The following is a 70,832-nucleotide window of genomic DNA, read 5'->3' as shown; positions in this document are numbered from 1 at the left end:
AAATAAGAATTAAATAAATAAGAATGAGAATGAGAATGAGAATGAGAATGAGAATGAGAATGAGAATAAGAAGAATAAGAATAAGAATAAGAATAAGAATAAGAATAAGAATAAGAATAGAAACAAGACAAAGTAAAAAGAATAAATCTAAGACTAAGTTGATGTAGAAGAAGAAAGAGGAGTAAAAGTAAATACTAAGAAGAAGGAGAAGAAGCATGGGGATCAGAAGAAGAAGAAGAAGAGGCTAAAGAAGAAGATTAAATAGTAGGAGTAACAAATTATTATTATTATTAGAACAGTTATATCAAGTTAAAATACACATCCACACATCCTCTAGCATCACAGAAAGGTTTAATTTGGGAAGGACCTCAAACCTTTCTATCTCTCTCCTTCACAATTCTTGTTAAATAAAATCCACGTTCAATAAAATCTGTATGTTGTCATCATATGGTCTCATTTGAACCTTAATTTGGGCAGAGGCATCTCTCCCTAATCCAATCCTAACAGTTATTAAATGAGTATCACTCGGCTTCATCTCATTGTTTCACTTCAGTATCACAATTCACTTCAGTTTCACAAATGTATCTCTTCCAGGGAGGGGGCATCCACAAAGCCTCTGGGAGACCTATGCCAATGCCTCACCAGCCTCACAGAAGAGAATGTCTTCCTGCTATTTAATCCATATCTGTTTCAGTTAAAGGCCACTGCCCTTTCTTCTATCATCACTACATATGCCTGTGAAAAGTCTCTCTCCATCATTCTTGTAGGGGGCCCTCTTAGGTACTGGCAAGGGTTCTAAGGTTTCCCTGGGGTCTTCTCTTCCCTAGGCTGAACAACGCTAACACTCCCAACCTGTCTTCAAAGCAGAGGTTCTCCAACGCTCTTAGGAACCCTCAGTCGCTCTCCTCTGAACTCATTCTAACAGGCCCGCATCCCTTATCCTGGGGCCCCCAGACACAGAGGTAGTGGTGCGGGTGAGATTTCAAACAATGGACTAGAGGGCCACAATTACCTCCCTTGACCTGCAGCTCTTTGCTCCTTTCCATGCAGCTCAGCCCACGGGTGGCTTTTTGGGCTGGCAGCACAGATTGTTGGCTCACGCTGAGCTTCTCCTCCATCAGCACCCCCAAGTCCTTCTCCTCAGCCCCTGCCCCACTCAGCTTCCTGTGCCCTGCAAACCCTGTGCTGAGAGGGAGCTCCATGCACTCTCTGTGTCACTGGCAAAGCCATTCAAGAGCCCCAGGGCCAAGGCCAGAGCCCTGATGGACGCTCCTCGTCCCCAGCCTCCACCTGGGCATGGAGCCACTGACCACAGCTCCCCAGCTGCCTCCATCTGGCCAAGTCTTCATGCCCTGCATAGCCCACCCTCCAAAGGCAGGGCTGTGCAGTGTGGGGCTTGAGGTGTCGTGTGGCACTGTGTCCAAAGCCTCACAGGGGCTCTGGGCACATCAGGATTGTCAGAGACTGAAATGTTATGGGTAAGGACTTAAACATTGTTACAAAGGAGTTTTGCCCATTATGGCAAAACTGTATAAAGAGGCTGAGACTCCCCAAGCCCACCTCTCCTTCACCTGACTGCAGCTTTGGGCTGGGACTTAAGCTGCCTAACAGAACTTGAGATAGCATGACGGCGACATTAGTGCTCAGTTACCTCTGGTCTAGGAACAAGGAAACAAGACTAAGGGAGGAGAAGGTAGCCACAAGAAAGCCAAACGCAGAAGCTGTCCTGAAAATCAGCTTGGGCTGGATTCAGCCTGGGGAGGCCATAGCCCACAGGCTCATCTGCTGAGGCCAGGTTTGCACACACTCCCTGTCTTGGTTTGAAAGACAGGTGTCTGCTAAGGAAGGCAGGAGCCTCCCTTGGAATGGCAGATGCAACCCCCCCTTCCCTCCGAGTTATTATAATTTTGAAATCAAGGGGCTTTTAGGCAAAGATGTGGGAAAATAGGAAGAACAGTTCTTTACTATGATAGATCTCTATGTGTATAACCAGTCAAGCAAACAGCAACAATTCTGGCAGTAGCAGCAAACAATCCCAAGCCCAGTGCCAGCCCTCTGGGCTGTCGGGCCCTTTCCCCTGGGGTGCAGTTCCGCTCGCAGCCGGCAGGGGCGCTGGCGGCTCCCGGTGAGCAGGGCAGGTGCGATGGTTCCCCCGCGGCTGCAGGGGGCGCTCCGGAGCGAGCTCGGGGAGCACGCGGCCCTGGTGGCCTGGGATGCCGGGAAGGGATGGGACAAAGGCTTCGCAAAGCCCTGGGCAGCCGATCCCGGTGTCCGGCCGGACCCTGGGCAACAGCAGGCTGGAGCGGCAGGCTGGAGCGGCAGGGACGAGCACAAATCCTGGGTGGCAGGCGAGATGTATCCAAAGCGCGGAGCTGCGGTGGGAGCCCCCCGGAGGTCTGGGCAGGCAGGATGAGCAGGGCTACAAGGTAGCGAAGGCTCAAAGCAATGGTGGGGGCAGGGAAGGCGGGCTTTGGATCCCGGGGTTTCTCTGGCAGAAGGAAAAGCAGCCGAAGAAAGCAGCCTCCCTCTCTGTCCAAACGCCGGGCACCGACTGCCCACACACCCAGGCAAAACAAAAGAGTAGCCAGATGCACCCCACCCCCATCGCCAGCTCTTTTGTTTGATGAAATATGCAGCCATTTGTCCCCCCAGCAACACATATGGGGAAAATTCCTGTAACAGAAAAAAACCCAGCAGAGCTCCTAAAACCCCAACACTCCCCCACAACCAAGAAGGGAGGAGGAGAGTTTTGGGGCTGTGGCGTGACCTCTGGTCAGAGGCACTGAACACCCATCCTCCCTCACACAAACTGGCTCAGCTGTAAAACCCCCCACCCTGGGAAGGCCACATCCATGAGAAATTCACATGACGGGCAGCTGAGCAGGTGTCATAATCCATCAAAGACCCCCAAAGTGCTCCCCAGACTCATTGCTGAGGCCTTGCAGCAGAGCATCACACATGATGCAAAGGGATACAACAGATCCAGAGTCTGTTGCAAGAGACTGTGTCAAACTTGCCCCCCACCAGGGCAGGTACCTGGGCGTTCCCACCTGGCCCAAACGTATGTCAATCCCCCAAACTCCATGTTTCCAGGGAACCCTTACCGCCAAGAAGCCCTGATGGAGAGCATCAACAGAATGCCATTGGCATCCTCAGAGTGGTGATGTTTTTAAATCTGTCTCTGTCACTCTCTTTGTCTGCCCCCACCTCTTTTCTATTTCTTTCTCTTTCTCTCTCTTTCTCTCTCTCTCTCTCTCTCTCACTTACTGTTCAATAAAACCCATACTACTGACTTTGGCATATGGCCTCATTTGCACCTTAATTCAGGCCGAAGCATTTCTGACAAGTTTAATGACGGGATCATAACAAGGGTCTAGAAGCCCGCAAGCCTGGGGGCTGCTCCATGCCACTTCCAGTGGCTTCAGCTGTCAAAGGGGTGCCAGGTGTGGCCCTTTGTGACACAGGCGCCTTGTGTCAGGGCCCTGGATGATGTGGGACATTGTGGTGCCCAGAGGCCCTTGTGACACGGTAGAGCCCCGCCCTGCCCTGCCAGGGGGTATCCAAGGGGCGCAGAGCCCTGGGGAGCCCAGTCCCGCCAGAGCCGCTCTCGCAGGAGGAAGCAGCTCCCGGGATTCCTGTGCGTCAGACAACGTCAGACGTGAAGGAGGACCACGTGAACCCCAACTCACAGCCCCCCAGCCCCTTGCCCGGCTGGCTGCCAGACCAGGCCCTCAGTGGGCAGTGGCTGGGGGCAGGCAGCAGCTCAGGCCTGCCCCTGTCGGACACTGAGGAGGAGGGGGCCTTTGTCAACATGGACGAAGAGTGGGAATACGACTCGGATCAAGAGCTTTCCCAGTGGGGAGGCCTTAGTGGCCAAGAACTTTGCCTCTGGGAAGAAGTGACAATCCAAGAGTTTTACCAAGGGCAAGAAGTGACGATCCAGGAAGTTTCCCCATGGGGAGTTGTGACACACCAAGAGTTGCATCAGAGGGAGGTAGGTATGAAAGTCCAGTGGGGGGATGGCACACAGCAAGAGCTGTACTACGGGAAAGAAAGCGTGACAGGCCAGGAGCTGTACCCATGGGAGGAAGAGGATGAGCTATGCCAAGAATGGTCCCAGTGGGAAGAAGACCTGACGTGCCAAGAGCTGTCCCAGTGGGAAGGGGAGGGAGAGCAGGAGCTGTCTCCTTTGGAAGAAGATGTGCAAGGCCACCTGCACATGTACCAATGGGAAGGAGACAAGAGACAGCCAGAGTTGCCCCAGGTGGGAGACAACAGGGACAAGGAGCTATCACAAGGAAAAGACTACAATGTCCAGGAGCTAGCCTGGCGGGAAAAAGACAGGAGTGACCAAAAGCTGCCCCAATGGGAAGGAAGTGTCAGCAGCCAGGGGCTGCCCCAATGGGCAGAAGGTGTCAGTGACAAGATGTGGGACAAACCCTTGTACCCAGAGAAGGATGAGGATGCCCAGGAGGGGCCCTCCTCTCCCAGCAGCGTGGGCACCCAGGTGGCAGGAGAGGCAGCCCATGAGCTGCCCAGCGCCTCTCCTGCCCCAGGGAGTCCCACAGAGGACGAGCTGGCAGCCGCTGCTGCTCCAGCTGGAGCTGCTGAGGAGGAGGAGGAGCCTCCCGAGCCTCTGCCTGCCGAGGTGGAAAAGGCACCAGCTTCTCCTGGCCTCACGGAGGAGGTGCCATCGGCAGCGCCAGAGAGCCCAGTCCCTGCTCCACGCAGCCCCCCAGGCTACAGCCAGGCTCTGCTGGACTTGGCGTGGCACATCAGCCATGAGGTGGTGCGAGAGGCTGTGCTTGAGGCCCAGGCATCTGGCCAGCAGCCAGAGGAACAGAGGGACCTGGAGCAAAGCACAGCTGCAGAACTAGAAGCAGCAGCTCCAGAAGAAAAGCAAGAGAGCCCCATCTCTGGCCTGCACAGCCCCTGCTGCACCCCCAGCGCCTCGCCCAGCCCACTGGGAGCCCAAGCCCTCAGTGAGCAGCAGGAGGAGGCAGACAGGGGCTCAGTCCTGGCAGAGAAAGAGACTGAGGAGAGGGACTCGGCTGGGGAGCTCGAGCTTTCTCAGTGCAAAGATGAGGAAAACACAGAGCTGTCCCAAGGAGAAACCAACAAACACCAGGAAGGGTCCCAAGGGGAAGCCTGCATTGAGCAGGAGCTATCCCTAGAAAAAGACAGCAATGACCAGGATGTATTCCAAGGGGAAGCCTGCATTGAGCAGGAGCTGCCCCTGGAAGAAGCCAGGGACGACCAGGAAGGGTCCCAAGGGGAAGCCTGCATTGAGCAGGAGCTGTCCCTAGAAAAAGACAGCATCGACCAGCATGTGTTCCAAGGGGAAGCCTGCATTGAGCAGGAGCCGTCCCTAGAAGCAGCCAGGATCGACCAGGATGCATTCCAAGGCGAAGCCTGCATTGAGCAGGAGCTGCCCCTGGAAGAAGCCAGGGATGACCAGGAAGGGTCCCAAGGGGAAGCCTGCATTGAGCAGGAGCTGCCCCTGCAAGAAGCCAGGATCGACCAGGATGTATTGCAAGGGGAAGCCTGCATTGAGCAGGAGCTGTCCCATGGAGATGTCGGTAGCTACCAAGAAGTGTCTGACTGGGAAGAGTCCATTGGCCAGGAGGTTTCTGAAGAGGAAGACTCCATTGGTCAGGAGGTTTCCAAAGGGAATGGCAAGAGACCTTCAGTTCAGTCCAGCTGGGAAAATGACAGTGACCAAGACCCGATGCAGGACAGCTGGGAACAGACCACTGGGGACAAGCCCTTGCTGCAGGAGGAGGACGAGTGGGATGGAGTGAGCCTCCTCGAGCTCCGTGAAGAAGACAGAGAGCTGGGAGGTTTGGCAGGAGGCAGGCTCCCAGTGCCTGCCCCTCGCGAGGCCTGGGTTGAGCATGGGCCATCTGAGCCGTGCCCCCAAGCGCCGCTCTGTGCCTCGCCTCCCCAGCTGGGAGCCCAGGCCCTCAGGCAGCAGCTGAGTCCCCGCAAGAAACGTCCCTCCCGCCTCGGGCGGGCGCTGCGGATGCTGCGCAGCCTATTCCGCTGCTCCTGCCTGGCGCCACGGCCCGAGGATTAGGGCTGCGGCCGGCGCCAGCCCGGGCCCCCTGGACGGCAGCTGGCTGGCAGCCTGCCCCACATCCTGGGGGAGCCACACGGGCTGCCTTTGCCTGGACATGTCCCTGCAGCCTCAGCAATCCCTGGCTGCTTTGGAGCATCCCAAGCCACTCTCCCCAAGAGCAAATATTACCCATGTGGCCAGCCTCAGACCAGTATCCACACGGGACACTTGGTGCCAGGTGGCTCAGCGGTGAAGGCCAGACACTCATCAGGGTGGGAAGAGACCTTGAAAGTCATCCAGTCCCACCGTCACCCTGGCATCACCATCATCACCCTGAAACCATGTCCCCAAGTGCCACATCCAGACAAGACTTGAACACTTCCAGAGACAGTGACTCTACCACCTCCCTGAGCAACTTCTTGCAATCAATTCCTGACCACTCTGTCAGGGAAAAGTTGTTTGGAATATTTAACCTGGTGGAATCCAAGGCCATTTCCTCTCATCCTGAAAGGACTACGTGCTGATCCTTTGGGATTTTATCCATGAGGAATGGGCGCAGACAGGACGTATTGCTCCCAAGACTCCACTGCATGGCTTCACCAAACAATTCTTCCAAAACAGAGGGAAGTTGGCTTTAAGAAATAGTGGCAGTAGTGAAAAGCAAAACAAAACCAAACCAAACCAAACCAAACCAAACCAAACCAAACCAAACAAAAAACCCCTAAAACCAACACAAAACACAAAAAAAATCCACAAAAAGAAAAATAATAGGAATAGGACTAATAATAATACAAAGAAGATGAAGAAAATGAAGAAATAGTGGTAGTAAATAAGAAAAAGAAGTAAACTTAAGAATAAGAACAAGAAAAAAAAGAATAATAAGAAGAATGAGAATAAGAGTGAGAATAAGAGCAAGAATAAGAATAGGATTAAGAATAAGAATAAGAATAGGAAAAAGGAAAAGAAAAAATAATAAGAAAAAGAATAGGAAAAAGCATAAGAATAAGAATAAAAATAAGAATTAAATAAATAAGAATGAGAATGAGAATGAGAATGAGAATGAGAATGAGAATGAGAATAAGAAGAATAAGAATAAGAATAAGAATAAGAATAAGAATAAGAATAAGAATAAGAATAGAAACAAGACAAAGTAAAAAGAATAAATCTAAGACTAAGTTGATGTAGAAGAAGAAAGAGGAGTAAAAGTAAATACTAAGAAGAAGGAGAAGAAGCATGGGGATCAGAAGAAGAAGAAGAAGAGGCTAAAGAAGAAGATTAAATAGTAGGAGTAACAAATTATTATTATTATTAGAACAGTTATATCAAGTTAAAATACACATCCACACATCCTCTAGCATCACAGAAAGGTTTAATTTGGGAAGGACCTCAAACCTTTCTATCTCTCTCCTTCACAATTCTTGTTAAATAAAATCCACGTTCAATAAAATCTGTATGTTGTCATCATATGGTCTCATTTGAACCTTAATTTGGGCAGAGGCATCTCTCCCTAATCCAATCCTAACAGTTATTAAATGAGTATCACTCGGCTTCATCTCATTGTTTCACTTCAGTATCACAATTCACTTCAGTATCACAAATGTATCTCTTCCAGGGAGGGGGCATCCACAAAGCCTCTGGGAGACCTATGCCAATGCCTCACCAGCCTCACAGAAGAGAATGTCTTCCTGCTATTTAATCGATATCTGTTTCAGTTAAAGGCCACTGCCCTTTCTTCTATCATCACTACATATGCCTGTGAAAAGTCTCTCTCCATCATTCTTGTAGGGGGCCCTCTTAGGTACTGGCAAGGGTTCTAAGGTTTCCCTGGGGTCTTCTCTTCCCTAGGCTGAACAACGCTAACACTCCCAACCTGTCTTCAAAGCAGAGGTTCTCCAACGCTCTTAGGAACCCTCAGTCGCTCTCCTCTGAACTCATTCTAACAGGCCCGCATCCCTTATCCTGGGGCCCCCAGACACAGAGGTAGTGGTGCGGGTGAGATTTCAAACAATGGACTAGAGGGCCACAATTACCTCCCTTGACCTGCAGCTCTTTGCTCCTTTCCATGCAGCTCAGCCCACGGGTGGCTTTTTGGGCTGGCAGCACAGATTGTTGGCTCACGCTGAGCTTCTCCTCCATCAGCACCCCCAAGTCCTTCTCCTCAGCCCCTGCCCCACTCAGCTTCCTGTGCCCTGCAAACCCTGTGCTGAGAGGGAGCTCCATGCACTCTCTGTGTCACTGGCAAAGCCATTCAAGAGCCCCAGGGCCAAGGCCAGAGCCCTGATGGACGCTCCTCGTCCCCAGCCTCCACCTGGGCATGGAGCCACTGACCACAGCTCCCCAGCTGCCTCCATCTGGCCAAGTCTTCATGCCCTGCATAGCCCACCCTCCAAAGGCAGGGCTGTGCAGTGTGGGGCTTGAGGTGTCGTGTGGCACTGTGTCCAAAGCCTCACAGGGGCTCTGGGCACATCAGGATTGTCAGAGACTGAAATGTTATGGGTAAGGACTTAAACATTGTTACAAAGGAGTTTTGCCCATTATGGCAAAACTGTATAAAGAGGCTGAGACTCCCCAAGCCCACCTCTCCTTCACCTGACTGCAGCTTTGGGCTGGGACTTAAGCTGCCTAACAGAACTTGAGATAGCATGACGGCGACATTAGTGCTCAGTTACCTCTGGTCTAGGAACAAGGAAACAAGACTAAGGGAGGAGAAGGTAGCCACAAGAAAGCCAAACGCAGAAGCTGTCCTGAAAATCAGCTTGGGCTGGATTCAGCCTGGGGAGGCCATAGCCCACAGGCTCATCTGCTGAGGCCAGGTTTGCACACACTCCCTGTCTTGGTTTGAAAGACAGGTGTCTGCTAAGGAAGGCAGGAGCCTCCCTTGGAATGGCAGATGCAACCCCCCCTTCCCTCCGAGTTATTATAATTTTGAAATCAAGGGGCTTTTAGGCAAAGATGTGGGAAAATAGGAAGAACAGTTCTTTACTATGATAGATCTCTATGTGTATAACCAGTCAAGCAAACAGCAACAATTCTGGCAGTAGCAGCAAACAATCCCAAGCCCAGTGCCAGCCCTCTGGGCTGTCGGGCCCTTTCCCCTGGGGTGCAGTTCCGCTCGCAGCCGGCAGGGGCGCTGGCGGCTCCCGGTGAGCAGGGCAGGTGCGATGGTTCCCCCGCGGCTGCAGGGGGCGCTCCGGAGCGAGCTCGGGGAGCACGCGGCCCTGGTGGCCTGGGATGCCGGGAAGGGATGGGACAAAGGCTTCGCAAAGCCCTGGGCAGCCGATCCCGGTGTCCGGCCGGACCCTGGGCAACAGCAGGCTGGAGCGGCAGGCTGGAGCGGCAGGGACGAGCACAAATCCTGGGTGGCAGGCGAGATGTATCCAAAGCGCGGAGCTGCGGTGGGAGCCCCCCGGAGGTCTGGGCAGGCAGGATGAGCAGGGCTACAAGGTAGCGAAGGCTCAAAGCAATGGTGGGGGCAGGGAAGGCGGGCTTTGGATCCCGGGGTTTCTCTGGCAGAAGGAAAAGCAGCCGAAGAAAGCAGCCTCCCTCTCTGTCCAAACGCCGGGGACCGACTGCCCACACACCCAGGCAAAACAAAAGAGTAGCCAGATGCACCCCACCCCCATCGCCAGCTCTTTTGTTTGATGAAATATGCAGCCATTTGTCCCCCCAGCAACACATATGGGGAAAATTCCTGTAACAGAAAAAAACCCAGCAGAGCTCCTAAAACCCCAACACTCCCCCACAACCAAGAAGGGAGGAGGAGAGTTTTGGGGCTGTGGCGTGACCTCTGGTCAGAGGCACTGAACACCCATCCTCCCTCACACAAACTGGCTCAGCTGTAAAACCCCCCACCCTGGGAAGGCCACATCCATGAGAAATTCACATGACGGGCAGCTGAGCAGGTGTCATAATCCATCAAAGACCCCCAAAGCGCTCCCCAGACTCATTGCTGAGGCCTTGCAGCAGAGCATCACACGCCATGCAAAGGGATACAACAGATCCAGAGTCTGTTGCAAGAGACTGTGTCAAACTTGCCCCCCACCAGGGCAGGTACCTGGGCGTTCCCACCTGGCCCAAACGTACGTCAATCCCCCAAACTCCATGTTTCCAGGGAACCCTTACCGCCAAGAAGCCCTGATGGAGAGCATCAACAGAATGCCATTGGCATCCTCAGAGTGGTGATGTTTTTAAATCTGTCTCTGTCACTCTCTTTGTCTGCCCCCACCTCTTTTCTATTTCTTTCTCTTTCTCTCTCTTTCTCTCTCTCTCTCTCTCACTTACTGTTCAATAAAACCCATACTACTGACTTTGGCATATGGCCTCATTTGCACCTTAATTCAGGCCAAAGCATTTCTGACAAGTTTAATGACGGGATCATAACAAGGGTCTAGAAGCCCGCAAGCCTGGGGGCTGCTCCATGCCACTTCCAGTGGCTTCAGCTGTCAAAGGGGTGCCAGGTGTGGCCCTTTGTGACACAGGCGCCTTGTGTCAGGGCCCTGGATGATGTGGGACATTGTGGTGCCCAGAGGCCCTTGTGACACGGTAGAGCCCCGCCCTGCCCTGCCAGGGGGTATCCAAGGGGCGCAGAGCCCTGGGGAGCCCAGTCCCGCCAGAGCCGCTCTCGCAGGAGGAAGCAGCTCCCGGGATTCCTGTGCGTCAGACAACGTCAGACGTGAAGGAGGACCACGTGAACCCCAACTCACAGCCCCCCAGCCCCTTGCCCGGCTGGCTGCCAGACCAGGCCCTCAGTGGGCAGTGGCTGGGGGCAGGCAGCAGCTCAGGCCTGCCCCTGTCGGACACTGAGGAGGAGGGGGCCTTTGTCAACATGGACGAAGAGTGGGAATACGACTCGGATCAAGAGCTTTCCCAGTGGGGAGGCCTTAGTGGCCAAGAACTTTGCCTCTGGGAAGAAGTGACAATCCAAGAGTTTTACCAAGGGCAAGAAGTGACGATCCAGGAAGTTTCCCCATGGGGAGTTGTGACACACCAAGAGTTGCATCAGAGGGAGGTAGGTATGAAAGTCCAGTGGGGGGATGGCACACAGCAAGAGCTGTACTACGGGAAAGAAAGCGTGACAGGCCAGGAGCTGTACCCATGGGAGGAAGAGGATGAGCTATGCCAAGAATGGTCCCAGTGGGAAGAAGACCTGACGTGCCAAGAGCTGTCCCAGTGGGAAGGGGAGGGAGAGCAGGAGCTGTCTCCTTTGGAAGAAGATGTGCAAGGCCACCTGCACATGTACCAATGGGAAGGAGACAAGAGACAGCCAGAGTTGCCCCAGGTGGGAGACAACAGGGACAAGGAGCTATCACAAGGAAAAGACTACAATGTCCAGGAGCTAGCCCGGTGGGAAAAAGACAGGAGTGACCAAAAGCTGCCCCAATGGGAAGGAAGTGTCAGCAGCCAGGGGCTGCCCCAATGGGCAGAAGGTGTCAGTGACAAGATGTGGGACAAACCCTTGTACCCAGAGAAGGATGAGGATGCCCAGGAGGGGCCCGCCTCTCCCAGCAGCGTGGGCACCCAGGTGGCAGGAGAGGCAGCCCATGAGCTGCCCAGCGCCTCTCCTGCCCCAGGGAGTCCCACAGAGGACGAGCTGGCAGCCGCTGCTGCTCCAGCTGGAGCTGCTGAGGAGGAGGAGGAGCCTCCCGAGCCTCTGCCTGCCGAGGTGGAAAAGGCACCAGCTTCTCCTGGCCTCACGGAGGAGGTGCCATCGGCAGCGCCAGAGAGCCCAGTCCCTGCTCCACGCAGCCCCCCAGGCTACAGCCAGGCTCTGCTGGACTTGGCGTGGCACATCAGCCATGAGGTGGTGCGAGAGGCTGTGCTTGAGGCCCAGGCATCTGGCCAGCAGCCAGAGGAACAGAGGGACCTGGAGCAAAGCACAGCTGCAGAACTAGAAGCAGCAGCTCCAGAAGAAAAGCAAGAGAGCCCCATCTCTGGCCTGCACAGCCCCTGCTGCACCCCCAGCACCTCGCCCAGCCCACTGGGAGCCCAAGCCCTCAGTGAGCAGCAGGAGGAGGCAGACAGGGGCTCAGTCCTGGCAGAGAAAGAGACTGAGGAGAGGGACTCGGCTGGGGAGCTCGAGCTTTCTCAGTGCAAAGATGAGGAAAACACAGAGCTGTCCCAAGGAGAAACCAACAGACACCAGGAAGGGTCCCAAGGGGAAGCCTGCATTGAGCAGGAGCTATCCCTAGAAAAAGACAGCAATGACCAGGATGTATTCCAAGGGGAAGCCTGCATTGAGCAGGAGCTGTCCCTAGAAGCAGCCAGGATCGACCAGGAAGGGTCCCAAGGGGAAGCCTGCATTGAGCAGGAGCTGCCCCTGCAAGAAGCCAGGATCGACCAGGATGTATTGCAAGGGGAAGCCTGCATTGAGCAGGAGCTGTCCCATGGAGATGTCGGTAGCTACCAAGAAGTGTCTGACTGGGAAGAGTCCATTGGCCAGGAGGTTTCTGAAGAGGAAGACTCCATTGGTCAGGAGGTTTCCAAAGGGAATGGCAAGAGACCTTCAGTTCAGTCCAGCTGGGAAAATGACAGTGACCAAGACCCGATGCAGGACAGCTGGGAACAGAACACTGGGGACAAGCCCTTGCTGCAGGAGGAGGACGAGTGGGATGGAGTGAGCCTCCTCGAGCTCCGTGAAGAAGACAGAGAGCTGGGAGGTTTGGCAGGAGGCAGGCTCCCAGTGCCTGCCCCTCGCGAGGCCTGGGTTGAGCATGGGCCATCTGAGCCGTGCCCCCAAGCGCCGCTCTGTGCCTCGCCTCCCCAGCTGGGAGCCCAGGCCCTCAGGCAGCAGCTGAGTCCCCGCAAGAAACGTCCCTCCCGCCTCGGGCGGGCGCTGCGGATGCTGCGCAGCCTATTCCGCTGCTCCTGCCTGGCGCCACGGCCCGAGGATTAGGGCTGCGGCCGGCGCCAGCCCGGGCCCCCTGGACGGCAGCTGGCTGGCAGCCTGCCCCACATCCTGGGGGAGCCACACGGGCTGCCTTTGCCTGGACATGTCCCTGCAGCCTCAGCAATCCCTGGCTGCTTTGGAGCATCCCAAGCCACTCTCCCCAAGAGCAAATATTACCCATGTGGCCAGCCTCAGACCAGTATCCACACGGGACACTTGGTGCCAGGTGGCTCAGCGGTGAAGGCCAGACACTCATCAGGGTGGGAAGAGACCTTGAAAGTCATCCAGTCCCACCGTCACCCTGGCATCACCATCATCACCCTGAAACCATGTCCCCAAGTGCCACATCCAGACAAGACTTGAACACTTCCAGAGACAGTGACTCTACCACCTCCCTGAGCAACTTCTTGCAATCGATTCCTGACCACTCTGTCAGGGAAAAGTTGTTTGGAATATTTAATCTGTACCTCCCCTGGTGGAATCCAAGGCCATTTCCTCTCATCCTGAAAGGACTACGTGCTGATCCTTTGGGATTTTATCCATGAGGAATGGGCGCAGACAGGAGGTATTGCTCCCAGGACTCCACTGCATGGCTTCACCAAACAATTCTTCCAAAACAGAGGGAAGTTGGCTTTAAGAAATAGTGGCAGTAGTGAAAAGCAAAACAAAACAAACAAACAAAACAAAACAAAACAAAAAAACACAAAAACCAACCAAACAAAAAACCCCTAAAAACAACACAAAACACAAAAAAATCCACAAAAAGAAAAATAATAGGAATAGGACTAATAATAATACAAAGAAGATGAAGAAAATGAAGAAATAGTGGTAGTAAATAAGAAAAAGAAGTAAACTTAAGAATAAGAACAAGAAAAAAAAGAATAAGAAGAATGAGAATAAGAGTGAGAATAAGAGCAAGCATAAGAATAGGATTAAGAATAAGAATAAGAATAGGAAAAAGGAAAAGAAAAAATAATAAGAAAAAGAATAGGAAAAAGCATAAGAATAAGAATAAAAATAAGAATTAAAAAAATAAGAATGAGAATGAGAATGAGAATGAGAATGAGAATAAGAAGAATAAGAATAAGAATAAGAATAAGAATAAGAATAAGAATAAGAATAAGAATAGAAACAAGACAAAGTAAAAAGAATAAATCTAAGACTAAGTTGATGTAGAAGAAGAAAGAGGAGTAAAAGTAAATACTAAGAAGAAGGAGAAGAAGCATGGGGATCAGAAGAAGAAGAAGAAGAGGCTAAAGAAGAAGATTAAATAGTAGGAGTAACAAATTATTATTATTATTAGAACAATTATATCAAGTTAAAATACACATCCACACATCCTCTAGCATCACAGAAAGGTTTAATTTGGGAAGGACCTCAAACCTTTCTATCTCTCTCCTTCACAATTCTTGTTAAATAAAATCCACGTTCAATAAAATCTGTATGTTGTCATCATATGGTCTCATTTGAACCTTAATTTGGGCAGAGGCATCTCTCCCTAATCCAATCCTAACAGTTATTAAATGAGTATCACTCGGCTTCATCTCATTGTTTCACTTCAGGCAAACCTGACAAATGTATCTCTTCCAGGGAGGGGGCATCCACAAAGCCTCTGGGAGACCTATGCCAATGCCTCACCAGCCTCACAGAAGAGAATGTCTTCCTGCTATTTAATCCATATCTGTTTCAGTTAAAGGCCACTGCCCTTTCTTCTATCATCACTACATATGCCTGTGAAAAGTCTCTCTCCATCATTCTTGTAGGGGGCCCTCTTAGGTACTGGCAAGGGTTCTAAGGTTTCCCTGGGGTCTTCTCTTCCCTAGGCTGAACAACGCTAACACTCCCAACCTGTCTTCAAAGCAGAGGTTCTCCAACGCTCTTAGGAACCCTCAGTCGCTCTCCTCTGAACTCATTCTAACAGGCCCGCATCCCTTATCCTGGGGCCCCCAGACACAGAGGTAGTGGTGCGGGTGAGATTTCAAACAATGGACTAGAGGGCCACAATTACCTCCCTTGACCTGCAGCTCTTTGCTCCTTTCCATGCAGCTCAGCCCACGGGTGGCTTTTTGGGCTGGCAGCACAGATTGTTGGCTCACGCTGAGCTTCTCCTCCATCAGCACCCCCAAGTCCTTCTCCTCAGCCCCTGCCCCACTCAGCTTCCTGTGCCCTGCAAACCCTGTGCTGAGAGGGAGCTCCATGCACTCTCTGTGTCACTGGCAAAGCCATTCAAGAGCCCCAGGGCCAAGGCCAGAGCCCTGATGGACGCTCCTCGTCCCCAGCCTCCACCTGGGCATGGAGCCACTGACCACAGCTCCCCAGCTGCCTCCATCTGGCCAATTCTTCATGCCCTGCATAGCCCACCCTCCAAAGGCAGGGCTGTGCAGTGTGGGGCTTGAGGTGTCGTGTGGCACTGTGTCCAAAGCCTCACAGGGGCTCTGGGCACATCAGGATTGTCAGAGACTGAAATGTTATGGGTAAGGACTTAAACATTGTTACAAAGGAGTTTTGCCCATTATGGCAAAACTGTATAAAGAGGCTGAGACTCCCCAAGCCCACCTCTCCTTCACCTGACTGCAGCTTTGGGCTGGGACTTAAGCTGCCTAACAGAACTTGAGATAGCATGACGGCGACATTAGTGCTCAGTTACCTCTGGTCTAGGAACAAGGAAACAAGACTAAGGGAGGAGAAGGTAGCCACAAGAAAGCCAAACGCAGAAGCTGTCCTGAAAATCAGCTTGGGCTGGATTCAGCCTGGGGAGGCCATAGCCCACAGGCTCATCTGCTGAGGCCAGGTTTGCACACACTCCCTGTCTTGGTTTGAAAGACAGGTGTCTGCTAAGGAAGGCAGGAGCCTCCCTTGGAATGGCAGATGCAACCCCCCCTTCCCTCCGAGTTATTATAATTTTGAAATCAAGGGGCTTTTAGGCAAAGATGTGGGAAAATAGGAAGAACAGTTCTTTACTATGATAGATCTCTATGTGTATAACCAGTCAAGCAAACAGCAACAATTCTGGCAGTAGCAGCAAACAATCCCAAGCCCAGTGCCAGCCCTCTGGGCTGTCGGGCCCTTTCCCCTGGGGTGCAGTTCCGCTCGCAGCCGGCAGGGGCGCTGGCGGCTCCCGGTGAGCAGGGCAGGTGCGATGGTTCCCCCGCGGCTGCAGGGGGCGCTCCGGAGCGAGCTCGGGGAGCACGCGGCCCTGGTGGCCTGGGATGCCGGGAAGGGATGGGACAAAGGCTTCGCAAAGCCCTGGGCAGCCGATCCCGGTGTCCGGCCGGACCCTGGGCAACAGCAGGCTGGAGCGGCAGGCTGGAGCGGCAGGGACGAGCACAAATCCTGGGTGGCAGGCGAGATGTATCCAAAGCGCGGAGCTGCGGTGGGAGCCCCCCCGAGGTCTGGGCAGGCAGGATGAGCAGGGCTACAAGGTAGCGAAGGCTCAAAGCAATGGTGGGGGCAGGGAAGGCGGGCTTTGGATCCCGGGGTTTCTCTGGCAGAAGGAAAAGCAGCCAAAGAAAGCAGCCTCCCTCTCTGTCCAAACGCCGGGCACCGACTGCCCACACACCCAGGCAAAACAAAAGAGTAGCCAGATGCACCCCACCCCCATCGCCAGCTCTTTTGTTTGATGAAATATGCAGCCATTTGTCCCCCCAGCAACACATATGGGGAAAATTCCTGTAACAGAAAAAAAACCAGCAGAGCTCCTAAAACCCCAACAGTCCCCCACAACCAAGAAGGGAGGAGGAGAGTTTTGGGGCTGTGGCGTGACCTCTGGTCAGAGGCACTGAACACCCATCCTCCCTCACACAAACTGGCTCAGCTGTAAAACCCCCCACCCTGGGAAGGCCACATCCATGAGAAATTCACATGACGGGCAGCTGAGCAGGTGTCATAATCCATCAAAGACCCCCAAAGCGCTCCCCAGACTCATTGCTGAGGCCTTGCAGCAGAGCATCACACGCCATGCAAAGGGATACAACAGATCCAGAGTCTGTTGCAAGAGACTGTGTCAAACTTGCCCCCCACCAGGGCAGGTACCTGGGCGTTCCCACCTGGCCCAAACGTACGTCAATCCCCCAAACTCCATGTTTCCAGGGAACCCTTACCGCCAAGAAGCCCTGATGGAGAGCATCAACAGAATGCCATTGGCATCCTCAGAGTGGTGATGTTTTTAAATCTGTCTCTGTCACTCTCTTTGTCTGCCCCCACCTCTTTTCTATTTCTTTCTCTTTCTCTCTCTTTCTCTCTCTCTCTCTCTCACTTACTGTTCAATAAAACCCATACTACTGACTTTGGCATATGGCCTCATTTGCACCTTAATTCAGGCCAAAGCATTTCTGACAAGTTTAATGACGGGATCATAACAAGGGTCTAGAAGCCCGCAAGCCTGGGGGCTGCTCCATGCCACTTCCAGTGGCTTCAGCTGTCAAAGGGGTGCCAGGTGTGGCCCTTTGTGACACAGGCGCCTTGTGTCAGGGCCCTGGATGATGTGGGACATTGTGGTGCCCAGAGGCCCTTGTGACACGGTAGAGCCCCGCCCTGCCCTGCCAGGGGGTATCCAAGGGGCGCAGAGCCCTGGGGAGCCCAGTCCCGCCAGAGCCGCTCTCGCAGGAGGAAGCAGCTCCCGGGATTCCTGTGCGTCAGACAGCGTCAGACGTGAAGGAGGACCACGTGAACCCCAACTCACAGCCCCCCAGCCCCTTGCCCGGCTGGCTGCCAGACCAGGCCCTCAGTGGGCAGTGGCTGGGGGCAGGCAGCAGCTCAGGCCTGCCCCTGTCGGACACTGAGGAGGAGGGGGCCTTTGTCAACATGGACGAAGAGTGGGAATACGACTCGGATCAAGAGCTTTCCCAGTGGGGAGGCCTTAGTGGCCAAGAACTTTGCCTCTGGGAAGAAGTGACAATCCAAGAGTTTTACCGAGGGCAAGAAGTGACGATCCAGGAAGTTTCCCCATGGGGAGTTGTGACACACCAAGAGTTGCATCAGAGGGAGGTAGGTATGAAAGTCCAGTGGGGGGATGGCACACAGCAAGAGCTGTACTACGGGAAAGAAAGCGTGACAGGCCAGGAGCTGTACCCATGGGAGGAAGAGGATGAGATATGCCAAGAATGGTCCCAGTGGGAAGAAGACCTGACGTGCCAAGAGCTGTCCCAGTGGGAAGGGGAGGGAGAGCAGGAGCTGTCTCCTTTGGAAGAAGATGTGCAAGGCCACCTGCACATGTACCAATGGGAAGGAGACAAGAGACAGCCAGAGTTGCCCCAGGTGGGAGACAACAGGGACAAGGAGCTATCACAAGGAAAAGACTACAATGTCCAGGAGCTAGCCCGGTGGGAAAAAGACAGGAGTGACCAAAAGCTGCCCCAATGGGAAGGAAGTGTCAGCAGCCAGGGGCTGCCCCAATGGGCAGAAGGTGTCAGTGACAAGATGTGGGACAAACCCTTGTACCCAGAGAAGGATGAGGATGCCCAGGAGGGGCCCGCCTCTCCCAGCAGCGTGGGCACCCAGGTGGCAGGAGAGGCAGCCCATGAGCTGCCCAGCGCCTCTCCTGCCCCAGGGAGTCCCACAGAGGACGAGCTGGCAGCCGCTGCTGCTCCAGCTGGAGCTGCTGAGGAGGAGGAGGAGCCTCCCGAGCCTCTGCCTGCCGAGGTGGAAAAGGCACCAGCTTCTCCTGGCCTCACGGAGGAGGTGCCATCGGCAGCGCCAGAGAGCCCAGTCCCTGCTCCACGCAGCCCCCCAGGCTACAGCCAGGCTCTGCTGGACTTGGCGTGGCACATCAGCCATGAGGTGGTGCGAGAGGCTGTGCTTGAGGCCCAGGCATCTGGCCAGCAGCCAGAGGAACAGAGGGACCTGGAGCAAAGCACAGCTGCAGAACTAGAAGCAGCAGCTCCAGAAGAAAAGCAAGAGAGCCCCATCTCTGGCCTGCACAGCCCCTGCTGCACCCCCAGCGCCTCGCCCAGCCCACTGGGAGCCCAAGCCCTCAGTGAGCAGCAGGAGGAGGCAGACAGGGGCTCAGTCCTGGCAGAGAAAGAGACTGAGGAGAGGGACTCGGCTGGGGAGCTCGAGCTTTCTCAGTGCAAAGATGAGGAAAACACAGAGCTGTCCCAAGGAGAAACCAACAGACACCAGGAAGGGTCCCAAGGAAAAGCCTGCATTGAGCAGGAGCTGTCCCTGGAAGAAGCCAGGGATGACCAGGAAGGGTCCCAAGGGGAAGCCTGCATTGAGCAGGAGCTGCCCCTGGAAGAAGCCAGCAATGACCAGGATGTATTGCAAGGGGAAGCCTGCATTGAGCAGGAGCTGTCCCATGGAGATGTCGGTAGCTACCAAGAAGTGTCTGACTGGGAAGAGTCCATTGGCCAGGAGGTTTCTGAAGAGGAAGACTCCATTGGTCAGGAGGTTTCCAAAGGGAATGGCAAGAGACCTTCAGTTCAGTCCAGCTGGGAAAATGACAGTGACCAAGACCCGATGCAGGACAGCTGGGAACAGACCACTGGGGACAAGCCCTTGCTGCAGGAGGAGGACGAGTGGGATGGAGTGAGCCTCCTCAAGCTCCGTGAAGAAGACAGAGAGCTGGGAGGTTTGGCAGGAGGCAGGCTCCCAGTGCCTGCCCCTCGCGAGGCCTGGGTTGAGCATGGGCCATCTGAGCCGTGCCCCCAAGCGCCGCTCTGTGCCTCGCCTCCCCAGCTGGGAGCCCAGGCCCTCAGGCAGCAGCTGAGTCCCCGCAAGAAACGTCCCTCCCGCCTCGGGCGGGCGCTGCGGATGCTGCGCAGCCTATTCCGCTGCTCCTGCCTGGCGCCACGGCCCGAGGATTAGGGCTGCGGCCGGCGCCAGCCCGGGCCCCCTGGACGGCAGCTGGCTGGCAGCCTGCCCCACATCCTGGGGGAGCCACACGGGCTGCCTTTGCCTGGACATGTCCCTGCAGCCTCAGCAATCCCTGGCTGCTTTGGAGCATCCCAAGCCACTCTCCCCAAGAGCAAATATTACCCATGTGGCCAGCCTCAGACCAGTATCCACACGGGACACTTGGTGCCAGGTGGCTCAGCGGTGAAGGCCAGACACTCATCAGGGTGGGAAGAGACCTTGAAAGTCATCCAGTCCCACCGTCACCCTGGCATCACCATCATCACCCTGAAACCATGTCCCCAAGTGCCACATCCAGACAAGACTTGAACACTTCCAGAGACAGTGACTCTACCACCTCCCTGAGCAACTTCTTGCAATCGATTCCTGACCACTCTGTCAGGGAAAAGTTGTTTGGAATATTTAATCTGTACCTCCCCTGGTGGAATCCAAGGCCATTTCCTCTCATCCTGAAAGGACTACGTGCTGATCCTTTGGGATTTTATCCGTGAGGAATGGGCGCAGACAGGAGGTATTGCTCCCAGGACTCCACTGCATGGCTTCACCAAACAATTCTTCCAAAACAGAGGGAAGTTGGCTTTAAGAAATAGTGGCAGTAGTGAAAAGCAAAACCAAACCAAACCAAACCAAACCAAACCAAACCAAACCAAACCAAACCAAACCAAAAAACCCTAAAACCAACACAAAACACAAAAAAAATCCACAAAAAGAAAAATAATAGGAATAGGACTAATAATAATACAAAGAAGATGAAGAAAATGAAGAAATAGTGGTAGTAAATAAGAAAAAGAAGTAAACTTAAGAATAAGAACAGGAAAAAAAAGAATAATAAGAAGAATGAGAATAAGAGTGAGAATAAGAGCAAGAATAAGAATAGGATTAAGAATAAGAATAAGAATAGGAAAAAGGAAAAGAAAAAATAATAAGAAAAAGAATAGGAAAAAGCATAAGAATAAGAATAAAAATAAGAATTAAAAAAATAAGAATGAGAATGAGAATGAGAATGAGAATAAGAAGAATAAGAATAAGAATAAGAATAAGAATAAGAATAAGAATAAGAATAAGAATAAGAATAGAAACAAGACAAAGTAAAAAGAATAAATCTAAGACTAAGTTGATGTAGAAGAAGAAAGAGGAGTAAAAGTAAATACTAAGAAGAAGGAGAAGAAGCATGGGGATCAGAAGAAGAAGAAGAAGAGGCTAAAGAAGAAGATTAAATAGTAGGAGTAACAAATTATTATTATTATTAGAACAATAATATCAAGTTAAAATACACATCCACACATCCTCTAGCATCACAGAAAGGTTTAATTTGGGAAGGACCTCAAACCTTTCTATCTCTCTCCTTCACAATTCTTGTTAAATAAAATCCACGTTCAATAAAATCTGTATGTTGTCATCATATGGTCTCATTTGAACCTTAATTTGGGCAGAGGCATCTCTCCCTAATCCAATCCTAACAGTTATTAAATGAGTATCACTCGGCTTCATCTCATTGTTTCACTTCAGGCAAACCTGACAAATGTATCTCTTCCAGGGAGGGGGCATCCACAAAGCCTCTGGGAGACCTATGCCAATGCCTCACCAGCCTCACAGAAGAGAATGTCTTCCTGCTATTTAATCGATATCTGTTTCAGTTAAAGGCCACTGCCCTTTCTTCTATCATCACTACATATGCCTGTGAAAAGTCTCTCTCCATCATTCTTGTAGGGGGCCCTCTTAGGTACTGGCAAGGGTTCTAAGGTTTCCCTGGGGTCTTCTCTTCCCTAGGCTGAACAACGCTAACACTCCCAACCTGTCTTCAAAGCAGAGGTTCTCCAACGCTCTTAGGAACCCTCAGTCGCTCTCCTCTGAACTCATTCTAACAGGCCCGCATCCCTTATCCTGGGGCCCCCAGACACAGAGGTAGTGGTGCGGGTGAGATTTCAAACAATGGACTAGAGGGCCACAATTACCTCCCTTGACCTGCAGCTCTTTGCTCCTTTCCATGCAGCTCAGCCCACGGGTGGCTTTTTGGGCTGGCAGCACAGATTGTTGGCTCACGCTGAGCTTCTCCTCCATCAGCACCCCCAAGTCCTTCTCCTCAGCCCCTGCCCCACTCAGCTTCCTGTGCCCTGCAAACCCTGTGCTGAGAGGGAGCTCCATGCGCTCTCTGTGTCACTGGCAAAGCCATTCAAGAGCCCCAGGGCCAAGGCCAGAGCCCTGATGGACGCTCCTCGTCCCCAGCCTCCACCTGGGCATGGAGCCACTGACCACAGCTCCCCAGCTGCCTCCATCTGGCCAATTCTTCATGCCCTGCATAGCCCACCCTCCAAAGGCAGGGCTGTGCAGTGTGGGGCTTGAGGTGTCGTGTGGCACTGTGTCCAAAGCCTCACAGGGGCTCTGGGCACATCAGGATTGTCAGAGACTGAAATGTTATGGGTAAGGACTTAAACATTGTTACAAAGGAGTTTTGCCCATTATGGCAAAACTGTATAAAGAGGCTGAGACTCCCCAAGCCCACCTCTCCTTCACCTGACTGCAGCTTTGGGCTGGGACTTAAGCTGCCTAACAGAACTTGAGATAGCATGACGGCGACATTAGTGCTCAGTTACCTCTGGTCTAGGAACAAGGAAACAAGACTAAGGGAGGAGAAGGTAGCCACAAGAAAGCCAAACGCAGAAGCTGTCCTGAAAATCAGCTTGGGCTGGATTCAGCCTGGGGAGGCCATAGCCCACAGGCTCATCTGCTGAGGCCAGGTTTGCACACACTCCCTGTCTTGGTTTGAAAGACAGGTGTCTGCTAAGGAAGGCAGGAGCCTCCCTTGGAATGGCAGATGCAACCCCCCCTTCCCTCCGAGTTATTATAATTTTGAAATCAAGGGGCTTTTAGGCAAAGATGTGGGAAAATAGGAATAACAGTTCTTTACTGTGATAGATCTCTATGTGTATAACCAGTCAAGCAAACAGCAACAATTCTGGCAGTAGCAGCAAACAATCCCAAGCCCAGTGCCAGCCCTCTGGGCTGTCGGGCCCTTTCCCCTGGGGTGCAGTTCCGCTCGCAGCCGGCAGGGGCGCTGGCGGCTCCCGGTGAGCAGGGCAGGTGCGATGGTTCCCCCGCGGCTGCAGGGGGCGCTCCGGAGCGAGCTCGGGGAGCACGCGGCCCTGGTGGCCTGGGATGCCGGGAAGGGATGGGACAAAGGCTTCGCAAAGCCCTGGGCAGCCGATCCCGGTGTCCGGCCGGACCCTGGGCAACAGCAGGCTGGAGCGGCAGGCTGGAGCGGCAGGGACGAGCACAAATCCTGGGTGGCAGGCGAGATGTATCCAAAGCGCGGAGCTGCGGTGGGAGCCCCCCGGAGGTCTGGGCAGGCAGGATGAGCAGGGCTACAAGGTAGCGAAGGCTCAAAGCAATGGTGGGGGCAGGGAAGGCGGGCTTTGGATCCCGGGGTTTCTCTGGCAGAAGGAAAAGCAGCCGAAGAAAGCAGCCTCCCTCTCTGTCCAAACGCCGGGGACCGACTGTCCACACACCCAGGCAAAACAAAAGAGTAGCCAGATGCACCCCACCCCCATCGCCAGCTCTTTTGTTTGATGAAATATGCAGCCATTTGTCCCCCCAGCAACACATATGGGGAAAATTCCTGTAACAGAAAAAAACCCAGCAGAGCTCCTAAAACCCCAACACTCCCCCACAACCAAGAAGGGAGGAGGAGTGTTTTGGGGCTGTGGCGTGACCTCTGGTCAGAGGCACTGAACACCCATCCTCCCTCACACAAACTGGCTCAGCTGTAAAACCCCCCACCCTGGGAAGGCCACATCCATGAGAAATTCACATGACGGGCAGCTGAGCAGGTGTCATAATCCATCAAAGACCCCCAAAGCGCTCCCCAGACTCATTGCTGAGGCCTTGCAGCAGAGCATCACACGCCATGCAAAGGGATACAACAGATCCAGAGTCTGTTGCAAGAGACTGTGTCAAACTTGCCCCCCACCAGGGCAGGTACCTGGGCGTTCCCACCTGGCCCAAACGTACGTCAATCCCCCAAACTCCATGTTTCCAGGGAACCCTTACCGCCAAGAAGCCCTGATGGAGAGCATCAGCAGAATGCCATTGGCATCCTCAGAGTGGTGATGTTTTTAAATCTGTCTCTGTCACTCTCTTTGTCTGCCCCCACCTCTTTTCTATTTCTTTCTCTTTCTCTCTCTTTCTCTCTCTCTCTCTCTCACTTACTGTTCAATAAAACCCATACTACTGACTTTGGCATATGGCCTCATTTGCACCTTAATTCAGGCCAAAGCATTTCTGACAAGTTTAATGACGGGATCATAACAAGGGTCTAGAAGCCCGCAAGCCTGGGGGCTGCTCCATGCCACTTCCAGTGGCTTCAGCTGTCAAAGGGGTGCCAGGTGTGGCCCTTTGTGACACAGGCGCCTTGTGTCAGGGCCCTGGATGATGTGGGACATTGTGGTGCCCAGAGGCCCTTGTGACACGGTAGAGCCCCGCCCTGCCCTGCCAGGGGGTATCCAAGGGGCGCAGAGCCCTGGGGAGCCCAGTCCCGCCAGAGCCGCTCTCGCAGGAGGAAGCAGCTCCCGGGATTCCTGCGCGTCAGACAACGTCAGACGTGAAGGAGGACCACGTGAACCCCAACTCACAGCCCCCCAGCCCCTTGCCCGGCTGGCTGCCAGACCAGGCCCTCAGTGGGCAGTGGCTGGGGGCAGGCAGCAGCTCAGGCCTGCCCCTGTCGGACACTGAGGAGGAGGGGGCCTTTGTCAACATGGACGAAGAGTGGGAATACGACTCGGATCAAGAGCTTTCCCAGTGGGGAGGCCTTAGTGGCCAAGAACTTTGCCTCTGGGAAGAAGTGACAATCCAAGAGTTTTACCAAGGGCAAGAAGTGACGATCCAGGAAGTTTCCCCATGGGGAGTTGTGACACACCAAGAGTTGCATCAGAGGGAGGTAGGTATGAAAGTCCAGTGGGGGGATGGCACACAGCAAGAGCTGTACTACGGGAAAGAAAGCGTGACAGGCCAGGAGCTGTACCCATGGGAGGAAGAGGATGAGCTATGCCAAGAATGGTCCCAGTGGGAAGAAGACCTGACGTGCCAAGAGCTGTCCCAGTGGGAAGGGGAGGGAGAGCAGGAGCTGTCTCCTTTGGAAGAAGATGTGCAAGGCCACCTGCACATGTCCCAATGGGAAGGAGACAAGAGACAGCCAGAGTTGCCCCAGGTGGGAGACAACAGGGACAAGGAGCTATCACAAGGAAAAGACTACAATGTCCAGGAGCTAGCCCGGTGGGAAAAAGACAGGAGTGACCAAAAGCTGCCCCAATGGGAAGGAAGTGTCAGCAGCCAGGGGCTGCCCCAATGGGCAGAAGGTGTCAGTGACAAGATGTGGGACAAACCCTTGTACCCAGAGAAGGATGAGGATGCCCAGGAGGGGCCCGCCTCTCCCAGCAGCGTGGGCACCCAGGTGGCAGGAGAGGCAGCCCATGAGCTGCCCAGCGCCTCTCCTGCCCCAGGGAGTCCCACAGAGGACGAGCTGGCAGCCGCTGCTGCTCCAGCTGGAGCTGCTGAGGAGGAGGAGGAGCCTCCCGAGCCTCTGCCTGCCGAGGTGGAAAAGGCACCAGCTTCTCCTGGCCTCACGGAGGAGGTGCCATCGGCAGCGCCAGAGAGCCCAGTCCCTGCTCCACGCAGCCCCCCAGGCTACAGCCAGGCTCTGCTGGACTTGGCGTGGCACATCAGCCATGAGGTGGTGCGAGAGGCTGTGCTTGAGGCCCAGGCATCTGGCCAGCAGCCAGAGGAACAGAGGGACCTGGAGCAAAGCACAGCTGCAGAACTAGAAGCAGCAGCTCCAGAAGAAAAGCAAGAGAGCCCCATCTCTGGCCTGCACAGCCCCTGCTGCACCCCCAGCGCCTCGCCCAGCCCACTGGGAGCCCAAGCCCTCAGTGAGCAGCAGGAGGAGGCAGACAGGGGCTCAGTCCTGGCAGAGAAAGAGACTGAGGAGAGGGACTCGGCTGGGGAGCTCGAGCTTTCTCAGTGCAAAGATGAGGAAAACACAGAGCTGTCCCAAGGAGAAACCAACAAACACCAGGAAGGGTCCCAAGGGGAAGCCTGCATTGAGCAGGAGCTCCCCTGGAAGAAGCCAGGGACGACCAGGAAGGGTCCCAAGGGGAAGCCTGCATTGAGCAGGAGCTGTCCCTAGAAGCAGCCAGGATCGACCAGGATGCATTCCAAGGCGAAGCCTGCATTGAGCAGGAGCTGCCCCTGGAAGAATCCAGGGATGACCAGGAAGGGTCCCAAGGGGAAGCCTGCATTGAGCAGGAGCTGCCCCTGCAAGAAGCCAGGATCGACCAGGATGTATTGCAAGGGGAAGCCTGCATTGAGCAGGAGCTGTCCCATGGAGATGTCGGTAGCTACCAAGAAGTGTCTGACTGGGAAGAGTCCATTGGCCAGGAGGTTTCTGAAGAGGAAGACTCCATTGGTCAGGAGGTTTCCAAAGGGAATGGCAAGAGACCTTCAGTTCAGTCCAGCTGGGAAAATGACAGTGACCAAGACCCGATGCAGGACAGCTGGGAACAGAACACTGGGGACAAGCCCTTGCTGCAGGAGGAGGACGAGTGGGATGGAGTGAGCCTCCTCGAGCTCCGTGAAGAAGACAGAGAGCTGGGAGGTTTGGCAGGAGGCAGGCTGCCAGTGCCTGCCCCTCGCGAGGCCTGGGTTGAGCATGGGCCATCTGAGCCGTGCCCCCAAGCGCCGCTCTGTGCCTCGCCTCCCCAGCTGGGAGCCCAGGCCCTCAGGCAGCAGCTGAGTCCCCGCAAGAAACGTCCCTCCCGCCTCGGGCGGGCGCTGCGGATGCTGCGCAGCCTATTCCGCTGCTCCTGCCTGGCGCCACGGCCCGAGGATTAGGGCTGCGGCCGGCGCCAGCCCGGGCCCCCTGGACGGCAGCTGGCTGGCAGCCTGCCCCACATCCTGGGGGAGCCACACGGGCTGCCTTTGCCTGGACATGTCCCTGCAGCCTCAGCAATCCCTGGCTGCTTTGGAGCATCCCAAGCCACTCTCCTCAAGAGCAAATATTACCCATGTGGCCAGCCTCAGACCAGTATCCACACGGGACACTTGGTGCCAGGTGGCTCAGCGGTGAAGGCCAGACACTCATCAGGGTGGGAAGAGACCTTGAAAGTCATCCAGTCCCACCGTCACCCTGGCATCACCATCATCACCCTGAAACCATGTCCCCAAGTGCCACATCCAGACAAGACTTGAACACTTCCAGAGACAGTGACTCTACCACCTCCCTGAGCAACTTCTTGCAATCGATTCCTGACCACTCTGTCAGGGAAAAGTTGTTTGGAATATTTAATCTGTACCTCCCCTGGTGGAATCCAAGGCCATTTCCTCTCATCCTGAAAGGACTACGTGCTGATCCTTTGGGATTTTATCCATGAGGAATGGGCGCAGACAGGAGGTATTGCTCCCAGGACTCCACTGCATGGCTTCACCAAACAATTCTTCCAAAACAGAGGGAAGTTGGCTTTAAGAAATAGTGGCAGTAGTGAAAAGCAAAACAAAACCAAACCAAACCAAACCAAACCAAACCAAACCAAAAAACCCTAAAACCAACACAAAACACAAAAAAAATCCACAAAAAGAAAAATAATAGGAATAGGACTAACAATAATACAAAGAAGATGAAGAAAATGAAGAAATAGTGGTAGTAAATAAGAAAAAGAAGTAAACTTAAGAATAAGAACAAGAAAAAAAGAATAATAAGAAGAATGAGAATAAGAGTGAGAATAAGAGCAAGAATAAGAATAGGATTAAGAATAAGAATAAGAATAGGAAAAAGGAAAAGAAAAAATAATAAGAAAAAGAATAGGAAAAAGCATAAGAATAAGAATAAAAATAAGAATTAAAAAAATAAGAATGAGAATGAGAATGAGAATGAGAATAAGAAGAATAAGAATAAGAATAAGAATAAGAATAAGAATAAGAATAGAAACAAGACAAAGTAAAAAGAATAAATCTAAGACTAAGTTGATGTAGAAGAAGAAAGAGGAGTAAAAGTAAATACTAAGAAGAAGGAGAAGAAGCATGGGGATCAGAAGAAGAAGAAGAAGAGGCTAAAGAAGAAGATTAAATAGTAGGAGTAACAAATTATTATTATTATTATTATTAGAACAGTTATATCAAGTTAAAATACACATCCACACATCCTCTAGCATCACAGAAAGGTTTAATTTGGGAAGGACCTCAAACCTTTCTATCTCTCTCCTTCACAATTCTTGTTAAATAAAATCCACGTTCAATAAAATCTGTATGTTGTCATCATATGGTCTCATTTGAACCTTAATTTGGGCAGAGGCATCTCTCCCTAATCCAATCCTAACAGTTATTAAATGAGTATCACTCGGCTTCATCTCATTGTTTCACTTCAGGCAAACCTGACAAATGTATCTCTTCCAGGGAGGGGGCATCCACAAAGCCTCTGGGAGACCTATGCCAATGCCTCACCAGCCTCACAGAAGAGAATGTCTTCCTGCTATTTAATCCATATCTGTTTCAGTTAAAGGCCACTGCCCTTTCTTCTATCATCACTACATATGCCTGTGAAAAGTCTCTCTCCATCATTCTTGTAGGGGGCCCTCTTAGGTACTGGCAAGGGTTCTAAGGTTTCCCTGGGGTCTTCTCTTCCCTAGGCTGAACAACGCTAACACTCCCAACCTGTCTTCAAAGCAGAGGTTCTCCAACGCTCTTAGGAACCCTCAGTCGCTCTCCTCTGAACTCATTCTAACAGGCCCGCATCCCTTATCCTGGGGCCCCCAGACACAGAGGTAGTGGTGCGGGTGAGATTTCAAGCAATGGACTAGAGGGCCACAATTACCTCCCTTGACCTGCAGCTCTTTGCTCCTTTCCATGCAGCTCAGCCCACGGGTGGCTTTTTGGGCTGGCAGCACAGATTGTTGGCTCACGCTGAGCTTCTCCTCCATCAGCACCCCCAAGTCCTTCTCCTCAGCCCCTGCCCCACTCAGCTTCCTGTGCCCTGCAAACCCTGTGCTGAGAGGGAGCTCCATGCACTCTCTGTGTCACTGGCAAAGCCATTCAAGAGCCCCAGGGCCAAGGCCAGAGCCCTGATGGACGCTCCTCGTCCCCAGCCTCCACCTGGGCATGGAGCCACTGACCACAGCTCCCCAGCTGCCTCCATCTGGCCAATTCTTCATGCCCTGCATAGCCCACCCTCCAAAGGCAGGGCTGTGCAGTGTGGGGCTTGAGGTGTCGTGTGGCACTGTGTCCAAAGCCTCACAGGGGCTCTGGGCACATCAGGATTGTCAGAGACTGAAATGTTATGGGTAAGGACTTAAACATTGTTACAAAGGAGTTTTGCCCATTATGGCAAAACTGTATAAAGAGGCTGAGACTCCCCAAGCCCACCTCTCCTTCACCTGACTGCAGCTTTGGGCTGGGACTTAAGCTGCCTAACAGAACTTGAGATAGCATGACGGCGACATTAGTGCTCAGTTACCTCTGGTCTAGGAACAAGGAAACAAGACTAAGGGAGGAGAAGGTAGCCACGAGAAAGCCAAACGCAGAAGCTGTCCTGAAAATCAGCTTGGGCTGGATTCAGCCTGGGGAGGCCATAGGCCACAGGCTCATCTGCTGAGGCCAGGTTTGCACACACTCCCTGTCTTGGTCTGAAAGACAGGTGTCTGCTAAGGAAGGCAGGAGCCTCCCTTGGAATGGCAGATGCAACCCCCCCTTCCCTCCGAGTTATTATAATTTTGAAATCAAGGGGCTTTTAGGCAAAGATGTGGGAAAATAGGAAGAACAGTTCTTTACTATGATAGATCTCTATGTGTATAACCAGTCAAGCAAACAGCAACAATTCTGGCAGTAGCAGCAAACAATCCCAAGCCCAGTGCCAGCCCTCTGGGCTGTCGGGCCCTTTCCCCTGGGGTGCAGTTCCGCTCGCAGCCGGCAGGGGCGCTGGCGGCTCCCGGTGAGCAGGGCAGGTGCGATGGTTCCCCCGCGGCTGCAGGGGGCGCTCCGGAGCGAGCTCGGGGAGCACGCGGCCCTGGTGGCCTGGGATGCCGGGAAGGGATGGGACAAAGGCTTCGCAAAGCCCTGGGCAGCCGATCCCGGTGTCCGGCCGGACCCTGGGCAACAGCAGGCTGGAGCGGCAGGCTGGAGCGGCAGGGACGAGCACAAATCCTGGGTGGCAGGCGAGATGTATCCAAAGCGCGGAGCTGCGGTGGGAGCCCCCCGGAGGTCTGGGCAGGCAGGATGAGCAGGGCTACAAGGTAGCGAAGGCTCAAAGCAATGGTGGGGGCAGGGAAGGCGGGCTTTGGATCCCGGGGTTTCTCTGGCAGAAGGAAAAGCAGCCAAAGAAAGCAGCCTCCCTCTCTGTCCAAACGCCGGGGACCGACTGCCCACACACCCAGGCAAAACAAAAGAGTAGCCAGATGCACCCCACCCCCATCGCCAGCTCTTTTGTTTGATGAAATATGCAGCCATTTGTCCCCCCAGCAACACATATGGGGAAAATTCCTGTAACAGAAAAAAACCCAGCAGAGCTCCTAAAACCCCAACACTCCCCCACAACCAAGAAGGGAGGAGGAGAGTTTTGGGGCTGTGGCGTGACCTCTGGTCAGAGGCACTGAACACCCATCCTCCCTCCCACAAACTGGCTCAGCTGTAAAACCCCCCACCCTGGGAAGGCCACATCCATGAGAAATTCACATGACGGGCAGCTGAGCAGGTGTCATAATCCATCAAAGACCCCCAAAGCGCTCCCCAGACTCATTGCTGAGGCCTTGCAGCAGAGCATCACACGCCATGCAAAGGGATACAACAGATCCAGAGTCTGTTGCAAGAGACTGTGTCAAACTTGCCCCCCACCAGGGCAGGTACCTGGGCGTTCCCACCTGGCCCAAACGTACGTCAATCCCCCAAACTCCATGTTTCCAGGGAACCCTTACCGCCAAGAAGCCCTGATGGAGAGCATCAACAGAATGCCATTGGCATCCTCAGAGTGGTGATGTTTTTAAATCTGTCTCTGTCACTCTCTTTGTCTGCCCCCACCTCTTTTCTATTTCTTTCTCTTTCTCTCTCTTTCTCTCTCTCTCTCTCTCTCACTTACTGTTCAATAAAACCCATACTACTGACTTTGGCATATGGCCTCATTTGCACCTTAATTCAGGCCGAAGCATTTCTGACAAGTTTAATGACGGGATCATAACAAGGGTCTAGAAGCCCGCAAGCCTGGGGGCTGCTCCATGCCACTTCCAGTGGCTTCAGCTGTCAAAGGGGTGCCAGGTGTGGCCCTTTGTGACACAGGCGCCTTGTGTCAGGGCCCTGGATGATGTGGGACATTGTGGTGCCCAGAGGCCCTTGTGACACGGTAGAGCCCCGCCCTGCCCTGCCAGGGGGTATCCAAGGGGCGCAGAGCCCTGGGGAGCCCAGTCCCGCCAGAGCCGCTCTCGCAGGAGGAAGCAGCTCCCGGGATTCCTGTGCGTCAGACAACGTCAGACGTGAAGGAGGACCACGTGAACCCCAACTCACAGCCCCCCAGCCCCTTGCCCGGCTGGCTGCCAGACCAGGCCCTCAGTGGGCAGTGGCTGGGGGCAGGCAGCAGCTCAGGCCTGCCCCTGTCGGACACTGAGGAGGAGGGGGCCTTTGTCAACATGGACGAAGAGTGGGAATACGACTCGGATCAAGAGCTTTCCCAGTGGGGAGGCCTTAGTGGCCAAGAACTTTGCCTCTGGGAAGAAGTGACAATCCAAGAGTTTTACCAAGGGCAAGAAGTGACGATCCAGGAAGTTTCCCCATGGGGAGTTGTGACACACCAAGAGTTGCATCAGAGGGAGGTAGGTATGAAAGTCCAGTGGGGGGATGGCACACAGCAAGAGCTGTACTACGGGAAAGAAAGCGTGACAGGCCAGGAGCTGTACCCATGGGAGGAAGAGGATGAGCTATGCCAAGAATGGTCCCAGTGGGAAGAAGACCTGACGTGCCAAGAGCTGTCCCAGTGGGAAGGGGAGGGAGAGCAGGAGCTGTCTCCTTTGGAAGAAGATGTGCAAGGCCACCTGCACATGTACCAATGGGAAGGAGACAAGAGACAGCCAGAGTTGCCCCAGGTGGGAGACAACAGGGACAAGGAGCTATCACAAGGAAAAGACTACAATGTCCAGGAGCTAGCCTGGCGGGAAAAAGACAGGAGTGACCAAAAGCTGCCCCAATGGGAAGGAAGTGTCAGCAGCCAGGGGCTGCCCCAATGGGCAGAAGGTGTCAGTGACAAGATGTGGGACAAACCCTTGTACCCAGAGAAGGATGAGGATGCCCAGGAGGGGCCCTCCTCTCCCAGCAGCGTGGGCACCCAGGTGGCAGGAGAGGCAGCCCATGAGCTGCCCAGCGCCTCTCCTGCCCCAGGGAGTCCCACAGAGGACGAGCTGGCAGCCGCTGCTGCTCCAGCTGGAGCTGCTGAGGAGGAGGAGGAGCCTCCCGAGCCTCTGCCTGCCGAGGTGGAAAAGGCACCAGCTTCTCCTGGCCTCACGGAGGAGGTGCCATCGGCAGCGCCAGAGAGCCCAGTCCCTGCTCCACGCAGCCCCCCAGGCTACAGCCAGGCTCTGCTGGACTTGGCGTGGCACATCAGCCATGAGGTGGTGCGAGAGGCTGTGCTTGAGGCCCAGGCATCTGGCCAGCAGCCAGAGGAACAGAGGGACCTGGAGCAAAGCACAGCTGCAGAACTAGAAGCAGCAGCTCCAGAAGAAAAGCAAGAGAGCCCCATCTCTGGCCTGCACAGCCCCTGCTGCACCCCCAGCGCCTCGCCCAGCCCACTGGGAGCCCAAGCCCTCAGTGAGCAGCAGGAGGAGGCAGACAGGGGCTCAGTCCTGGCAGAGAAAGAGACTGAGGAGAGGGACTCGGCTGGGGAGCTCGAGCTTTCTCAGTGCAAAGATGAGGAAAACACAGAGCTGTCCCAAGGAGAAACCAACAAACACCAGGAAGGGTCCCAAGGGGAAGCCTGCATTGAGCAGGAGCTATCCCTAGAAAAAGACAGCAATGACCAGGATGTATTCCAAGGGGAAGCCTGCATTGAGCAGGAGCTGCCCCTGGAAGAAGCCAGGGACGACCAGGAAGGGTCCCAAGGGGAAGCCTGCATTGAGCAGGAGCTGTCCCTAGAAAAAGACAGCATCGACCAGCATGTGTTCCAAGGGGAAGCCTGCATTGAGCAGGAGCCGTCCCTAGAAGCAGCCAGGATCGACCAGGATGCATTCCAAGGCGAAGCCTGCATTGAGCAGGAGCTGCCCCTGGAAGAAGCCAGGGATGACCAGGAAGGGTCCCAAGGGGAAGCCTGCATTGAGCAGGAGCTGCCCCTGCAAGAAGCCAGGATCGACCAGGATGTATTGCAAGGGGAAGCCTGCATTGAGCAGGAGCTGTCCCATGGAGATGTCGGTAGCTACCAAGAAGTGTCTGACTGGGAAGAGTCCATTGGCCAGGAGGTTTCTGAAGAGGAAGACTCCATTGGTCAGGAGGTTTCCAAAGGGAATGGCAAGAGACCTTCAGTTCAGTCCAGCTGGGAAAATGACAGTGACCAAGACCCGATGCAGGACAGCTGGGAACAGACCACTGGGGACAAGCCCTTGCTGCAGGAGGAGGACGAGTGGGATGGAGTGAGCCTCCTCGAGCTCCGTGAAGAAGACAGAGAGCTGGGAGGTTTGGCAGGAGGCAGGCTCCCAGTGCCTGCCCCTCGCGAGGCCTGGGTTGAGCATGGGCCATCTGAGCCGTGCCCCCAAGCGCCGCTCTGTGCCTCGCCTCCCCAGCTGGGAGCCCAGGCCCTCAGGCAGCAGCTGAGTCCCCGCAAGAAACGTCCCTCCCGCCTCGGGCGGGCGCTGCGGATGCTGCGCAGCCTATTCCGCTGCTCCTGCCTGGCGCCACGGCCCGAGGATTAGGGCTGCGGCCGGCGCCAGCCCGGGCCCCCTGGACGGCAGCTGGCTGGCAGCCTGCCCCACATCCTGGGGGAGCCACACGGGCTGCCTTTGCCTGGACATGTCCCTGCAGCCTCAGCAATCCCTGGCTGCTTTGGAGCATCCCAAGCCACTCTCCCCAAGAGCAAATATTACCCATGTGGCCAGCCTCAGACCAGTATCCACACGGGACACTTGGTGCCAGGTGGCTCAGCGGTGAAGGCCAGACACTCATCAGGGTGGGAAGAGACCTTGAAAGTCATCCAGTCCCACCGTCACCCTGGCATCACCATCATCACCCTGAAACCATGTCCCCAAGTGCCACATCCAGACAAGACTTGAACACTTCCAGAGACAGTGACTCTACCACCTCCCTGAGCAACTTCTTGCAATCAATTCCTGACCACTCTGTCAGGGAAAAGTTGTTTGGAATATTTAACCTGGTGGAATCCAAGGCCATTTCCTCTCATCCTGAAAGGACTACGTGCTGATCCTTTGGGATTTTATCCATGAGGAATGGGCGCAGACAGGACGTATTGCTCCCAAGACTCCACTGCATGGCTTCACCAAACAATTCTTCCAAAACAGAGGGAAGTTGGCTTTAAGAAATAGTGGCAGTAGTGAAAAGCAAAACAAAACCAAACCAAACCAAACCAAACCAAACCAAACCAAACCAAACAAAAAACCCCTAAAACCAACACAAAACACAAAAAAAATCCACAAAAAGAAAAATAATAGGAATAGGACTAATAATAATACAAAGAAGATGAAGAAAATGAAGAAATAGTGGTAGTAAATAAGAAAAAGAAGTAAACTTAAGAATAAGAACAAGAAAAAAAAGAATAATAAGAAGAATGAGAATAAGAGTGAGAATAAGAGCAAGAATAAGAATAGGATTAAGAATAAGAATAAGAATAGGAAAAAGGAAAAGAAAAAATAATAAGAAAAAGAATAGGAAAAAGCATAAGAATAAGAATAAAAATAAGAATTAAATAAATAAGAATGAGAATGAGAATGAGAATGAGAATGAGAATGAGAATGAGAATAAGAAGAATAAGAATAAGAATAAGAATAAGAATAAGAATAAGAATAAGAATAAGAATAAGAATAAGAATAGAAACAAGACAAAGTAAAAAGAATAAATCTAAGACTAAGTTGATGTAGAAGAAGAAAGAGGAGTAAAAGTAAATACTAAGAAGAAGGAGAAGAAGCATGGGGATCAGAAGAAGAAGAAGAAGAGGCTAAAGAAGAAGATTAAATAGTAGGAGTAACAAATTATTATTATTATTAGAACAGTTATATCAAGTTAAAATACACATCCACACATCCTCTAGCATCACAGAAAGGTTTAATTTGGGAAGGACCTCAAACCTTTCTATCTCTCTCCTTCACAATTCTTGTTAAATAAAATCCACGTTCAATAAAATCTGTATGTTGTCATCATATGGTCTCATTTGAACCTTAATTTGGGCAGAGGCATCTCTCCCTAATCCAATCCTAACAGTTATTAAATGAGTATCACTCGGCTTCATCTCATTGTTTCACTTCAGTATCACAATTCACTTCAGTATCACAAATGTATCTCTTCCAGGGAGGGGGCATCCACAAAGCCTCTGGGAGACCTATGCCAATGCCTCACCAGCCTCACAGAAGAGAATGTCTTCCTGCTATTTAATCCATATCTGTTTCAGTTAAAGGCCACTGCCCTTTCTTCTATCATCACTACATATGCCTGTGAAAAGTCTCTCTCCATCATTCTTGTAGGGGGCCCTCTTAGGTACTGGCAAGGGTTCTAAGGTTTCCCTGGGGTCTTCTCTTCCCTAGGCTGAACAACGCTAACACTCCCAACCTGTCTTCAAAGCAGAGGTTCTCCAACGCTCTTAGGAACCCTCAGTCGCTCTCCTCTGAACTCATTCTAACAGGCCCGCATCCCTTATCCTGGGGCCCCCAGACACAGAGGTAGTGGTGCGGGTGAGATTTCAAACAATGGACTAGAGGGCCACAATTACCTCCCTTGACCTGCAGCTCTTTGCTCCTTTCCATGCAGCTCAGCCCACGGGTGGCTTTTTGGGCTGGCAGCACAGATTGTTGGCTCACGCTGAGCTTCTCCTCCATCAGCACCCCCAAGTCCTTCTCCTCAGCCCCTGCCCCACTCAGCTTCCTGTGCCCTGCAAACCCTGTGCTGAGAGGGAGCTCCATGCACTCTCTGTGTCACTGGCGAAGCCATTCAAGAGCCCCAGGGCCAAGGCCAGAGCCCTGATGGACGCTCCTCGTCCCCAGCCTCCACCTGGGCATGGAGCCACTGACCACAGCTCCCCAGCTGCCTCCATCTGGCCAAGTCTTCATGCCCTGCATAGCCCACCCTCCAAAGGCAGGGCTGTGCAGTGTGGGGCTTGAGGTGTCGTGTGGCACTGTGTCCAAAGCCTCACAGGGGCTCTGGGCACATCAGGATTGTCAGAGACTGAAATGTTATGGGTAAGGACTTAAACATTGTTACAAAGGAGTTTTGCCCATTATGGCAAAACTGTATAAAGAGGCTGAGACTCCCCAAGCCCACCTCTCCTTCACCTGACTGCAGCTTTGGGCTGGGACTTAAGCTGCCTAACAGAACTTGAGATAGCATGACGGCGACATTAGTGCTCAGTTACCTCTGGTCTAGGAACAAGGAAACAAGACTAAGGGAGGAGAAGGTAGCCACAAGAAAGCCAAACGCAGAAGCTGTCCTGAAAATCAGCTTGGGCTGGATTCAGCCTGGGGAGGCCATAGCCCACAGGCTCATCTGCTGAGGCCAGGTTTGCACACACTCCCTGTCTTGGTTTGAAAGACAGGTGTCTGCTAAGGAAGGCAGGAGCCTCCCTTGGAATGGCAGATGCAACCCCCCCTTCCCTCCGAGTTATTATAATTTTGAAATCAAGGGGCTTTTAGGCAAAGATGTGGGAAAATAGGAAGAACAGTTCTTTACTATGATAGATCTCTATGTGTATAACCAGTCAAGCAAACAGCAACAATTCTGGCAGTAGCAGCAAACAATCCCAAGCCCAGTGCCAGCCCTCTGGGCTGTCGGGCCCTTTCCCCTGGGGTGCAGTTCCGCTCGCAGCCGGCAGGGGCGCTGGCGGCTCCCGGTGAGCAGGGCAGGTGCGATGGTTCCCCCGCGGCTGCAGGGGGCGCTCCGGAGCGAGCTCGGGGAGCACGCGGCCCTGGTGGCCTGGGATGCCGGGAAGGGATGGGACAAAGGCTTCGCAAAGCCCTGGGCAGCCGATCCCGGTGTCCGGCCGGACCCTGGGCAACAGCAGGCTGGAGCGGCAGGCTGGAGCGGCAGGGACGAGCACAAATCCTGGGTGGCAGGCGAGATGTATCCAAAGCGCGGAGCTGCGGTGGGAGCCCCCCGGAGGTCTGGGCAGGCAGGATGAGCAGGGCTACAAGGTAGCGAAGGCTCAAAGCAATGGTGGGGGCAGGGAAGGCGGGCTTTGGATCCCGGGGTTTCTCTGGCAGAAGGAAAAGCAGCCGAAGAAAGCAGCCTCCCTCTCTGTCCAAACGCCGGGGACCGACTGCCCACACACCCAGGCAAAACAAAAGAGTAGCCAGATGCACCCCACCCCCATCGCCAGCTCTTTTGTTTGATGAAATATGCAGCCATTTGTCCCCCCAGCAACACATATGGGGAAAATTCCTGTAACAGAAAAAAACCCAGCAGAGCTCCTAAAACCCCAACACTCCCCCACAACCAAGAAGGGAGGAGGAGAGTTTTGGGGCTGTGGCGTGACCTCTGGTCAGAGGCACTGAACACCCATCCTCCCTCACACAAACTGGCTCAGCTGTAAAACCCCCCACCCTGGGAAGGCCACATCCATGAGAAATTCACATGACGGGCAGCTGAGCAGGTGTCATAATCCATCAAAGACCCCCAAAGCGCTCCCCAGACTCATTGCTGAGGCCTTGCAGCAGAGCATCACACGCCATGCAAAGGGATACAACAGATCCAGAGTCTGTTGCAAGAGACTGTGTCAAACTTGCCCCCCACCAGGGCAGGTACCTGGGCGTTCCCACCTGGCCCAAACGTACGTCAATCCCCCAAACTCCATGTTTCCAGGGAACCCTTACCGCCAAGAAGCCCTGATGGAGAGCATCAACAGAATGCCATTGGCATCCTCAGAGTGGTGATGTTTTTAAATCTGTCTCTGTCACTCTCTTTGTCTGCCCCCACCTCTTTTCTATTTCTTTCTCTTTCTCTCTCTTTCTCTCTCTCTCTCTCTCACTTACTGTTCAATAAAACCCATACTACTGACTTTGGCATATGGCCTCATTTGCACCTTAATTCAGGCCAAAGCATTTCTGACAAGTTTAATGACGGGATCATAACAAGGGTCTAGAAGCCCGCAAGCCTGGGGGCTGCTCCATGCCACTTCCAGTGGCTTCAGCTGTCAAAGGGGTGCCAGGTGTGGCCCTTTGTGACACAGGCGCCTTGTGTCAGGGCCCTGGATGATGTGGGACATTGTGGTGCCCAGAGGCCCTTGTGACACGGTAGAGCCCCGCCCTGCCCTGCCAGGGGGTATCCAAGGGGCGCAGAGCCCTGGGGAGCCCAGTCCCGCCAGAGCCGCTCTCGCAGGAGGAAGCAGCTCCCGGGATTCCTGTGCGTCAGACAACGTCAGACGTGAAGGAGGACCACGTGAACCCCAACTCACAGCCCCCCAGCCCCTTGCCCGGCTGGCTGCCAGACCAGGCCCTCAGTGGGCAGTGGCTGGGGGCAGGCAGCAGCTCAGGCCTGCCCCTGTCGGACACTGAGGAGGAGGGGGCCTTTGTCAACATGGACGAAGAGTGGGAATACGACTCGGATCAAGAGCTTTCCCAGTGGGGAGGCCTTAGTGGCCAAGAACTTTGCCTCTGGGAAGAAGTGACAATCCAAGAGTTTTACCAAGGGCAAGAAGTGACGATCCAGGAAGTTTCCCCATGGGGAGTTGTGACACACCAAGAGTTGCATCAGAGGGAGGTAGGTATGAAAGTCCAGTGGGGGGATGGCACACAGCAAGAGCTGTACTACGGGAAAGAAAGCGTGACAGGCCAGGAGCTGTACCCATGGGAGGAAGAGGATGAGATATGCCAAGAATGGTCCCAGTGGGAAGAAGACCTGACGTGCCAAGAGCTGTCCCAGTGGGAAGGGGAGGGAGAGCAGGAGCTGTCTCCTTTGGAAGAAGATGTGCAAGGCCACCTGCACATGTACCAATGGGAAGGAGACAAGAGACAGCCAGAGTTGCCCCAGGTGGGAGACAACAGGGACAAGGAGCTATCACAAGGAAAAGACTACAATGTCCAGGAGCTAGCCCGGTGGGAAAAAGACAGGAGTGACCAAAAGCTGCCCCAATGGGAAGGAAGTGTCAGCAGCCAGGGGCTGCCCCAATGGGCAGAAGGTGTCAGTGACAAGATGTGGGACAAACCCTTGTACCCAGAGAAGGATGAGGATGCCCAGGAGGGGCCCGCCTCTCCCAGCAGCGTGGGCACCCAGGTGGCAGGAGAGGCAGCCCATGAGCTGCCCAGCGCCTCTCCTGCCCCAGGGAGTCCCACAGAGGACGAGCTGGCAGCCGCTGCTGCTCCAGCTGGAGCTGCTGAGGAGGAGGAGGAGCCTCCCGAGCCTCTGCCTGCCGAGGTGGAAAAGGCACCAGCTTCTCCTGGCCTCACGGAGGAGGTGCCATCGGCAGCGCCAGAGAGCCCAGTCCCTGCTCCACGCAGCCCCCCAGGCTACAGCCAGGCTCTGCTGGACTTGGCGTGGCACATCAGCCATGAGGTGGTGCGAGAGGCTGTGCTTGAGGCCCAGGCATCTGGCCAGCAGCCAGAGGAACAGAGGGACCTGGAGCAAAGCACAGCTGCAGAACTAGAAGCAGCAGCTCCAGAAGAAAAGCAAGAGAGCCCCATCTCTGGCCTGCACAGCCCCTGCTGCACCCCCAGCACCTCGCCCAGCCCACTGGGAGCCCAAGCCCTCAGTGAGCAGCAGGAGGAGGCAGACAGGGGCTCAGTCCTGGCAGAGAAAGAGACTGAGGAGAGGGACTCGGCTGGGGAGCTCGAGCTTTCTCAGTGCAAAGATGAGGAAAACACAGAGCTGTCCCAAGGAGAAACCAACAGACACCAGGAAGGGTCCCAAGGGGAAGCCTGCATTGAGCAGGAGCTATCCCTAGAAAAAGACAGCAATGACCAGGATGTATTCCAAGGGGAAGCCTGCATTGAGCAGGAGCTGTCCCTAGAAGCAGCCAGGATCGACCAGGAAGGGTCCCAAGGGGAAGCCTGCATTGAGCAGGAGCTGCCCCTGCAAGAAGCCAGGATCGACCAGGATGTATTGCAAGGGGAAGCCTGCATTGAGCAGGAGCTGTCCCATGGAGATGTCGGTAGCTACCAAGAAGTGTCTGACTGGGAAGAGTCCATTGGCCAGGAGGTTTCTGAAGAGGAAGACTCCATTGGTCAGGAGGTTTCCAAAGGGAATGGCAAGAGACCTTCAGTTCAGTCCAGCTGGGAAAATGACAGTGACCAAGACCCGATGCAGGACAGCTGGGAACAGACCACTGGGGACAAGCCCTTGCTGCAGGAGGAGGACGAGTGGGATGGAGTGAGCCTCCTCGAGCTCCGTGAAGAAGACAGAGAGCTGGGAGGTTTGGCAGGAGGCAGGCTCCCAGTGCCTGCCCCTCGCGAGGCCTGGGTTGAGCATGGGCCATCTGAGCCGTGCCCCCAAGCGCCGCTCTGTGCCTCGCCTCCCCAGCTGGGAGCCCAGGCCCTCAGGCAGCAGCTGAGTCCCCGCAAGAAACGTCCCTCCCGCCTCGGGCGGGCGCTGCGGATGCTGCGCAGCCTATTCCGCTGCTCCTGCCTGGCGCCACGGCCCGAGGATTAGGGCTGCGGCCGGCGCCAGCCCGGGCCCCCTGGACGGCAGCTGGCTGGCAGCCTGCCCCACATCCTGGGGGAGCCACACGGGCTGCCTTTGCCTGGACATGTCCCTGCAGCCTCAGCAATCCCTGGCTGCTTTGGAGCATCCCAAGCCACTCTCCCCAAGAGCAAATATTACCCATGTGGCCAGCCTCAGACCAGTATCCACACGGGACACTTGGTGCCAGGTGGCTCAGCGGTGAAGGCCAGACACTCATCAGGGTGGGAAGAGACCTTGAAAGTCATCCAGTCCCACCGTCACCCTGGCATCACCATCATCACCCTGAAACCATGTCCCCAAGTGCCACATCCAGACAAGACTTGAACACTTCCAGAGACAGTGACTCTACCACCTCCCTGAGCAACTTCTTGCAATCGATTCCTGACCACTCTGTCAGGGAAAAGTTGTTTGGAATATTTAATCTGTACCTCCCCTGGTGGAATCCAAGGCCATTTCCTCTCATCCTGAAAGGACTACGTGCTGATCCTTTGGGATTTTATCCATGAGGAATGGGCGCAGACAGGAGGTATTGCTCCCAGGACTCCACTGCATGGCTTCACCAAACAATTCTTCCAAAACAGAGGGAAGTTGGCTTTAAGAAATAGTGGCAGTAGTGAAAAGCAAAACAAAACAAACAAACAAAACAAAACAAAACAAAAAAACACAAAAACCAACCAAACAAAAAACCCCTAAAAACAACACAAAACACAAAAAAATCCACAAAAAGAAAAATAATAGGAATAGGACTAATAATAATACAAAGAAGATGAAGAAAATGAAGAAATAGTGGTAGTAAATAAGAAAAAGAAGTAAACTTAAGAATAAGAACAAGAAAAAAAAGAATAAGAAGAATGAGAATAAGAGTGAGAATAAGAGCAAGCATAAGAATAGGATTAAGAATAAGAATAAGAATAGGAAAAAGGAAAAGAAAAAATAATAAGAAAAAGAATAGGAAAAAGCATAAGAATAAGAATAAAAATAAGAATTAAAAAAATAAGAATGAGAATGAGAATGAGAATGAGAATGAGAATAAGAAGAATAAGAATAAGAATAAGAATAAGAATAAGAATAAGAATAAGAATAGAAACAAGACAAAGTAAAAAGAATAAATCTAAGACTAAGTTGATGTAGAAGAAGAAAGAGGAGTAAAAGTAAATACTAAGAAGAAGGAGAAGAAGCATGGGGATCAGAAGAAGAAGAAGAAGAGGCTAAAGAAGAAGATTAAATAGTAGGAGTAACAAATTATTATTATTATTAGAACAATTATATCAAGTTAAAATACACATCCACACATCCTCTAGCATCACAGAAAGGTTTAATTTGGGAAGGACCTCAAACCTTTCTATCTCTCTCCTTCACAATTCTTGTTAAATAAAATCCACGTTCAATAAAATCTGTATGTTGTCATCATATGGTCTCATTTGAACCTTAATTTGGGCAGAGGCATCTCTCCCTAATCCAATCCTAACAGTTATTAAATGAGTATCACTCGGCTTCATCTCATTGTTTCACTTCAGGCAAACCTGACAAATGTATCTCTTCCAGGGAGGGGGCATCCACAAAGCCTCTGGGAGACCTATGCCAATGCCTCACCAGCCTCACAGAAGAGAATGTCTTCCTGCTATTTAATCCATATCTGTTTCAGTTAAAGGCCACTGCCCTTTCTTCTATCATCACTACATATGCCTGTGAAAAGTCTCTCTCCATCATTCTTGTAGGGGGCCCTCTTAGGTACTGGCAAGGGTTCTAAGGTTTCCCTGGGGTCTTCTCTTCCCTAGGCTGAACAACGCTAACACTCCCAACCTGTCTTCAAAGCAGAGGTTCTCCAACGCTCTTAGGAACCCTCAGTCGCTCTCCTCTGAACTCATTCTAACAGGCCCGCATCCCTTATCCTGGGGCCCCCAGACACAGAGGTAGTGGTGCGGGTGAGATTTCAAACAATGGACTAGAGGGCCACAATTACCTCCCTTGACCTGCAGCTCTTTGCTCCTTTCCATGCAGCTCAGCCCACGGGTGGCTTTTTGGGCTGGCAGCACAGATTGTTGGCTCACGCTGAGCTTCTCCTCCATCAGCACCCCCAAGTCCTTCTCCTCAGCCCCTGCCCCACTCAGCTTCCTGTGCCCTGCAAACCCTGTGCTGAGAGGGAGCTCCATGCACTCTCTGTGTCACTGGCAAAGCCATTCAAGAGCCCCAGGGCCAAGGCCAGAGCCCTGATGGACGCTCCTCGTCCCCAGCCTCCACCTGGGCATGGAGCCACTGACCACAGCTCCCCAGCTGCCTCCATCTGGCCAATTCTTCATGCCCTGCATAGCCCACCCTCCAAAGGCAGGGCTGTGCAGTGTGGGGCTTGAGGTGTCGTGTGGCACTGTGTCCAAAGCCTCACAGGGGCTCTGGGCACATCAGGATTGTCAGAGACTGAAATGTTATGGGTAAGGACTTAAACATTGTTACAAAGGAGTTTTGCCCATTATGGCAAAACTGTATAAAGAGGCTGAGACTCCCCAAGCCCACCTCTCCTTCACCTGACTGCAGCTTTGGGCTGGGACTTAAGCTGCCTAACAGAACTTGAGATAGCATGACGGCGACATTAGTGCTCAGTTACCTCTGGTCTAGGAACAAGGAAACAAGACTAAGGGAGGAGAAGGTAGCCACAAGAAAGCCAAACGCAGAAGCTGTCCTGAAAATCAGCTTGGGCTGGATTCAGCCTGGGGAGGCCATAGCCCACAGGCTCATCTGCTGAGGCCAGGTTTGCACACACTCCCTGTCTTGGTTTGAAAGACAGGTGTCTGCTAAGGAAGGCAGGAGCCTCCCTTGGAATGGCAGATGCAACCCCCCCTTCCCTCCGAGTTATTATAATTTTGAAATCAAGGGGCTTTTAGGCAAAGATGTGGGAAAATAGGAAGAACAGTTCTTTACTATGATAGATCTCTATGTGTATAACCAGTCAAGCAAACAGCAACAATTCTGGCAGTAGCAGCAAACAATCCCAAGCCCAGTGCCAGCCCTCTGGGCTGTCGGGCCCTTTCCCCTGGGGTGCAGTTCCGCTCGCAGCCGGCAGGGGCGCTGGCGGCTCCCGGTGAGCAGGGCAGGTGCGATGGTTCCCCCGCGGCTGCAGGGGGCGCTCCGGAGCGAGCTCGGGGAGCACGCGGCCCTGGTGGCCTGGGATGCCGGGAAGGGATGGGACAAAGGCTTCGCAAAGCCCTGGGCAGCCGATCCCGGTGTCCGGCCGGACCCTGGGCAACAGCAGGCTGGAGCGGCAGGCTGGAGCGGCAGGGACGAGCACAAATCCTGGGTGGCAGGCGAGATGTATCCAAAGCGCGGAGCTGCGGTGGGAGCCCCCCCGAGGTCTGGGCAGGCAGGATGAGCAGGGCTACAAGGTAGCGAAGGCTCAAAGCAATGGTGGGGGCAGGGAAGGCGGGCTTTGGATCCCGGGGTTTCTCTGGCAGAAGGAAAAGCAGCCAAAGAAAGCAGCCTCCCTCTCTGTCCAAACGCCGGGCACCGACTGCCCACACACCCAGGCAAAACAAAAGAGTAGCCAGATGCACCCCACCCCCATCGCCAGCTCTTTTGTTTGATGAAATATGCAGCCATTTGTCCCCCCAGCAACACATATGGGGAAAATTCCTGTAACAGAAAAAAAACCAGCAGAGCTCCTAAAACCCCAACAGTCCCCCACAACCAAGAAGGGAGGAGGAGAGTTTTGGGGCTGTGGCGTGACCTCTGGTCAGAGGCACTGAACACCCATCCTCCCTCACACAAACTGGCTCAGCTGTAAAACCCCCCACCCTGGGAAGGCCACATCCATGAGAAATTCACATGACGGGCAGCTGAGCAGGTGTCATAATCCATCAAAGACCCCCAAAGCGCTCCCCAGACTCATTGCTGAGGCCTTGCAGCAGAGCATCACACGCCATGCAAAGGGATACAACAGATCCAGAGTCTGTTGCAAGAGACTGTGTCAAACTTGCCCCCCACCAGGGCAGGTACCTGGGCGTTCCCACCTGGCCCAAACGTACGTCAATCCCCCAAACTCCATGTTTCCAGGGAACCCTTACCGCCAAGAAGCCCTGATGGAGAGCATCAACAGAATGCCATTGGCATCCTCAGAGTGGTGATGTTTTTAAATCTGTCTCTGTCACTCTCTTTGTCTGCCCCCACCTCTTTTCTATTTCTTTCTCTTTCTCTCTCTTTCTCTCTCTCTCTCTCTCACTTACTGTTCAATAAAACCCATACTACTGACTTTGGCATATGGCCTCATTTGCACCTTAATTCAGGCCAAAGCATTTCTGACAAGTTTAATGACGGGATCATAACAAGGGTCTAGAAGCCCGCAAGCCTGGGGGCTGCTCCATGCCACTTCCAGTGGCTTCAGCTGTCAAAGGGGTGCCAGGTGTGGCCCTTTGTGACACAGGCGCCTTGTGTCAGGGCCCTGGATGATGTGGGACATTGTGGTGCCCAGAGGCCCTTGTGACACGGTAGAGCCCCGCCCTGCCCTGCCAGGGGGTATCCAAGGGGCGCAGAGCCCTGGGGAGCCCAGTCCCGCCAGAGCCGCTCTCGCAGGAGGAAGCAGCTCCCGGGATTCCTGTGCGTCAGACAACGTCAGACGTGAAGGAGGACCACGTGAACCCCAACTCACAGCCCCCCAGCCCCTTGCCCGGCTGGCTGCCAGACCAGGCCCTCAGTGGGCAGTGGCTGGGGGCAGGCAGCAGCTCAGGCCTGCCCCTGTCGGACACTGAGGAGGAGGGGGCCTTTGTCAACATGGACGAAGAGTGGGAATACGACTCGGATCAAGAGCTTTCCCAGTGGGGAGGCCTTAGTGGCCAAGAACTTTGCCTCTGGGAAGAAGTGACAATCCAAGAGTTTTACCGAGGGCAAGAAGTGACGATCCAGGAAGTTTCCCCATGGGGAGTTGTGACACACCAAGAGTTGCATCAGAGGGAGGTAGGTATGAAAGTCCAGTGGGGGGATGGCACACAGCAAGAGCTGTACTACGGGAAAGAAAGCGTGACAGGCCAGGAGCTGTACCCATGGGAGGAAGAGGATGAGATATGCCAAGAATGGTCCCAGTGGGAAGAAGACCTGACGTGCCAAGAGCTGTCCCAGTGGGAAGGGGAGGGAGAGCAGGAGCTGTCTCCTTTGGAAGAAGATGTGCAAGGCCACCTGCACATGTACCAATGGGAAGGAGACAAGAGACAGCCAGAGTTGCCCCAGGTGGGAGACAACAGGGACAAGGAGCTATCACAAGGAAAAGACTACAATGTCCAGGAGCTAGCCCGGTGGGAAAAAGACAGGAGTGACCAAAAGCTGCCCCAATGGGAAGGAAGTGTCAGCAGCCAGGGGCTGCCCCAATGGGCAGAAGGTGTCAGTGACAAGATGTGGGACAAACCCTTGTACCCAGAGAAGGATGAGGATGCCCAGGAGGGGCCCGCCTCTCCCAGCAGCGTGGGCACCCAGGTGGCAGGAGAGGCAGCCCATGAGCTGCCCAGCGCCTCTCCTGCCCCAGGGAGTCCCACAGAGGACGAGCTGGCAGCCGCTGCTGCTCCAGCTGGAGCTGCTGAGGAGGAGGAGGAGCCTCCCGAGCCTCTGCCTGCCGAGGTGGAAAAGGCACCAGCTTCTCCTGGCCTCACGGAGGAGGTGCCATCGGCAGCGCCAGAGAGCCCAGTCCCTGCTCCACGCAGCCCCCCAGGCTACAGCCAGGCTCTGCTGGACTTGGCGTGGCACATCAGCCATGAGGTGGTGCGAGAGGCTGTGCTTGAGGCCCAGGCATCTGGCCAGCAGCCAGAGGAACAGAGGGACCTGGAGCAAAGCACAGCTGCAGAACTAGAAGCAGCAGCTCCAGAAGAAAAGCAAGAGAGCCCCATCTCTGGCCTGCACAGCCCCTGCTGCACCCCCAGCGCCTCGCCCAGCCCACTGGGAGCCCAAGCCCTCAGTGAGCAGCAGGAGGAGGCAGACAGGGGCTCAGTCCTGGCAGAGAAAGAGACTGAGGAGAGGGACTCGGCTGGGGAGCTCGAGCTTTCTCAGTGCAAAGATGAGGAAAACACAGAGCTGTCCCAAGGAGAAACCAACAGACACCAGGAAGGGTCCCAAGGAAAAGCCTGCATTGAGCAGGAGCTGTCCCTGGAAGAAGCCAGGGATGACCAGGAAGGGTCCCAAGGGGAAGCCTGCATTGAGCAGGAGCTGCCCCTGGAAGAAGCCAGCAATGACCAGGATGTATTGCAAGGGGAAGCCTGCATTGAGCAGGAGCTGTCCCATGGAGATGTCGGTAGCTACCAAGAAGTGTCTGACTGGGAAGAGTCCATTGGCCAGGAGGTTTCTGAAGAGGAAGACTCCATTGGTCAGGAGGTTTCCAAAGGGAATGGCAAGAGACCTTCAGTTCAGTCCAGCTGGGAAAATGACAGTGACCAAGACCCGATGCAGGACAGCTGGGAACAGACCACTGGGGACAAGCCCTTGCTGCAGGAGGAGGACGAGTGGGATGGAGTGAGCCTCCTCAAGCTCCGTGAAGAAGACAGAGAGCTGGGAGGTTTGGCAGGAGGCAGGCTCCCAGTGCCTGCCCCTCGCGAGGCCTGGGTTGAGCATGGGCCATCTGAGCCGTGCCCCCAAGCGCCGCTCTGTGCCTCGCCTCCCCAGCTGGGAGCCCAGGCCCTCAGGCAGCAGCTGAGTCCCCGCAAGAAACGTCCCTCCCGCCTCGGGCGGGCGCTGCGGATGCTGCGCAGCCTATTCCGCTGCTCCTGCCTGGCGCCACGGCCCGAGGATTAGGGCTGCGGCCGGCGCCAGCCCGGGCCCCCTGGACGGCAGCTGGCTGGCAGCCTGCCCCACATCCTGGGGGAGCCACACGGGCTGCCTTTGCCTGGACATGTCCCTGCAGCCTCAGCAATCCCTGGCTGCTTTGGAGCATCCCAAGCCACTCTCCCCAAGAGCAAATATTACCCATGTGGCCAGCCTCAGACCAGTATCCACACGGGACACTTGGTGCCAGGTGGCTCAGCGGTGAAGGCCAGACACTCATCAGGGTGGGAAGAGACCTTGAAAGTCATCCAGTCCCACCGTCACCCTGGCATCACCATCATCACCCTGAAACCATGTCCCCAAGTGCCACATCCAGACAAGACTTGAACACTTCCAGAGACAGTGACTCTACCACCTCCCTGAGCAACTTCTTGCAATCGATTCCTGACCACTCTGTCAGGGAAAAGTTGTTTGGAATATTTAATCTGTACCTCCCCTGGTGGAATCCAAGGCCATTTCCTCTCATCCTGAAAGGACTACGTGCTGATCCTTTGGGATTTTATCCGTGAGGAATGGGCGCAGACAGGAGGTATTGCTCCCAGGACTCCACTGCATGGCTTCACCAAACAATTCTTCCAAAACAGAGGGAAGTTGGCTTTAAGAAATAGTGGCAGTAGTGAAAAGCAAAACCAAACCAAACCAAACCAAACCAAACCAAACCAAACCAAACCAAACCAAACCAAAAAACCCTAAAACCAACACAAAACACAAAAAAAATCCACAAAAAGAAAAATAATAGGAATAGGACTAATAATAATACAAAGAAGATGAAGAAAATGAAGAAATAGTGGTAGTAAATAAGAAAAAGAAGTAAACTTAAGAATAAGAACAAGAAAAAAAAGAATAATAAGAAGAATGAGAATAAGAGTGAGAATAAGAGCAAGAATAAGAATAGGATTAAGAATAAGAATAAGAATAGGAAAAAGGAAAAGAAAAAATAATAAGAAAAAGAATAGGAAAAAGCATAAGAATAAGAATAAAAATAAGAATTAAATAAATAAGAATGAGAATGAGAATGAGAATGAGAATAAGAAGAATAAGAATAAGAATAAGAATAAGAATAAGAATAAGAATAAGAATAGAAACAAGACAAAGTAAAAAGAATAAATCTAAGACTAAGTTGATGTAGAAGAAGAAAGAGGAGTAAAAGTAAATACTAAGAAGAAGGAGAAGAAGCATGGGGATCAGAAGAAGAAGAAGAAGAGGCTAAAGAAGAAGATTAAATAGTAGGAGTAACAAATTATTATTATTATTAGAACAATAATATCAAGTTAAAATACACATCCACACATCCTCTAGCATCACAGAAAGGTTTAATTTGGGAAGGACCTCAAACCTTTCTATCTCTCTCCTTCACAATTCTTGTTAAATAAAATCCACGTTCAATAAAATCTGTATGTTGTCATCATATGGTCTCATTTGAACCTTAATTTGGGCAGAGGCATCTCTCCCTAATCCAATCCTAACAGTTATTAAATGAGTATCACTCGGCTTCATCTCATTGTTTCACTTCAGGCAAACCTGACAAATGTATCTCTTCCAGGGAGGGGGCATCCACAAAGCCTCTGGGAGACCTATGCCAATGCCTCACCAGCCTCACAGAAGAGAATGTCTTCCTGCTATTTAATCGATATCTGTTTCAGTTAAAGGCCACTGCCCTTTCTTCTATCATCACTACATATGCCTGTGAAAAGTCTCTCTCCATCATTCTTGTAGGGGGCCCTCTTAGGTACTGGCAAGGGTTCTAAGGTTTCCCTGGGGTCTTCTCTTCCCTAGGCTGAACAACGCTAACACTCCCAACCTGTCTTCAAAGCAGAGGTTCTCCAACGCTCTTAGGAACCCTCAGTCGCTCTCCTCTGAACTCATTCTAACAGGCCCGCATCCCTTATCCTGGGGCCCCCAGACACAGAGGTAGTGGTGCGGGTGAGATTTCAAACAATGGACTAGAGGGCCACAATTACCTCCCTTGACCTGCAGCTCTTTGCTCCTTTCCATGCAGCTCAGCCCACGGGTGGCTTTTTGGGCTGGCAGCACAGATTGTTGGCTCACGCTGAGCTTCTCCTCCATCAGCACCCCCAAGTCCTTCTCCTCAGCCCCTGCCCCACTCAGCTTCCTGTGCCCTGCAAACCCTGTGCTGAGAGGGAGCTCCATGCGCTCTCTGTGTCACTGGCAAAGCCATTCAAGAGCCCCAGGGCCAAGGCCAGAGCCCTGATGGACGCTCCTCGTCCCCAGCCTCCACCTGGGCATGGAGCCACTGACCACAGCTCCCCAGCTGCCTCCATCTGGCCAATTCTTCATGCCCTGCATAGCCCACCCTCCAAAGGCAGGGCTGTGCAGTGTGGGGCTTGAGGTGTCGTGTGGCACTGTGTCCAAAGCCTCACAGGGGCTCTGGGCACATCAGGATTGTCAGAGACTGAAATGTTATGGGTAAGGACTTAAACATTGTTACAAAGGAGTTTTGCCCATTATGGCAAAACTGTATAAAGAGGCTGAGACTCCCCAAGCCCACCTCTCCTTCACCTGACTGCAGCTTTGGGCTGGGACTTAAGCTGCCTAACAGAACTTGAGATAGCATGACGGCGACATTAGTGCTCAGTTACCTCTGGTCTAGGAACAAGGAAACAAGACTAAGGGAGGAGAAGGTAGCCACAAGAAAGCCAAACGCAGAAGCTGTCCTGAAAATCAGCTTGGGCTGGATTCAGCCTGGGGAGGCCATAGCCCACAGGCTCATCTGCTGAGGCCAGGTTTGCACACACTCCCTGTCTTGGTTTGAAAGACAGGTGTCTGCTAAGGAAGGCAGGAGCCTCCCTTGGAACGGCAGATGCAACCCCCCCTTCCCTCCGAGTTATTATAATTTTGAAATCAAGGGGCTTTTAGGCAAAGATGTGGGAAAATAGGAATAACAGTTCTTTACTGTGATAGATCTCTATGTGTATAACCAGTCAAGCAAACAGCAACAATTCTGGCAGTAGCAGCAAACAATCCCAAGCCCAGTGCCAGCCCTCTGGGCTGTCGGGCCCTTTCCCCTGGGGTGCAGTTCCGCTCGCAGCCGGCAGGGGCGCTGGCGGCTCCCGGTGAGCAGGGCAGGTGCGATGGTTCCCCCGCGGCTGCAGGGGGCGCTCCGGAGCGAGCTCGGGGAGCACGCGGCCCTGGTGGCCTGGGATGCCGGGAAGGGATGGGACAAAGGCTTCGCAAAGCCCTGGGCAGCCGATCCCGGTGTCCGGCCGGACCCTGGGCAACAGCAGGCTGGAGCGGCAGGCTGGAGCGGCAGGGACGAGCACAAATCCTGGGTGGCAGGCGAGATGTATCCAAAGCGCGGAGCTGCGGTGGGAGCCCCCCGGAGGTCTGGGCAGGCAGGATGAGCAGGGCTACAAGGTAGCGAAGGCTCAAAGCAATGGTGGGGGCAGGGAAGGCGGGCTTTGGATCCCGGGGTTTCTCTGGCAGAAGGAAAAGCAGCCGAAGAAAGCAGCCTCCCTCTCTGTCCAAACGCCGGGGACCGACTGCCCACACACCCAGGCAAAACAAAAGAGTAGCCAGATGCACCCCACCCCCATCGCCAGCTCTTTTGTTTGATGAAATATGCAGCCATTTGTCCCCCCAGCAACACATATGGGGAAAATTCCTGTAACAGAAAAAAACCCAGCAGAGCTCCTAAAACCCCAACACTCCCCCACAACCAAGAAGGGAGGAGGAGAGTTTTGGGGCTGTGGCGTGACCTCTGGTCAGAGGCACTGAACACCCATCCTCCCTCACACAAACTGGCTCAGCTGTAAAACCCCCCACCCTGGGAAGGCCACATCCATGAGAAATTCACATGACGGGCAGCTGAGCAGGTGTCATAATCCATCAAAGACCCCCAAAGCGCTCCCCAGACTCATTGCTGAGGCCTTGCAGCAGAGCATCACACGCCATGCAAAGGGATACAACAGATCCAGAGTCTGTTGCAAGAGACTGTGTCAAACTTGCCCCCCACCAGGGCAGGTACCTGGGCGTTCCCACCTGGCCCAAACGTACGTCAATCCCCCAAACTCCATGTTTCCAGGGAACCCTTACCGCCAAGAAGCCCTGATGGAGAGCATCAGCAGAATGCCATTGGCATCCTCAGAGTGGTGATGTTTTTAAATCTGTCTCTGTCACTCTCTTTGTCTGCCCCCACCTCTTTTCTATTTCTTTCTCTTTCTCTCTCTTTCTCTCTCTCTCTCTCTCACTTACTGTTCAATAAAACCCATACTACTGACTTTGGCATATGGCCTCATTTGCACCTTAATTCAGGCCAAAGCATTTCTGACAAGTTTAATGACGGGATCATAACAAGGGTCTAGAAGCCCGCAAGCCTGGGGGCTGCTCCATGCCACTTCCAGTGGCTTCAGCTGTCAAAGGGGTGCCAGGTGTGGCCCTTTGTGACACAGGCGCCTTGTGTCAGGGCCCTGGATGATGTGGGACATTGTGGTGCCCAGAGGCCCTTGTGACACGGTAGAGCCCCGCCCTGCCCTGCCAGGGGGTATCCAAGGGGCGCAGAGCCCTGGGGAGCCCAGTCCCGCCAGAGCCGCTCTCGCAGGAGGAAGCAGCTCCCGGGATTCCTGCGCGTCAGACAACGTCAGACGTGAAGGAGGACCACGTGAACCCCAACTCACAGCCCCCCAGCCCCTTGCCCGGCTGGCTGCCAGACCAGGCCCTCAGTGGGCAGTGGCTGGGGGCAGGCAGCAGCTCAGGCCTGCCCCTGTCGGACACTGAGGAGGAGGGGGCCTTTGTCAACATGGACGAAGAGTGGGAATACGACTCGGATCAAGAGCTTTCCCAGTGGGGAGGCCTTAGTGGCCAAGAACTTTGCCTCTGGGAAGAAGTGACAATCCAAGAGTTTTACCAAGGGCAAGAAGTGACGATCCAGGAAGTTTCCCCATGGGGAGTTGTGACACACCAAGAGTTGCATCAGAGGGAGGTAGGTATGAAAGTCCAGTGGGGGGATGGCACACAGCAAGAGCTGTACTACGGGAAAGAAAGCGTGACAGGCCAGGAGCTGTACCCATGGGAGGAAGAGGATGAGCTATGCCAAGAATGGTCCCAGTGGGAAGAAGACCTGACGTGCCAAGAGCTGTCCCAGTGGGAAGGGGAGGGAGAGCAGGAGCTGTCTCCTTTGGAAGAAGATGTGCAAGGCCACCTGCACATGTCCCAATGGGAAGGAGACAAGAGACAGCCAGAGTTGCCCCAGGTGGGAGACAACAGGGACAAGGAGCTATCACAAGGAAAAGACTACAATGTCCAGGAGCTAGCCCGGTGGGAAAAAGACAGGAGTGACCAAAAGCTGCCCCAATGGGAAGGAAGTGTCAGCAGCCAGGGGCTGCCCCAATGGGCAGAAGGTGTCAGTGACAAGATGTGGGACAAACCCTTGTACCCAGAGAAGGATGAGGATGCCCAGGAGGGGCCCGCCTCTCCCAGCAGCGTGGGCACCCAGGTGGCAGGAGAGGCAGCCCATGAGCTGCCCAGCGCCTCTCCTGCCCCAGGGAGTCCCACAGAGGACGAGCTGGCAGCCGCTGCTGCTCCAGCTGGAGCTGCTGAGGAGGAGGAGGAGCCTCCCGAGCCTCTGCCTGCCGAGGTGGAAAAGGCACCAGCTTCTCCTGGCCTCACGGAGGAGGTGCCATCGGCAGCGCCAGAGAGCCCAGTCCCTGCTCCACGCAGCCCCCCAGGCTACAGCCAGGCTCTGCTGGACTTGGCGTGGCACATCAGCCATGAGGTGGTGCGAGAGGCTGTGCTTGAGGCCCAGGCATCTGGCCAGCAGCCAGAGGAACAGAGGGACCTGGAGCAAAGCACAGCTGCAGAACTAGAAGCAGCAGCTCCAGAAGAAAAGCAAGAGAGCCCCATCTCTGGCCTGCACAGCCCCTGCTGCACCCCCAGCGCCTCGCCCAGCCCACTGGGAGCCCAAGCCCTCAGTGAGCAGCAGGAGGAGGCAGACAGGGGCTCAGTCCTGGCAGAGAAAGAGACTGAGGAGAGGGACTCGGCTGGGGAGCTCGAGCTTTCTCAGTGCAAAGATGAGGAAAACACAGAGCTGTCCCAAGGAGAAACCAACAAACACCAGGAAGGGTCCCAAGGGGAAGCCTGCATTGAGCAGGAGCTGCCCCTGGAAGAAGCCAGGGACGACCAGGAAGGGTCCCAAGGGGAAGCCTGCATTGAGCAGGAGCTGTCCCTAGAAGCAGCCAGGATCGACCAGGATGCATTCCAAGGCGAAGCCTGCATTGAGCAGGAGCTGCCCCTGGAAGAAGCCAGGGATGACCAGGAAGGGTCCCAAGGGGAAGCCTGCATTGAGCAGGAGCTGCCCCTGGAAGAAGCCAGGATCGACCAGGATGTATTGCAAGGGGAAGCCTGCATTGAGCAGGAGCTGTCCCATGGAGATGTCGGTAGCTACCAAGAAGTGTCTGACTGGGAAGAGTCCATTGGCCAGGAGGTTTCTGAAGAGGAAGACTCCATTGGTCAGGAGGTTTCCAAAGGGAATGGCAAGAGACCTTCAGTTCAGTCCAGCTGGGAAAATGACAGTGACCAAGACCCGATGCAGGACAGCTGGGAACAGAACACTGGGGACAAGCCCTTGCTGCAGGAGGAGGACGAGTGGGATGGAGTGAGCCTCCTCGAGCTCCGTGAAGAAGACAGAGAGCTGGGAGGTTTGGCAGGAGGCAGGCTGCCAGTGCCTGCCCCTCGCGAGGCCTGGGTTGAGCATGGGCCATCTGAGCCGTGCCCCCAAGCGCCGCTCTGTGCCTCGCCTCCCCAGCTGGGAGCCCAGGCCCTCAGGCAGCAGCTGAGTCCCCGCAAGAAACGTCCCTCCCGCCTCGGGCGGGCGCTGCGGATGCTGCGCAGCCTATTCCGCTGCTCCTGCCTGGCGCCACGGCCCGAGGATTAGGGCTGCGGCCGGCGCCAGCCCGGGCCCCCTGGACGGCAGCTGGCTGGCAGCCTGCCCCACATCCTGGGGGAGCCACACGGGCTGCCTTTGCCTGGACATGTCCCTGCAGCCTCAGCAATCCCTGGCTGCTTTGGAGCATCCCAAGCCACTCTCCTCAAGAGCAAATATTACCCATGTGGCCAGCCTCAGACCAGTATCCACACGGGACACTTGGTGCCAGGTGGCTCAGCGGTGAAGGCCAGACACTCATCAGGGTGGGAAGAGACCTTGAAAGTCATCCAGTCCCACCGTCACCCTGGCATCACCATCATCACCCTGAAACCATGTCCCCAAGTGCCACATCCAGACAAGACTTGAACACTTCCAGAGACAGTGACTCTACCACCTCCCTGAGCAACTTCTTGCAATCGATTCCTGACCACTCTGTCAGGGAAAAGTTGTTTGGAATATTTAATCTGTACCTCCCCTGGTGGAATCCAAGGCCATTTCCTCTCATCCTGAAAGGACTACGTGCTGATCCTTTGGGATTTTATCCATGAGGAATGGGCGCAGACAGGAGGTATTGCTCCCAGGACTCCACTGCATGGCTTCACCAAACAATTCTTCCAAAACAGAGGGAAGTTGGCTTTAAGAAATAGTGGCAGTAGTGAAAAGCAAAACAAAACCAAACCAAACCAAACCAAACCAAACCAAACCAAAAAACCCTAAAACCAACACAAAACACAAAAAAAATCCACAAAAAGAAAAATAATAGGAATAGGACTAACAATAATACAAAGAAGATGAAGAAAATGAAGAAATAGTGGTAGTAAATAAGAAAAAGAAGTAAACTTAAGAATAAGAACAAGAAAAAAAGAATAATAAGAAGAATGAGAATAAGAGTGAGAATAAGAGCAAGAATAAGAATAGGATTAAGAATAAGAATAAGAATAGGAAAAAGGAAAAGAAAAAATAATAAGAAAAAGAATAGGAAAAAGCATAAGAATAAGAATAAAAATAAGAATTAAAAAAATAAGAATGAGAATGAGAATGAGAATGAGAATAAGAAGAATAAGAATAAGAATAAGAATAAGAATAAGAATAAGAATAGAAACAAGACAAAGTAAAAAGAATAAATCTAAGACTAAGTTGATGTAGAAGAAGAAAGAGGAGTAAAAGTAAATACTAAGAAGAAGGAGAAGAAGCATGGGGATCAGAAGAAGAAGAAGAAGAGGCTAAAGAAGAAGATTAAATAGTAGGAGTAACAAATTATTATTATTATTATTATTAGAACAGTTATATCAAGTTAAAATACACATCCACACATCCTCTAGCATCACAGAAAGGTTTAATTTGGGAAGGACCTCAAACCTTTCTATCTCTCTCCTTCACAATTCTTGTTAAATAAAATCCACGTTCAATAAAATCTGTATGTTGTCATCATATGGTCTCATTTGAACCTTAATTTGGGCAGAGGCATCTCTCCCTAATCCAATCCTAACAGTTATTAAATGAGTATCACTCGGCTTCATCTCATTGTTTCACTTCAGGCAAACCTGACAAATGTATCTCTTCCAGGGAGGGGGCATCCACAAAGCCTCTGGGAGACCTATGCCAATGCCTCACCAGCCTCACAGAAGAGAATGTCTTCCTGCTATTTAATCCATATCTGTTTCAGTTAAAGGCCACTGCCCTTTCTTCTATCATCACTACATATGCCTGTGAAAAGTCTCTCTCCATCATTCTTGTAGGGGGCCCTCTTAGGTACTGGCAAGGGTTCTAAGGTTTCCCTGGGGTCTTCTCTTCCCTAGGCTGAACAACGCTAACACTCCCAACCTGTCTTCAAAGCAGAGGTTCTCCAACGCTCTTAGGAACCCTCAGTCGCTCTCCTCTGAACTCATTCTAACAGGCCCGCATCCCTTATCCTGGGGCCCCCAGACACAGAGGTAGTGGTGCGGGTGAGATTTCAAGCAATGGACTAGAGGGCCACAATTACCTCCCTTGACCTGCAGCTCTTTGCTCCTTTCCATGCAGCTCAGCCCACGGGTGGCTTTTTGGGCTGGCAGCACAGATTGTTGGCTCACGCTGAGCTTCTCCTCCATCAGCACCCCCAAGTCCTTCTCCTCAGCCCCTGCCCCACTCAGCTTCCTGTGCCCTGCAAACCCTGTGCTGAGAGGGAGCTCCATGCACTCTCTGTGTCACTGGCAAAGCCATTCAAGAGCCCCAGGGCCAAGGCCAGAGCCCTGATGGACGCTCCTCGTCCCCAGCCTCCACCTGGGCATGGAGCCACTGACCACAGCTCCCCAGCTGCCTCCATCTGGCCAATTCTTCATGCCCTGCATAGCCCACCCTCCAAAGGCAGGGCTGTGCAGTGTGGGGCTTGAGGTGTCGTGTGGCACTGTGTCCAAAGCCTCACAGGGGCTCTGGGCACATCAGGATTGTCAGAGACTGAAATGTTATGGGTAAGGACTTAAACATTGTTACAAAGGAGTTTTGCCCATTATGGCAAAACTGTATAAAGAGGCTGAGACTCCCCAAGCCCACCTCTCCTTCACCTGACTGCAGCTTTGGGCTGGGACTTAAGCTGCCTAACAGAACTTGAGATAGCATGACGGCGACATTAGTGCTCAGTTACCTCTGGTCTAGGAACAAGGAAACAAGACTAAGGGAGGAGAAGGTAGCCACGAGAAAGCCAAACGCAGAAGCTGTCCTGAAAATCAGCTTGGGCTGGATTCAGCCTGGGGAGGCCATAGGCCACAGGCTCATCTGCTGAGGCCAGGTTTGCACACACTCCCTGTCTTGGTCTGAAAGACAGGTGTCTGCTAAGGAAGGCAGGAGCCTCCCTTGGAATGGCAGATGCAACCCCCCCTTCCCTCCGAGTTATTATAATTTTGAAATCAAGGGGCTTTTAGGCAAAGATGTGGGAAAATAGGAAGAACAGTTCTTTACTATGATAGATCTCTATGTGTATAACCAGTCAAGCAAACAGCAACAATTCTGGCAGTAGCAGCAAACAATCCCAAGCCCAGTGCCAGCCCTCTGGGCTGTCGGGCCCTTTCCCCTGGGGTGCAGTTCCGCTCGCAGCCGGCAGGGGCGCTGGCGGCTCCCGGTGAGCAGGGCAGGTGCGATGGTTCCCCCGCGGCTGCAGGGGGCGCTCCGGAGCGAGCTCGGGGAGCACGCGGCCCTGGTGGCCTGGGATGCCGGGAAGGGATGGGACAAAGGCTTCGCAAAGCCCTGGGCAGCCGATCCCGGTGTCCGGCCGGACCCTGGGCAACAGCAGGCTGGAGCGGCAGGCTGGAGCGGCAGGGACGAGCACAAATCCTGGGTGGCAGGCGAGATGTATCCAAAGCGCGGAGCTGCGGTGGGAGCCCCCCGGAGGTCTGGGCAGGCAGGATGAGCAGGGCTACAAGGTAGCGAAGGCTCAAAGCAATGGTGGGGGCAGGGAAGGCGGGCTTTGGATCCCGGGGTTTCTCTGGCAGAAGGAAAAGCAGCCAAAGAAAGCAGCCTCCCTCTCTGTCCAAACGCCGGGGACCGACTGCCCACACACCCAGGCAAAACAAAAGAGTAGCCAGATGCACCCCACCCCCATCGCCAGCTCTTTTGTTTGATGAAATATGCAGCCATTTGTCCCCCCAGCAACACATATGGGGAAAATTCCTGTAACAGAAAAAAACCCAGCAGAGCTCCTAAAACCCCAACACTCCCCCACAACCAAGAAGGGAGGAGGAGAGTTTTGGGGCTGTGGCGTGACCTCTGGTCAGAGGCACTGAACACCCATCCTCCCTCCCACAAACTGGCTCAGCTGTAAAACCCCCCACCCTGGGAAGGCCACATCCATGAGAAATTCACATGACGGGCAGCTGAGCAGGTGTCATAATCCATCAAAGACCCCCAAAGCGCTCCCCAGACTCATTGCTGAGGCCTTGCAGCAGAGCATCACACGCCATGCAAAGGGATACAACAGATCCAGAGTCTGTTGCAAGAGACTGTGTCAAACTTGCCCCCCACCAGGGCAGGTACCTGGGCGTTCCCACCTGGCCCAAACGTACGTCAATCCCCCAAACTCCATGTTTCCAGGGAACCCTTACCGCCAAGAAGCCCTGATGGAGAGCATCAACAGAATGCCATTGGCATCCTCAGAGTGGTGATGTTTTTAAATCTGTCTCTGTCACTCTCTTTGTCTGCCCCCACCTCTTTTCTATTTCTTTCTCTTTCTCTCTCTTTCTCTCTCTCTCTCTCTCTCACTTACTGTTCAATAAAACCCATACTACTGACTTTGGCATATGGCCTCATTTGCACCTTAATTCAGGCCGAAGCATTTCTGACAAGTTTAATGACGGGATCATAACAAGGGTCTAGAAGCCCGCAAGCCTGGGGGCTGCTCCATGCCACTTCCAGTGGCTTCAGCTGTCAAAGGGGTGCCAGGTGTGGCCCTTTGTGACACAGGCGCCTTGTGTCAGGGCCCTGGATGATGTGGGACATTGTGGTGCCCAGAGGCCCTTGTGACACGGTAGAGCCCCGCCCTGCCCTGCCAGGGGGTATCCAAGGGGCGCAGAGCCCTGGGGAGCCCAGTCCCGCCAGAGCCGCTCTCACAGGAGGAAGCAGCTCCCGGGATTCCTGTGCGTCAGACAGCGTCAGACGTGAAGGAGGACCACGTGAACCCCAACTCACAGCCCCCCAGCCCCTTGCCCGGCTGGCTGCCAGACCAGGCCCTCAGTGGGCAGTGGCTGGGGGCAGGCAGCAGCTCAGGCCTGCCCCTGTCGGACACTGAGGAGGAGGGGGCCTTTGTCAACATGGACGAAGAGTGGGAATACGACTCGGATCAAGAGCTTTCCCAGTGGGGAGGCCTTAGTGGCCAAGAACTTTGCCTCTGGGAAGAAGTGACAATCCAAGAGTTTTACCAAGGGCAAGAAGTGACGATCCAGGAAGTTTCCCCATGGGGAGTTGTGACACACCAAGAGTTGCATCAGAGGGAGGTAGGTATGAAAGTCCAGTGGGGGGATGGCACACAGCAAGAGCTGTACTACGGGAAAGAAAGCGTGACAGGCCAGGAGCTGTACCCATGGGAGGAAGAGGATGAGCTATGCCAAGAATGGTCCCAGTGGGAAGAAGACCTGACGTGCCAAGAGCTGTCCCAGTGGGAAGGGGAGGGAGAGCAGGAGCTGTCTCCTTTGGAAGAAGATGTGCAAGGCCACCTGCACATGTACCAATGGGAAGGAGACAAGAGACAGCCAGAGTTGCCCCAGGTGGGAGACAACAGGGACAAGGAGCTATCACAAGGAAAAGACTACAATGTCCAGGAGCTAGCCCGGTGGGAAAAAGACAGGAGTGACCAAAAGCTGCCCCAATGGGAAGGAAGTGTCAGCAGCCAGGGGCTGCCCCAATGGGCAGAAGGTGTCAGTGACAAGATGTGGGACAAACCCTTGTACCCAGAGAAGGATGAGGATGCCCAGGAGGGGCCCGCCTCTCCCAGCAGCGTGGGCACCCAGGTGGCAGGAGAGGCAGCCCATGAGCTGCCCAGCGCCTCTCCTGCCCCAGGGAGTCCCACAGAGGACGAGCTGGCAGCCGCTGCTGCTCCAGCTGGAGCTGCTGAGGAGGAGGAGGAGCCTCCCGAGCCTCTGCCTGCCGAGGTGGAAAAGGCACCAGCTTCTCCTGGCCTCACGGAGGAGGTGCCATCGGCAGCGCCAGAGAGCCCAGTCCCTGCTCCACGCAGCCCCCCAGGCTACAGCCAGGCTCTGCTGGACTTGGCGTGGCACATCAGCCATGAGGTGGTGCGAGAGGCTGTGCTTGAGGCCCAGGCATCTGGCCAGCAGCCAGAGGAACAGAGGGACCTGGAGCAAAGCACAGCTGCAGAACTAGAAGCAGCAGCTCCAGAAGAAAAGCAAGAGAGCCCCATCTCTGGCCTGCACAGCCCCTGCTGCACCCCCAGCGCCTCGCCCAGCCCACTGGGAGCCCAAGCCCTCAGTGAGCAGCAGGAGGAGGCAGACAGGGGCTCAGTCCTGGCAGAGAAAGAGACTGAGGAGAGGGACTCGGCTGGGGAGCTCGAGCTTTCTCAGTGCAAAGATGAGGAAAACACAGAGCTGTCCCAAGGAGAAACCAACAAACACCAGGAAGGGTCCCAAGGGGAAGCCTGCATTGAGCAGGAGCTGCCCCTGGAAGAAGCCAGGGACGACCAGGAAGGGTCCCAAGGGGAAGCCTGCATTGAGCAGGAGCTGTCCCTAGAAAAAGACAGCATCGACCAGCATGTGTTCCAAGGGGAAGCCTGCATTGAGCAGGAGCCGTCCCTAGAAGCAGCCAGGATCGACCAGGATGCATTCCAAGGCGAAGCCTGCATTGAGCAGGAGCTGCCCCTGGAAGAAGCCAGCAATGACCAGGATGTATTGCAAGGGGAAGCCTGCATTGAGCAGGAGCTGTCCCATGGAGATGTCGGTAGCTACCAAGAAGTGTCTGACTGGGAAGAGTCCATTGGCCAGGAGGTTTCTGAAGAGGAAGACTCCATTGGTCAGGAGGTTTCCAAAGGGAATGGCAAGAGACCTTCAGTTCAGTCCAGCTGGGAAAATGACAGTGACCAAGACCCGATGCAGGACAGCTGGGAACAGAACACTGGGGACAAGCCCTTGCTGCAGGAGGAGGACGAGTGGGATGGAGTGAGCCTCCTCGAGCTCCGTGAAGAAGACAGAGAGCTGGGAGGTTTGGCAGGAGGCAGGCTGCCAGTGCCTGCCCCTCGCGAGGCCTGGGTTGAGCATGGGCCATCTGAGCCGTGCCCCCAAGCGCCGCTCTGTGCCTCGCCTCCCCAGCTGGGAGCCCAGGCCCTCAGGCAGCAGCTGAGTCCCCGCAAGAAACGTCCCTCCCGCCTCGGGCGGGCGCTGCGGATGCTGCGCAGCCTATTCCGCTGCTCCTGCCTGGCGCCACGGCCCGAGGATTAGGGCTGCGGCCGGCGCCAGCCCGGGCCCCCTGGACGGCAGCTGGCTGGCAGCCTGCCCCACATCCTGGGGGAGCCACACGGGCTGCCTTTGCCTGGACATGTCCCTGCAGCCTCAGCAATCCCTGGCTGCTTTGGAGCATCCCAAGCCACTCTCCTCAAGAGCAAATATTACCCATGTGGCCAGCCTCAGACCAGTATCCACACGGGACACTTGGTGCCAGGTGGCTCAGCGGTGAAGGCCAGACACTCATCAGGGTGGGAAGAGACCTTGAAAGTCATCCAGTCCCACCGTCACCCTGGCATCACCATCATCACCCTGAAACCATGTCCCCAAGTGCCACATCCAGACAAGACTTGAACACTTCCAGAGACAGTGACTCTACCACCTCCCTGAGCAACTTCTTGCAATCGATTCCTGACCACTCTGTCAGGGAAAAGTTGTTTGGAATATTTAATCTGTACCTCCCCTGGTGGAATCCAAGGCCATTTCCTCTCATCCTGAAAGGACTACGTGCTGATCCTTTGGGATTTTATCCATGAGGAATGGGCGCAGACAGGAGGTATTGCTCCCAGGACTCCACTGCATGGCTTCACCAAACAATTCTTCCAAAACAGAGGGAAGTTGGCTTTAAGAAATAGTGGCAGTAGTGAAAAGCAAAACAAAACCAAACCAAACCAAACCAAACCAAACCAAAAAACCCTAAAACCAACACAAAACACAAAAAAAAATCCACAAAAAGAAAAATAATAGGAATAGGACTAACAATAATACAAAGAAGATGAAGAAAATGAAGAAATAGTGGTAGTAAATAAGAAAAAGAAGTAAACTTAAGAATAAGAACAAGAAAAAAAGAATAATAAGAAGAATGAGAATAAGAGTGAGAATAAGAGCAAGAATAAGAATAGGATTAAGAATAAGAATAAGAATAGGAAAAAGGAAAAGAAAAAATAATAAGAAAAAGAATAGGAAAAAGCATAAGAATAAGAATAAAAATAAGAATTAAAAAAATAAGAATGAGAATGAGAATGAGAATGAGAATAAGAAGAATAAGAATAAGAATAAGAATAAGAATAAGAATAAGAATAAGAATAGAAACAAGACAAAGTAAAAAGAATAAATCTAAGACTAAGTTGATGTAGAAGAAGAAAGAGGAGTAAAAGTAAATACTAAGAAGAAGGAGAAGAAGCATGGGGATCAGAAGAAGAAGAAGAAGAGGCTAAAGAAGAAGATTAAATAGTAGGAGTAACAAATTATTATTATTATTAGAACAGTTATATCAAGTTAAAATACACATCCACACATCCTCTAGCATCACAGAAAGGTTTAATTTGGGAAGGACCTCAAACCTTTCTATCTCTCTCCTTCACAATTCTTGTTAAATAAAATCCACGTTCAATAAAATCTGTATGTTGTCATCATATGGTCTCATTTGAACCTTAATTTGGGCAGAGGCATCTCTCCCTAATCCAATCCTAACAGTTATTAAATGAGTATCACTCGGCTTCATCTCATTGTTTCACTTCAGGCAAACCTGACAAATGTATCTCTTCCAGGGAGGGGGTATCCACAAAGCCTCTGGGAGACCTATGCCAATGCCTCACCAGCCTCACAGAAGAGAATGTCTTCCTGCTATTTAATCCATATCTGTTTCAGTTAAAGGCCACTGCCCTTTCTTCTATCATCACTACATATGCCTGTGAAAAGTCTCTCTCCATCATTCTTGTAGGGGGCCCTCTTAGGTACTGGCAAGGGTTCTAAGGTTTCCCTGGGGTCTTCTCTTCCCTAGGCTGAACAACGCTAACACTCCCAACCTGTCTTCAAAGCAGAGGTTCTCCAACGCTCTTAGGAACCCTCAGTCGCTCTCCTCTGAACTCATTCTAACAGGCCCGCATCCCTTATCCTGGGGCCCCCAGACACAGAGGTAGTGGTGCGGGTGAGATTTCAAGCAATGGACTAGAGGGCCACAATTACCTCCCTTGACCTGCAGCTCTTTGCTCCTTTCCATGCAGCTCAGCCCACGGGTGGCTTTTTGGGCTGGCAGCACAGATTGTTGGCTCACGCTGAGCTTCTCCTCCATCAGCACCCCCAAGTCCTTCTCCTCAGCCCCTGCCCCACTCAGCTTCCTGTGCCCTGCAAACCCTGTGCTGAGAGGGAGCTCCATGCACTCTATGTGTCACTGGCGAAGCCATTCAAGAGCCCCAGGGCCAAGGCCAGAGCCCTGATGGACGCTCCTCGTCCCCAGCCTCCACCTGGGCATGGAGCCACTGACCACAGCTCCCCAGCTGCCTCCATCTGGCCAATTCTTCATGCCCTGCATAGCCCACCCTCCAAAGGCAGGGCTGTGCAGTGTGGGGCTTGAGGTGTCGTGTGGCACTGTGTCCAAAGCCTCACAGGGGCTCTGGGCACATCAGGATTGTCAGAGACTGAAATGTTATGGGTAAGGACTTAAACATTGTTACAAAGGAGTTTTGCCCATTATGGCAAAACTGTATAAAGAGGCTGAGACTCCCCAAGCCCACCTCTCCTTCACCTGACTGCAGCTTTGGGCTGGGACTTAAGCTGCCTAACAGAACTTGAGATAGCATGACGGCGACATTAGTGCTCAGTTACCTCTGGTCTAGGAACAAGGAAACAAGACTAAGGGAGGAGAAGGTAGCCACGAGAAAGCCAAACGCAGAAGCTGTCCTGAAAATCAGCTTGGGCTGGATTCAGCCTGGGGAGGCCATAGGCCACAGGCTCATCTGCTGAGGCCAGGTTTGCACACACTCCCTGTCTTGGTCTGAAAGACAGGTGTCTGCTAAGGAAGGCAGGAGCCTCCCTTGGAATGGCAGATGCAACCCCCCCTTCCCTCCGAGTTATTATAATTTTGAAATCAAGGGGCTTTTAGGCAAAGATGTGGGAAAATAGGAAGAACAGTTCTTTACTATGATAGATCTCTATGTGTATAACCAGTCAAGCAAACAGCAACAATTCTGGCAGTAGCAGCAAACAATCCCAGCCCAGTGCCAGCCCTCTGGGCTGTCGGGCCCTTTCCCCTGGGGTGCAGTTCCGCTCGCAGCCGGCAGGGGCGCTGGCGGCTCCCGGTGAGCAGGGCAGGTGCGATGGTTCCCCCGCGGCTGCAGGGGGCGCTCCGGAGCGAGCTCGGGGAGCACGCGGCCCTGGTGGCCTGGGATGCCGGGAAGGGATGGGACAAAGGCTTCGCAAAGCCCTGGGCAGCCGATCCCGGTGTCCGGCCGGACCCTGGGCAACAGCAGGCTGGAGCGGCAGGCTGGAGCGGCAGGGACGAGCACAAATCCTGGGTGGCAGGCGAGATGTATCCAAAGCGCGGAGCTGCGGTGGGAGCCCCCCGGAGGTCTGGGCAGGCAGGATGAGCAGGGCTACAAGGTAGCGAAGGCTCAAAGCAATGGTGGGGGCAGGGAAGGCGGGCTTTGGATCCCGGGGTTTCTCTGGCAGAAGGAAAAGCAGCCAAAGAAAGCAGCCTCCCTCTCTGTCCAAACGCCGGGGACCGACTGCCCACACACCCAGGCAAAACAAAAGAGTAGCCAGATGCACCCCACCCCCATCGCCAGCTCTTTTGTTTGATGAAATATGCAGCCATTTGTCCCCCCAGCAACACATATGGGGAAAATTCCTGTAACAGAAAAAAAACCAGCAGAGCTCCTAAAACCCCAACAGTCCCCCACAACCAAGAAGGGAGGAGGAGAGTTTTGGGGCTGTGGCGTGACCTCTGGTCAGAGGCACTGAACACCCATCCTCCCTCACACAAACTGGCTCAGCTGTAAAACCCCCCACCCTGGGAAGGCCACATCCATGAGAAATTCACATGACGGGCAGCTGAGCAGGTGTCATAATCCATCAAAGACCCCCAAAGCGCTCCCCAGACTCATTGCTGAGGCCTTGCAGCAGAGCATCACACGCCATGCAAAGGGATACAACAGATCCAGAGTCTGTTGCAAGAGACTGTGTCAAACTTGCCCCCCACCAGGGCAGGTACCTGGGCGTTCCCACCTGGCCCAAACGTACGTCAATCCCCCAAACTCCATGTTTCCAGGGAACCCTTACTGCCAAGAAGCCCTGATGGAGAGCATCAGCAGAATGCCATTGGCATCCTCAGAGTGGTGATGTTTTTAAATCTGTCTCTGTCACTCTCTTTGTCTGCCCCCACCTCTTTTTCTTTCTCTCTCTCTCTCTTTCTCTCTCTCTCTCTCTCTCACTTACTGTTCAATAAAACCCATACTACTGACTTTGGCATATGGCCTCATTTGCACCTTAATTCAGGCCGAAGCATTTCTGACAAGTTTAATGACGGGATCATAACAAGGGTCTAGAAGCCCGCAAGCCTGGGGGCTGCTCCATGCCACTTCCAGTGGCTTCAGCTGTCAAAGGGGTGCCAGGTGTGGCCCTTTGTGACACAGGCGCCTTGTGTCAGGGCCCTGGATGATGTGGGACATTGTGGTGCCCAGAGGCCCTTGTGACACGGTAGAGCCCCGCCCTGCCCTGCCAGGGGGTATCCAAGGGGCGCAGAGCCCTGGGGAGCCCAGTCCCGCCAGAGCCGCTCTCGCAGGAGGAAGCAGCTCCCGGGATTCCTGTGCGTCAGACAGCGTCAGACGTGAAGGAGGACCACGTGAACCCCAACTCACAGCCCCCCAGCCCCTTGCCCGGCTGGCTGCCAGACCAGGCCCTCAGTGGGCAGTGGCTGGGGGCAGGCAGCAGCTCAGGCCTGCCCCTGTCGGACACTGAGGAGGAGGGGGCCTTTGTCAACATGGACGAAGAGTGGGAATACGATTCGGATCAAGAGCTTTCCCAGTGGGGAGGCCTTAGTGGCCAAGAACTTTGCCTCTGGGAAGAAGTGACAATCCAAGAGTTTTACCAAGGGCAAGAAGTGACGATCCAGGAAGTTTCCCCATGGGGAGTTGTGACACACCAAGAGTTGCATCAGAGGGAGGTAGGTATGAAAGTCCAGTGGGGGGATGGCACACAGCAAGAGCTGTACTACGGGAAAGAAAGCGTGACAGGCCAGGAGCTGTACCCATGGGAGGAAGAGGATGAGATATGCCAAGAATGGTCCCAGTGGGAAGAAGACCTGACGTGCCAAGAGCTGTCCCAGTGGGAAGGGGAGGGAGAGCAGGAGCTGTCTCCTTTGGAAGAAGATGTGCAAGGCCACCTGCACATGTCCCAATGGGAAGGAGACAAGAGACAGCCAGAGTTGCCCCAGGTGGGAGACAACAGGGACAAGGAGCTATCACAAGGAAAAGACTACAATGTCCAGGAGCTAGCCTGGCGGGAAAAAGACAGGAGTGACCAAAAGCTGCCCCAATGGGAAGGAAGTGTCAGCAGCCAGGGGCTGCCCCAATGGGCAGAAGGTGTCAGTGACAAGATGTGGGACAAACCCTTGTACCCAGAGAAGGATGAGGATGCCCAGGAGGGGCCCGCCTCTCCCAGCAGCGTGGGCACCCAGGTGGCAGGAGAGGCAGCCCATGAGCTGCCCAGCGCCTCTCCTGCCCCAGGGAGTCCCACAGAGGACGAGCTGGCAGCCGCTGCTGCTCCAGCTGGAGCTGCTGAGGAGGAGGAGGAGCCTCCCGAGCCTCTGCCTGCCGAGGTGGAAAAGGCACCAGCTTCTCCTGGCCTCACGGAGGAGGTGCCATCGGCAGCGCCAGAGAGCCCAGTCCCTGCTCCACGCAGCCCCCCAGGCTACAGCCAGGCTCTGCTGGACTTGGCGTGGCACATCAGCCATGAGGTGGTGCGAGAGGCTGTGCTTGAGGCCCAGGCATCTGGCCAGCAGCCAGAGGAACAGAGGGACCTGGAGCAAAGCACAGCTGCAGAACTAGAAGCAGCAGCTCCAGAAGAAAAGCAAGAGAGCCCCATCTCTGGCCTGCACAGCCCCTGCTGCACCCCCAGCGCCTCGCCCAGCCCACTGGGAGCCCAAGCCCTCAGTGAGCAGCAGGAGGAGGCAGACAGGGGCTCAGTCCTGGCAGAGAAAGAGACTGAGGAGAGGGACTCGGCTGGGGAGCTCGAGCTTTCTCAGTGCAAAGATGAGGAAAACACAGAGCTGTCCCAAGGAGAAACCAACAAACACCAGGAAGGGTCCCAAGGGGAAGCCTGCATTGAGCAGGAGCTATCCCTAGAAAAAGACAGCAATGACCAGGATGTATTCCAAGGGGAAGCCTGCATTGAGCAGGAGCTGCCCCTGGAAGAAGCCAGGGACGACCAGGAAGGGTCCCAAGGGGAAGCCTGCATTGAGCAGGAGCTGTCCCTAGAAAAAGACAGCATCGACCAGCATGTGTTCCAAGGGGAAGCCTGCATTGAGCAGGAGCCGTCCCTAGAAGCAGCCAGGATCGACCAGGATGCATTCCAAGGCGAAGCCTGCATTGAGCAGGAGCTGCCCCTGGAAGAAGCCAGGGATGACCAGGAAGGGTCCCAAGGGGAAGCCTGCATTGAGCAGGAGCTGCCCCTGGAAGAAGCCAGGATCGACCAGGATGTATTGCAAGGGGAAGCCTGCATTGAGCAGGAGCTGTCCCATGGAGATGTCGGTAGCTACCAAGAAGTGTCTGACTGGGAAGAGTCCATTGGCCAGGAGGTTTCTGAAGAGGAAGACTCCATTGGTCAGGAGGTTTCCAAAGGGAATGGCAAGAGACCTTCAGTTCAGTCCAGCTGGGAAAATGACAGTGACCAAGACCCGATGCAGGACAGCTGGGAACAGACCACTGGGGACAAGCCCTTGCTGCAGGAGGAGGACGAGTGGGATGGAGTGAGCCTCCTCGAGCTCCGTGAAGAAGACAGAGAGCTGGGAGGTTTGGCAGGAGGCAGGCTCCCAGTGCCTGCCCCTCGCGAGGCCTGGGTTGAGCATGGGCCATCTGAGCCGTGCCCCCAAGCGCCGCTCTGTGCCTCGCCTCCCCAGCTGGGAGCCCAGGCCCTCAGGCAGCAGCTGAGTCCCCGCAAGAAACGTCCCTCCCGCCTCGGGCGGGCGCTGCGGATGCTGCGCAGCCTATTCCGCTGCTCCTGCCTGGCGCCACGGCCCGAGGATTAGGGCTGCGGCCGGCGCCAGCCCGGGCCCCCTGGACGGCAGCTGGCTGGCAGCCTGCCCCACATCCTGGGGGAGCCACACGGGCTGCCTTTGCCTGGACATGTCCCTGCAGCCTCAGCAATCCCTGGCTGCTTTGGAGCATCCCAAGCCACTCTCCCCAAGAGCAAATATTACCCATGTGGCCAGCCTCAGACCAGTATCCACACGGGACACTTGGTGCCAGGTGGCTCAGCGGTGAAGGCCAGAGACTCATCAGGGTGGGAAGAGACCTTGAAAGTCATCCAGTCCCACCGTCACCCTGGCATCACCATCATCACCCTGAAACCATGTCCCCAAGTGCCACATCCAGACAAGACTTGAACACTTCCAGAGACAGTGACTCTACCACCTCCCTGAGCAACTTCTTGCAATCGATTCCTGACCACTCTGTCAGGGAAAAGTTGTTTGGAATATTTAATCTGTACCTCCCCTGGTGGAATCCAAGGCCATTTCCTCTCATCCTGAAAGGACTACGTGCTGATCCTTTGGGATTTTATCCATGAGGAATGGGCGCAGACAGGAGGTATTGCTCCCAGGACTCCACTGCATGGCTTCACCAAACAATTCTTCCAAAACAGAGGGAAGTTGGCTTTAAGAAATAGTGGCAGTAGTGAAAAGCAAAACCAAACCAAACCAAACCAAAACAAAACAAACCAAACCAAACCAACCAAAAAAACCCTAAAACCAACACAAAACACAAAAAAAATCCACAAAAAGAAAAATAATAGGAATAGGACTAATAATAATACAAAGAAGATGAAGAAAATGAAGAAATAGTGGTAGTAAATAAGAAAAAGAAGTAAACTTAAGAATAAGAACAAGAAAAAAAAGAATAATAAGAAGAATGAGAATAAGAGTGAGAATAAGAGCAAGAATAAGAATAGGATTAAGAATAAGAATAAGAATAGGAAAAAGGAAAAGAAAAAATAATAAGAAAAAGAATAGGAAAAAGCATAAGAATAAGAATAAAAATAAGAATTAAATAAATAAGAATGAGAATGAGAATGAGAATGAGAATAAGAAGAATAAGAATAAGAATAAGAATAAGAATAAGAATAAGAATAGAAACAAGACAAAGTAAAAAGAATAAATCTAAGACTAAGTTGATGTAGAAGAAGAAAGAGGAGTAAAAGTAAATACTAAGAAGAAGGAGAAGAAGCATGGGGATCAGAAGAAGAAGAAGAAGAGGCTAAAGAAGAAGATTAAATAGTAGGAGTAACAAATTATTATTATTATTAGAACAGTTATATCAAGTTAAAATACACATCCACACATCCTCTAGCATCACAGAAAGGTTTAATTTGGGAAGGACCTCAAACCTTTCTATCTCTCTCCTTCACAATTCTTGTTAAATAAAATCCACGTTCAATAAAATCTGTATGTTGTCATCATATGGTCTCATTTGAACCTTAATTTGGGCAGAGGCATCTCTCCCTAATCCAATCCTAACAGTTATTAAATGAGTATCACTCGGCTTCATCTCATTGTTTCACTTCAGTTTCACAAATGTATCTCTTCCAGGGAGGGGGCATCCACAAAGCCTCTGGGAGACCTATGCCAATGCCTCACCAGCCTCACAGAAGAGAATGTCTTCCTGCTATTTAATCCATATCTGTTTCAGTTAAAGGCCACTGCCCTTTCTTCTATCATCACTACATATGCCTGTGAAAAGTCTCTCTCCATCATTCTTGTAGGGGGCCCTCTTAGGTACTGGCAAGGGTTCTAAGGTTTCCCTGGGGTCTTCTCTTCCCTAGGCTGAACAACGCTAACACTCCCAACCTGTCTTCAAAGCAGAGGTTCTCCAACGCTCTTAGGAACCCTCAGTGGCTCTCCTCTGAACTCATTCTAACAGGCCCGCATCCCTTATCCTGGGGCCCCCAGACACAGAGGTAGTGGTGCGGGTGAGATTTCAAACAATGGACTAGAGGGCCACAATTACCTCCCTTGACCTGCAGCTCTTTGCTCCTTTCCATGCAGCTCAGCCCACGGGTGGCTTTTTGGGCTGGCAGCACAGATTGTTGGCTCACGCTGAGCTTCTCCTCCATCAGCACCCCCAAGTCCTTCTCCTCAGCCCCTGCCCCACTCAGCTTCCTGTGCCCTGCAAACCCTGTGCTGAGAGGGAGCTCCATGCACTCTCTGTGTCACTGGCGAAGCCATTCAAGAGCCCCAGGGCCAAGGCCAGAGCCCTGATGGACGCTCCTCGTCCCCAGCCTCCACCTGGGCATGGAGCCACTGACCACAGCTCCCCAGCTGCCTCCATCTGGCCAATTCTTCATGCCCTGCATAGCCCACCCTCCAAAGCCAGGGCTGTGCAGTGTGGGGCTTGAGGTGTCGTGTGGCACTGTGTCCAAAGCCTCACAGGGGCTCTGGGCACATCAGGATTGTCAGAGACTGAAATGTTATGGGTAAGGACTTAAACATTGTTACAAAGGAGTTTTGCCCATTATGGCAAAACTGTATAAAGAGGCTGAGACTCCCCAAGCCCACCTCTCCTTCACCTGACTGCAGCTTTGGGCTGGGACTTAAGCTGCCTGACAGAACTTGAGATAGCA

This window comes from Coloeus monedula (assembly GCF_965178545.1).
Source record: "Coloeus monedula genome assembly, chromosome: Z".
Classification (NCBI taxonomy): domain Eukaryota; kingdom Metazoa; phylum Chordata; class Aves; order Passeriformes; family Corvidae; genus Coloeus; species Coloeus monedula.
Note: the sequence above shows the minus strand (reverse complement) of the source record.